We start from the raw sequence: 72,089 nt of genomic DNA, 5'->3' as shown, positions 1-72,089 counted from the left end.
ATGATGTATTCCATTCGTTGTCTTTTCTTTTTCTCGGTTTGGTTGGCATGTCGTTCACTTAGAAAACCCGCACCACATCATTGGCTAGGATGAATGGTTCGTTTGTGTACCCAAGATTGTTCAGATACACTGTTGTCATTCCGTACTATGGGTCTACCTGTACCCCGCTTCCTAAAATATTGACCCATTTGCACCGAAACAAAGGGACCTTAAAATCATGTCCATAGTCAAGTTCCCATATGTACACTATGTAACCATAATATGTGTCATTTCTCCTCTTGGTTGCTGCATCAAAGTGGACACCATTGTTTTGGTTGCTGCTCTTTTGATCTTGGGCGATCGTGTAAAATGTATTCCCATTTATCTCGTACCCTTTTCAAGTCAATAAAGTCAAAGATGGTCCCCTGGAAAATGAGTACAACTCATCTTTAACAGTGTTGTCAACAATGAGATGTGTTTGCAACCAACTGCCAAAAGTCCGACCGAAGATGGTCCCCTGCCGAAAGACGTCACACTGCTCCGTGTGTTTGGAGCGTAGAATATTCTTGTGTTCATTGACATACGGGGTCATCAAGGTAGAATTCTATAGAACTGTGTAGTGTGCTTAATCCCAAGAATGCATGTCCATACATATTATTGAGTCTGCTCCTAGCATGCCTTTTCCACTCAGTCTCCCCTCAAACCGCGATTGAGGGAGACCAATCTTCTTAAGGTCAGGAATGAAGTCAACACAAAACCAATGACCTCCTCTGTTTGATGGCCCGTGGAGATGCTTCCTTCTGGCCTAGCACGGTTACGAACTCATTTCTTTAAGACTCCCATGAACCTCTCAAAGGGGAACATATTGTGTAGAAATATAGGGCCAGAATGACAATCTCGTCGACTAGATGAACTAGGACGTGTGTCATGATATTGAAGAAGGATGGTGGGAACACAAGTGTTGGGGCATAGTTTATGCCTAAGTAATTTTGGTGATTGATGACAGTACCGCAAAGGACTAACCGTGTGTATTCAGATTTCAGATAACACACGTCAACGGCACAAGACGACTCGCCCCCTCTTTCGTGGAACAGAAGCACGGTGTTCTCTACGATTCTCTTTATTTGAGTCATAGGAAAGCCGTACTATTACGAGGGGAACCGTAGTGGAAAGTTTTGGGTGGAATCAATCTCGCACGCGCACACTTCACATATTTTCCCCCTTGCCGGCAACTTTGGAGTGGCTCCCGCCGTAGTGTTTCCTTCATCTTTGCAAAGGGCCCCCCAGCGGTAGTACCGCTGGGCCTAGCGGTAGTACCGCTGGAGTGCTAGCGGTAGTACCGTTGCATCTAGCGGTAGTACCGCTAGCTGGCGGTAGTACCACCCCTAGTCAGCGGTAGTACCGCTCCAGGAGCTTAGTACCGCCTCCCTAGCGGTTGTACGTGGACGGACCTTTTTGCGAAGACTTTCTTGGCGGCGGTAGTGCTTATGCACTACCAGGGGCCCAGCGGTAGTACCGCTGCAGCCAGCGGTAGTACCGCTGGAGTGCCAGCGGTAGTACCGCTAGGCACGGGCTGTGAGTGGGAAAACGGTTGGATTCCCCCCCACTATATAAAGCGTCCTTCTAGCTGTGGAACCCTATCTCTTACCCTCCCAAGCTCCATTGTTGCTCCCTAAGCTCAAAAGTGCCTGATCTCTCTCCCTAGCCAATCAAACTTGTTGTTTCTTTAGGGATTGGTTGAGAAGGCCTAGATCCAAACTTCCACCAAGAGAAAATTTGATTCCCCCACCAATCCCTTGTGGATCTTGTTACTCTTGGGTGTTTTGAGCATCCTAGACGGTTGAGGTCACCTCGAAGCCACATTCCATTGTGGTGAAGCTTCGTGGTCTTGTTGGGAGCCTCCAAGCTTTGTGTGGAGTTTGCCCCAACCTTGTTTGTAAAGGTTCGGTCGCCGCCTTCAAGGGCACCTATAGTGGAATCACGGTACCTTGCATCGTGCGAGGGCGTGAGGAGAATACGGTGGCCTTAGTGGCTTATTGGGGAGCATTGTGCCTCCACACCGCTCCAACGGAGACGTACTTCCTGTCAAAGGGAAGGAACTTCGGTAACACATCCTCGTCTCCATCGGTTCCACTTGTGGTTATCTCTAACCTTTACTTTGTGTATGCTTATGTTGTCATCTATCTCTTACTTGTCTTAGTAGCTCTCGTTATTAGCTTCATTAGGGTTCACCCCATTGTTGTAATATTTGTGAACCCATATGTTGTTTACCTTAACTTGCTAAGATTAATTAAAAAGTGGTCGTTGCCTATTCACCCCCCCTCTAGTCAACCATATCGATCCTTTCAATTGGTATCAAAGCCACGTCTCTTTATTAAGGGTTTAACCACCCAAAGAGTATGGAAGGCGAAGAGGGAATTAACCATGGGCAACCCGAGGCCATGGACTTGACTTCGGTCACAAGGGACGACTTGAATACGGCTATGGCCACCCTCAAGACGTCCTTGACGAACGAAGTCAAGACCATGCTTAAAGAGTTAATTGAGGGATTTAAAAGTCCACCCGAACCGGCTATAGTGGTTAAACCCACCGTCACCGATTTGGAGGCCAACTCCTCTAAGGAAGCGGCTAAAGGTATGCGACCTTCCTCATCTCACGAAAAGGATGGGACTGGAACATATGCCTCAGTTCCACCCCCCATGGTCTATGGAGGATCCGTTCCCGCACCGCGTCTTAATCCCGTTGGTCCTCCTCCTAAGCTTGTAAAAGGTGAGTTTGCTAACTGGGTATTTTCTATTAAGTCTCATTTGAATCACAGCTCAACAAACTTGTGGAGAATCATCGAGCAAGAATATTATCCCCATGATCCAAGCAACCTCACTCCAAGAGAAGATGCAGGCAATCAATACAATCACTCCGCTTTGTTTATTCTCCAGTCCGCAGTGCCACGTGAAGATCTTCCTCACTTGCGTCCCTTCACTTTGGCCAAGGATTGTTGGGAGCATATTATGGTGTTGTACAAGGGAAGCTCAAGCATTCAACGATCCAACTATGAAGTGATACTTGATAAGGCCGATGAGTTTGTGATGAAGGAAGACGAGGACCCTCGTGATCTCTATCGGAGGGTGACTGCTATTGCTGTGGCACTCAAGGATCATGGGAGCAAGGATGTGGATGATACATGGGTCAAGCGCAAGTTTCTCAAAGCCATCATGCCTTTCAACAAAGTCATGTCATCTGTCATTCGTCAACGGCCAGACTTCCACTCCTTGTCTTCCAGTGAGGTATTGGATGAATTCATTGCAATGTCAATCATGAACGAAACAGCCGACAATGCACTTGCTCGTGTTCGCTCAAAGACAACTTCACCCAACCTTGCGTTGAAAGAAAAAGCAATGCTTGAAGAAGAAGAAGAGGATGAGGAAGAGGAGAGCTGCCCGGAAGACACAAAGTATGCCTCTCATGAGCACATGGCTCTTGCATCAAGGAAATTCTGGGGCAACAAGAGGAACTCAAGACCCACCTTCACCAAGAACAACTCGAGTGGATTCAAACCCAAACAACGAGTAAGGACATGTTATAACTGTGGTAACGTGAGTCACTTCATGGCCAATGTCCCTATGAGAAAAGGGAAGACAACGGGGGCAAGCTCATTCGCAAAGACAAAACCAAATCATTTCCAATCAAGAACAACTTTGTGAAGAAACCCCACCAAAAAGGGATGGTGGCCCTTGAAGAGTACCCTTCCGATGATGATGATACAGTGGCAACGGCAACTGTTGCTATTGCCACTGCCTCTCCCCAGAAGGTGTCTCTCTTCAACGCCCCCAACGAGAACCACATCACCAAGTGCCTCATGGAAAAAAGGTATCAATCATGTAACTCCCATCATTAAGACCAACATCGCTACTGCTCCTTCATTGTTAAATTGTGTTGATGATAGTGATGTTGGGGAACTTAATGAGCATGATCTTGACAAGTTTCTGTGCACTATTAAGGGAGAACCCAAGAAGCACTTTGTTGCTCTCTTGGAACAACTGGGTGAGGCCACTAACCTCATTGAGTCTCATGAGGAGACCATCTCCGAGCTTCAGGGACACAGTCGTGACTATGCCGATGAAATTGCTGAATTATTTGCTGCTCTAGAAAAGGAGCGTACTCTTCGTTTGGCTCTTGAGGAGTCATATAATGATGACTGCGCTAAAATGCAAAAGAAACTAGATCATGATGTTGTTCTTACTCGTATGCTTAAGTCTGAAAAGTATGCTCTTGGGGTTGGCCATGACAGACTCAAAGAGGAGTTTGACACACTTGACAAGGCCCACAAGGTCTTGAAAGGTGTTCATTTCTCTCTGAAAGAGTCTCATGATCAACTCCAAGCAAAGCTTACCAAGGAGATATCTACTTGTTCTCCCTTTGTGTTAATTGATAATGCTTGTGCAACTAATCCGTGTTGTGAGCATGTACATCTTGTGGAGGAAAATGCCAAGTTAAAGGAGAAACTTGAGAAGGGCCTTGTGGCATGCATACAAGGTGAGAAGAGCCTGAACGACCTCTTGAGCACTCAAAAAGATGTTGTAGGAAAGGAGGGACTTGGACTTACCTCCAAGTCAAAAGGTAAAAGGAGGAACAGGAACAAACGATCTCCTACCCTCATGGACATCTTTGTCCAAGAGGGTGAGGGGACTCAAAAGGTGAACAGGAACAAGGTGGACTATGGAAACCTCAAGAAGGGCAAAACCATTCCTACTAACACAGCCGACAAACTCAATTCTTCTTATGTCTTATGTTGTGCTAGTGATGGGCATGTTTAAGCCAGATTTGTTGGTTCCTATGATGAGTATATTGAATGGGCTATCTGGGTTCCTAAGACCCTTGTCTCTAACATGAAAGGACCCATTAAAAATGGGTACCTAAAACCAAGCCTTAATCTATTGCAGGAGTTTGCTTCTGGTGGGGTGTCATGGTTGCTTGATAGTGCAACAACAAATCATATGACCGGAAGCAAGGACTTAGTGGTGGATGTGCATCCTTCTCCATCTATGCCCACCCATGTCCAATTCGCCGATGCATCCTCGTCAAAGGTATTGGGATTTGGTAAGGTGGTCGTCTCTCAAGAGTTATCTATTGAGAAGGTCATGCTTGTTGAGTCACTTGCCTACAATTTACTTTCGGTTCGTCAACTTGCAATTATGGGTTTTTCCACATTCTTTAATCTTGATACTGTGGTCCTCCTGAGGAGCAAGACTCTTAAAGTAGCCTATGTTGGATATGTCAAAAATGGTCTTTATGTGGTGAACTTCTCAAAGCGACCCACTAAGACCGCGACATGTTTAATGGCTAAAGTTGATGTGGGCTGGCTTTGGCATCGCCGTTTAGCTCATGTCAATATGAGATCTTTGCAAAGTCTTCTGACAGGGGACCATATTCGTGGACTAAAAAATGTGAGTTTTGCTAAAGATCGTGTTTGCAGTGCCTGCATTGAAGGAAAGATTCATGAAACGGCTCATCGTCCAACGACTCTTATCTACACTAAGAGGCCATTGGAGCTTCTCTATATGGATCTGTTTGGCCCTCCATCATTTGATAGTCTTGGAGGCAGAAAGTATTGCTTGGTGATTGTTGACGACTACTCAAGATATACCTGGGTATATTTCTTCAAAAAGAAGAGTGAAACTCAACAAACTGTCATCAACTTTGCTAATGAAGCCCAACGTCAACATGAAGCAAAGATCTTGATGATTAGAAGTGACAACAGCATCGAGTTCAAGAACTACACCCTGGATGAGTTTCTAGGTGATGAGGGAATAAAACACCAATATTCTGCACCATATACCCCTCAACAAAACGGCATAGCAGAAAGAAAGAACCGGACCTTGATAGACGCTGCAAGGACAATGATGGCAGAATTCAAATCTCCATATAACTTCTGGGCAGAGGCCATCGACACAGCATGTCATGCGTCCAATCGGCTCTATATCCGCAAAGGCTTGAACAAGACTCCGTATGAGATTCTAACTGGAAACAAATCCAATCTCAAGTACTTCCGGGTATTCGGTTGTAAGTGTTTCATTCTCAAGAAAGGTGCACGTTTAGCTAAATTTGATTCTAGAGCACATGAGGGCATCTTTGCTGGTTATGCTACAAACTCTCATGCTTACCGTGTCCTCAACAAGTCCGCCGGACTCATTGAGGAGACGTGTATCGTGGAGTTTGATGAAAATAATGGCTCCCAAGTGGAGCAAAGTGATCTTTGTGATGTAGGTGATGAAATTCCTCCCCAAGCCATAAGAAGAATGGGGATTGGCCAAATACTCCTCATTGAGGAACCCCTTGTGGCCGAAGGAGAAGGACAATGCTCTACTCAAGTGGAGCCATCACCTCCACAAGCCCCACACGCTTCCGATGAACAAAGAGAAGACTCTCAACAAAATGAACAAGCTCAAGGTCAAGATAAATTGCCCAACAATGACGATGTGTCTCATGATATTCAAGCACTCTCCCAAGACTCTGAACCTGCTCATGATCAAGATCAAGTGCAACCACGAGATCCAGACCAAGTAGAAGCACAAGATCAAGATCAAGAGCAACCACAAATACAAGAACAAACTAGTGAACCTGCTCAAGTCGAAGGACAAGATGATCAGGATACTGTCTCACAATTCCCTTCTGCAGCACCAACAGCCGGTGCCAAGGGAGGCTCAAGATGCAAGGGCAAGCAAAGTAAACAAGTCGATGCTCCCCCGTTATCCAATGAAGAACTCTTGGAGCATCGAGCATCCAAGATTGCGAACAAGCTGAGAGTCAAGTCACATCTTATGAAGAATGTACTTGGCAGTTTGAAAAGGGGAGTATCCACCCGTCAACAGATTTGGAATTATTGTGATCATCACGCGTTTGTTTCGTATTGTGAACCTCAACAGGTACAGGAAGCGCTCGATGATGAGGATTGGCTTATGGCCATGCATGAAGAACTAACAACTTCGAGTGGATACTCAAATGTCATCGGAGGAACATAATGTCTGGGATTTAGTGCCTAGGCCAACGGAGGAACATAATGTCATCGGGACCAAATGGATATTCAAGAACAAGCAAGATGCCAATGGGATTGTGATTCGAAACAAGGCAAGATTGGTGGCTCAAGGCTACTCCCAAGTCGAGGGTATCGACTACGGTGAAACCTTTGCCCCTGTTGCTCGTCTAGAATCTATTCGCATGTTGCTTGCATTTGCTTCTCATCATAACTTCAAATTACAACAAATGGATGTGAAAAGTGCCTTTCTTAATGGTCCTTTAAATGAGTTGGTCTATGTCAAACAACCCCCGGGATTCGAACATCCCAAGCTCCCCAATCATGTGTACAAACTTAATAAGGCACTCTATGGCCTTAAACAAGCCCCACGTGCGTGGTATGAGTATCTTACTAAGTTGTTACAAGATCGTGGGTTTGAAATTGGGAAGATAGATCCCACTCTTTTTACTAAGAGGGTTAAAGGGGATTTGTTCATATGCCAACTATATGTTGATGATATTATCTTTGGCTCTCCTAACATTTCCCTCAATGAAGAATTTGTTGCACTAATGACTGAGAAATTTGAGATGTCCATGATGGGAGAGTTGAAGTTCTTCCTCGGGTTTGAGATTAAACAAGGCCTAGAAGGGACCTTCATCAAACAAGCCAAGTACACTCAAGACATGCTCAAACGGTTCGAGCTCGAAGATGTCAAACCGGTGAAGTTCCCCATGCCAACAAGATGCAAGCTTGACAGTGATCCCAATGGTAAAGCAGTGGATCAAAAGGTATATCGCTCCATGATTCGATCCCTCCTTTACCTTTGTGCATCTAGACCGGATATTATGTTGAGTGTAGGGATATGTGCACGGTTTCAATCCGCACCAAAAGAAAGTCATTATATGGCTGTTAAGCGAATCTTTCGATATTTGGCTCATACCCCAAACTTTGGTCTTTGGTATCCCAAAGGAGCAAACTTCAATCTAGTTGGCTATTCTGACTCAGATTGGGCAGGAGATTGTGTGGAGAGGAAGTCAACTTCTGGAGGATGCCAATTCCTTGGTCGCTCATTGGTAAGTTGGTCTTCAAAGAAGCAGAATTGCGTCTCTCTATCATCCACTGAAGCTGAGTATGTGGCAGCTGCAAGTTGTTGTGCACAATTGCTATGGATGAGGCAAACTTTAAAGGATTACGGTGTCACTTGTGACAAAGTGCCTCTTCTATGTGACAATCAAAGTGCTATCAAGATTTCCCTCAACCCAGTGCAACATAGCAAAACCAAGCATATTGATATTCGTCATCACTTCATTCGTGAACATATCAAGCTAGGTGATATTGAGGTTCACTTCATCCACACTGAAGAGCAACTTGCAGATATTTTCACTAAGCCTCTAGATGAAGCAAGGTTCCGGGAGTTAAGGCATGAGCTAAATATCATTGATTCAAGTAATGTGGATTGAAGCTAGGCATGTTGCACCTCACTATGCATTCTATCTTGGTCTAGATGTAGGCATGGACATAGGGGGAGTGTTGTTCTCTCAATGAACTTTTCCTCCCCTCATTATGCATAAATCGATCTAGTCTTTCACTTTAGCCATTGTCAAATGGCACTTGTGCTTCAAAGACGAGCATTGGTCATGAACCCAAGGATAATTCTTCGCGGTGTCATACCTTTGTCTCAAACATAGGTGGCCTCGGCCACCGCCCCCCACCTTTCTCTCATATCAGAGAAAGGATATAAAATGACAAGTCAGTATATATTTCTGGTGCTATCTTCTTTTTCCACTTACTTGTCATTTGCCCACGTTCTTCTCTTCTCCTAGGTCCCATTGTGACATCTGCAGCTGTACTACCGCCAGGGGTAGCGGTACTACCGCCAGGACCCCAGCTGTACTACCGCCAGGGGTAGCGGTACTACCGCCAGGACCCCAGCGATACTACCTCTAGGGATAGCTGTACTACCGTCAGGATCCCAATCTACCACGACCTAACTAGGAATTTTTAGGGCTGTCTCAAGGGGAGCGGTACTACCGCCAGGGGGAGCGGTACTACTGCCAGGACCCCAGCGGTACTACCGCTGCATCCAGCGGTACTACCGCCAGGACCACAGCGGTACTACCGCTGGCCCGTACCCTTTGGGCTATATAAAGGAGGGGGAGCCCGTTTTTCCCTGCCTCTTTCTTCTTCCTCGCGGCTCCTCCCACCCCAACCCCGAAATCCCCCTATTTTGATCTCTATTCGTGGAGCCCCTTCTCTCCGTTGAATTGGAGGATTTGCTCCACTTCTCCTTCCTCCTCCAAGTGCCATGGACCCCGGTAAAGCTCCTCCCCTTCTTCTCTTGGTTGGTGTTCTTGATCTAGGGTTAGGAGCATTGGTGGTTTGGATCCATGTCTTTGATATTGTGCCTTGTTCTTGGATGGCATGAAGGAGATATTTGAGGGGAGTGTAGGTCCTATGAATCTTTGCTGTTTATTTTGCCATGCCCTAGGATTTACATGTTTTAGATCAAGCACTTGAACTATGTTTGGATTAGATCTAGAACTTGCTCTCTCTTGACTAGGCATGTGCTTATTTAGATGGTACTTGTGATCCTCATGTGATTAGGGCTGTGGTGGAGTTCTTAGTGTTCATACACAGCCCATGCCCCTCGTAAAATTTGTGTAGCCATATCTATGGGGTCTATTTTTATTACAGATCTGAAAATCAAACCCCAGCGGTACTACCGCCAGGGGTAGCGGTACCACCGCCAGGACCCCAGCGGTACTACCGCCAGGAGGATTCTCTGTGTATTCTTTTCATGTGCTTGGCAATGTGTGTTTACTTTTCTGCCTTCTCTTGTTCATTGCCTTGACTCCTTTTGTCGCTCTTTTTCGGTGTGTGTTTTGTGTCACAGGTGGTGCTCGCCGCTCGAACCCCCCACGAGACACACAGTCAAAGCATTATCGCAACCCAGAGGCTCCAGAGGGCTCCGCCACTTCAGGTCTGCAACCCAAAAAGCAGGCCTTCAAGAAGACCGCTCACAAGGACAAGGGGCTCAACGTTCGCACCATGCCCCCTAAGGATTTTCTGCGGTTCCGCACCCAAAAACCACTATCTCCAAGAGCGGGTTGTGATCAAGAATGTCGAGCATGTGTGGACAAGGGATCACTGCAGGATCTACCATGATATCATCAACCATTTCAAGAAGAACTTTGTCCCCGTTCAGTGGATTGACCTGGCTCACCTTCAGCGGAACATAGACTACTTTGGTGATGCCCTCTCTCTGATTGACAAACTGGGCATCAAGGAAATCATCTCTTTCAAGACAGACTTTGACCCCAATGTTGTTGCCCAGTTCTATGTCACAGTTCACTTCTCTCCTGATGACGAGCGCTCCATGGTGTGGATGACTGGGACTCAGAAGATGACCGGTTCCTGGCGTGAATTCATGGCATTCCTCAAGGTTGATTTCCAGGGAGCTGACACTCCACTTGGGTCGCGTCCTCATGCTGCAGCTTCCACTGATAGGGCCTCCGCCAAGGGCAGATTGCAGCTACTCTATGTGAAGAAGGGTGTGCTCCCCAGACATCTGGACATCATGCATCGGATCTTCCGCAACACCCTCTTTCCTCGCATTGGCAACTTCAACGAGGTACATGGCTCTCTGCCTGAGATGCTCTTGCTCTGTGAGGAGGCTATGACTAAGGTGTCTGCCCCTCTTGATATTTCTGATGTGATGTTCACTGAGCTCTAAAACTGCATCATGATGCGCAAGGTTCCCATCTACGGGCCCTACTTGTTTGCTTATATCCGTCAGAAGTGGCAAGACACCTATCCGCAGGAGGAGTTATACATTCAGGCTGACTACATTGTGCATGACCCTGTCAAGCTTTGCGTCAAGGACAAATGGGCCAACCCATCGACTTCCTCTCAGCACATGGACACTGACACAGAGACTGCTGCTGACAGAGGGACCGCCTCTCAGTCCCGCTCTTCTGCCATGCCATCTTGGGCCATAAAGCTGCAGGATAAGATGAAGACTCTCTTCTGTATGCAGGCTAAGGGCCAGTATCAGACGCACGTGGCTCAGAAGGAGAACCGCCAGAGGCACAAGCGTGTCCTGAGGACACTTGATGTGGACATCTCCAGCGGATCAGAGGACGACATCACTCCAGAGGCTGCTTGGATGCGGGCTCAAGGTTACCAGTGGTCTGGCGCTGAGGAGGAAGAGGACAATGGAGAGCAGCAGGACGATCCGGAGGGTACGGACGAGTCTGGCGATGCTGAGGATGAGGAGTAACCACCTGTGGCGTTAGGTGTGCCCCTTTTTGGTGTCTTGTGCCAAAGGGGGAGAGAGTCTAGGAGCTGGATTTGCTTTGAGAGTTGAACTTTGCTTAGCTTTGCTTATCTTTCGTGTTTTGCTTCGAACTTGGTTTGCTTCTATTTTGCTATCTTTCGTGAGACATGAACTTATGTGATATTTATTTCCATCATATGCTGTGAGTCATATGCTCTTTATTTTCATATATCTCTATCTTTTTGTTCTCATATTACTCTCTGTGCAAATCCGGTATTGTCATCAATCCACCAAAAAGGGGGAGATTGTTGGGGCATAGTTTATGCCTAAGTAATTTTGGTGATTCATGACAGTATCGCAAAGGACTAACCGTGTGTATTAAGATTTCAGATAACACACGTCAACGGCACAAGACGACTCGCCCCCTCTTTTGTGGAACAGAAGCACGGTGTTCTCTACGATTCTCTTTATTTGAATCATAGGAAAGCCGTACTATCAAGAGGGGAACCGTAGTGGAAAGGTTTGGGTGAAATCAATCTCGCACGCGCACACTTCACACATTTCCCCCCTTGCCGGCAACTTTGGAGTGGCTCCCGCCGTAGTGTTTCCTTCATCTTTGCAAAGGGTCCCCCAGCGGTAGTACCGCTGGCCCTAGCGGTAGTACCGCTGGAGTGCTAGCGGTAGTACCGCTGCATCTAGCGGTAGTACCGCTAGCTGGCGGTAGTACCGCCCATGGTCAGCGGTAGTACCGCTCCAGGAGCTTAGTACCGCTTGCCTAGCGGTTGTACGTGGACGGACTGGAGTGCCAGCGGTAGTACCGCTGCAGCCAGCGGTAGTACCGCTGGAGTGCTAGCGGTAGTACCGCTCCATCGAGCGGTAGTACCGCTCCATCGAGCGGTAGTACTACTAGGCACGGGCCGTGAGTGGTTAAACGGTTGGATCCCCCCCACTATATAAAGGGTTCTTCTAGCTGTGGAACCCTATCTCTTACCCTCCCAAGCTCCATTGTTGCTCCCTAAGCTCAAAAGTGCCCGATCTCTCTCCCTAGCCAATCAAGCTTGTTGATTCTTTAGGGATTGGTTGAGAAGGCCTAGATCCACACTTCCACCAAGAGAAAATTTGATTCCCCCACCAATCCCTTGCGGATCTTGTTACTCTTGGGTGTTTTGAGCATCCTAGACGGTGGAGGTCACCTCGAAGCCACATTCCATTGTGGTGAAGCTTCGTGGTCTTGTTGGGAGCCTCCAAGCTTTGTGTGGAGTTTGCCCCAACCTTGTTTGTAAAGGTTCGGTCGCCGCCTTCAAGGGCACCTATAGTGGAATCACGGTATCTTGCATCGTGCGAGGGCGTGAGGAGAATACGGTGGCCTTAGTGGCTTATTGGGGAGCATTGTGCCTCCACACCACTCCAACAGAGACGTACTTCCTGTCAAAGGGAAGGAACTTCGGTAACACATCCTCGTCTCCATCGGTTCCACTTGTGGTTATCTCTAACCTTTACTTTGTGTATGCTTATGTTGTCGTCTATCTCTTACTTGTCTTAGTAGCTCTCATTATTAGCTTCATTAGGGTTCACCCCATTGTTGTAATATTTGTGAACCCATATGTTGTTTACCTTAACTTGCTAAGATTAATTAAAAAGTGGTCGTTGCCTATTCACCCCCCTCTAGTCAACCATATCGATCCTTTCAACAAGCTCGAAACTGACAAAACATTGCATTAAATCACTCTTTAACGTGGGTATAATTTCTGGATTGATTACCTTCTGAGAGATTGCATTGAGGAATGGACATAGCTCCACAATGGCTAATCGAACATTTTTCGTTAGAAGCCCCCTCAATGCAACCGGAAGCAGTTGCGTCATAATCACGTGGCTGTCATGAGACTTTAGGTTCTGAAACTTTTTCTCTGACATATTTATTATTCCCTTTATATTGGACGAGAAGCCAGACAGAACCTTCATACCGAGCATGCATTCAAAGAAGATTTCCTTATCTTCTTTGGTAAGAGCATAGCTGGCAAGACCTTCATACTGCTTTGAATGCATGCCGTCTTTTTCGTGCACACGTTGTTGGTCCTCCCGCGCCTCCGGTGTATCTTTTGTCTTCCCATACACGCCCAAGAAGCCTAGCAGGTTCACACAAACATTCTTCGTCACGTGCATCATGTCGATTGCAGAGCGGACCTCTAGGTCTATCCAATAGTGTAGGTCCCAAAATATAGATTTCTTCTTCCACATGGGTGCGTGTTGGGGATATTACCTGTTAAGAACCTGCCCTAGTTGGGCCGGGTCACCGAATCAGGGGATTCATCTGAGCATGGTTCGGGCCTTGGCCTGGCGAGGCCGAAAGTTGTGTGGCGGTTTACAATTTCCGGAAGGTCTCCAAGCTTTGGAAGATGGCGACTTGGAGATCGTAGAGGTCACGATTTGTAGGAAGGAAAGTACCCTTGTCAACCCTAGGGATTCGACCTGTATATAAAGACGAGTCCCAGGGAAGCACAGGGCAGGTTAGAAATCATCGAGTGCTAGGTTTGGCGAGTTACTCCCTCCTTGTAATCGAAACTACATCAATACAACTCAAAGTAGGACGTAGGCTTTTACCTCCTCACGAGGGGCCGAACCTGGGTAAATCACCGTGTCTCTCCTGTTCAACCCCTTTGAGTCGCCACCAAGGTGCGATGGCTCCAGTACTAAGTCCTTTCACGAGGACATTTGCCGTGACAAAACCACGACAGTTGGCGCCCATCGTGGGGCCTACGCATGGTGGAGTTGAGTTCTCAAAGGGAGCCCTACCAGGGTTTGGGAGTTACGCGACGGGGCTCATGACCCGGAGCCGCCGCGGGAAGACCTACATCGACAACCGGCAATGGGGGCCCGAGGCGGATTCGATCGAATCTGGTTACAGGGTCCCCTTCGGCAAGATCAACATCTTCATCGGCATGATCGGATCATCCGTGCCTGAGCTGGACAAATCCACCGACATCGTCGAGCCGGCCAGGTACGTCCGCCCAGTAGTGACGCCAAATCTGACTCGCCCGGTCTTTGTTGGGTTCACGCAGGGATCGGAGGAGCCAGAGCGCTCGGCGTCCCAGGAAACCACACCAGTCAACACTGATGACGAATCATCCATGGGCGATTCAGATTCAATCCGGTCTCTACATGGGGATTGTCTTGGGGCTTGTCGCTGGCCATGGACCCCGAAGTCCTTGACTGAACCCCCCGCCAGATCGCCATTTATATGGCGGGGGCGACTCAACCCTCGCAAAACCCTACAGGAGGCGATGGAACTGGCGAGACGTCTAGAAGCCCGGCCGCTGTCCTGGTGGAATTAGCGGCGGAAATCACAAGGCTGATGGCGACTCCCCTCACGCCAGAAAATCAGGAGGAGATAAACGCGGAACTGGCGAAACTCAGAGAGGCAGTGGCAAAGGCTCATCGGGATGCCGAGGTGGAGTCCGCCAGGATCGAGACTCGGCAAGCTCAAATTGCGACCGAGAGGATTCGCTTAAGTACTGACAACTGGCGGCTCGAAAGACACCAACGCGCGTCCGACGCCGTCCATCAATGGAGACACCAAGGTCGCCTGCCTCACGATCTCAACCGACCCGCCTGTTCAATACTCCGCGAACCCCGGGGGCGGGAGCCGCCCCAGGGGGAGGACCGGGTCAACCGCCTAACCCGCCAGATCAGACAATTGAGGATCGCATTCCCCGATTCCGGACGCATCAAGGCCACTTTTCCAACCTGGTGGACAACGTCCTGGCTGCAACTCGCCATCTGGAATGTCTTCCGATTCACGGCAACACCCCTGCCGAGATAGAAGCAAGGAACGCCATTGAGATGTTGAAGACGGCGGTGGTTCAAAACGCCCAATTTTCACATAGCCTAGATAGGCTGCATTCCACTCCCCAGGCGAGTTACACCAGGAGTCGGCCAGAGGATCAGCCCGCCGTAAACAGCGGGCCGCGACCCGTCCCTCAGGACAACCCGCCTGATCATCAGAACCCGCCGGGCCGGGATCTCCCGAACATCCAAATCGCCCCGGCCCCTCTCGTCGGGAGCGGTGGGCGAGTGGGGGTGCCATGCTTGGCCCCCGCCCTTCGCAACGAAAGAATGCCCAAAGATTTTAAGGGACCAAGAAAGGTGCCTAACTACACCCCGGACCTTGAGCCGACATCGTGGGTCGAAAGTTATGAAATCGCCATGGACATGCTCGACGTGAACGAGGCAGTTTGCGCCAGATACTTCACGATGATGCTCGAGGGGTCAGCACGTACTTGGTTGAAAAACTTACCTCCCAACTCCATCCAGACCTGGGCCGAGTTGAAAGAGCGATTCATCAAAAACTTCCGAGGAACCTGCAAACGACCAATGACGATCGTCAATCTGCAGCACTGCATTCAGCGCCCTGATGAGTCGGCCCACCATTGGTCACGGCGGGTTGCGTAAATTATCCATTCGTCAGATGGTATTACGGCGGCTCAGGCTGTGTTGATCCTCGAGCAGAATTGCCATTATGAACCCTTGGTACAGAAATTGGGGCGACTCAAGCGAAAGGTCCAAGACATGGGAGAGCTGATGGACACCCTCACTAGGTATCCTGAAGCGGATGACACCAAAGATCCCGGTGAGGACGGTAAAGCTAATTCGCCCAAGAAAGGCGAGTCATCCAAAAATCATACCCGGTTCCAGGGACGTAACCGCCACAATCAAGGAGCCAATGGCAAGCGAAGGCAGCAAGAGGAACCCTCGGACTTAGTCGCCAACACCAACACCAACAGTGGAAACCAACGCCAGAAGAAAAACAGGGGATTTAGTTGGAAGAGGTCGCGTAACTATGAAGAGTTACTCAAGGGCCCTTGCCCACACCATGCCATGACAGACGGTCCGACGACTCACTCCTGGTAGAACCGTTTCGTAATGCGGGAGTTTCGGGTGGAGGCGATCAAGAAAAGCCAAAACGATGACCCGGACCAACGGCAGGAGCAGTTTGCTGCACCCAACCAACGACAGAACCCCTTTGGCGGTTTTTCCGAACAGGGGGCTCAGGGAGGCCCACAGCCAAGCAGCGGCCAGTATCCGGTGCACCACCAGCGGCGGTATAACCCGCTAGGAGCTTTTCAGCAACCGCCCCACAAGGGACTCCGCAGGGTCAGGATGACAACGGAGGTTTCCGCAACAATCCCAAACAGTTAAGCAATGGGCAGTATCACGTTTTCACCACCAATGCTTGCAGACGTGATAAAAAGGTGAGCCACCGGGCGTACAGTGTGTCTGAGCTGGCGCTTCCCAGGTACCTCCACTGGTCTGAACAGGTCATATCGTGGAGTAGGGAGGATCACCCGCCAAGAGTTGACAATCCTGGCGATTTAGCGTTGGTCGTGGCTCCCCAAGTTGGGGGATACACCCTATCCAAAGTGCTAATGGATGGTGGCAGCAGCATTAATATCTTGTATTTTGACACTTTCCAAAGGATGAACCTATTGGAAAAGGACCTGATGCCTTCAACCACGGTTTTCCATGGAATCGTCCCAGGCAAGTCGGCATACCCCATAGGCCGAGTCAGACTCACAGTGGCGTTTGGAACGGCGCAGAATTACAGGTCCGAGTCACTGATATTCGAGGTGGTCAAATTGAAAAGCCCCTACCATGCGTTATTTGGGCGGCCGGCTTATGCCCGTTTCATGGCTCGCCCGTGCTATGTTTACCTTAAGCTCAAGATGCCCGGTCCTAAGGGACCCATCACGGTTGATGGGGATAGAAGGATTGCAAAGGAATGTGAAGAAGGGGATGCGGCTTATGCGGAAGTCGCCTGCGCTGCAGAGGAGCTCAAACACCATCGGGCCAATGTTGACCCGGCAGACATGTCACCCCTAAAGAAGCCAACGACAGATGCTGAGTCGCCCCTCAAGTTCAAACCAACGGATGACACTAAAACAATCGATTTCGTTCCCGGGAATTCATCCAAGCAGTTCACCATCAGGACGGGTCTGGATCCCAAATAGGAAAGCGCGCTCATCGAATTCATCCGTGAGAATCGGGACATCTTCGCATGGAAACCTTCTGACATGCCTGGTGTGCCGAGAGAATTCGCTGAGCACCATCTTAATGTTGACCCAAAGGCAAAACCCATCCAGCAGTATCTTCGCAGGTTTAACGAGGAGCGACGCAAGGCGATCGGGGAAGAGGTCGCCCATCTCTTAGCCGCCGGATTCATCGTGGAAGTTTTCCACCCTAAATGGCTGGCTAACCCGGTTTTGGTACTCAAGAAGAACGGTACTTTCCGTATGTGCATTTATTACACGGACCTCAACAGAGCTTGTCCGAAAGATCCTTTCGCTCTTCCCCGCATCGACCAGATCATTGACTCGGTGGCGGGATGTGAACGATTGTGTTTTTTGGACGCCTACTCAGGATATCACCAGATCAAGATGGCCGTGGAGGATCAAGAGAAAACAGCTTTTATAACCCCCTTTGGGGCTTTTTGCTGTGTGTCCATGCCTTTTGGACTCAAGAGTGCGGGGGCGACTTATCAGCGCCGCATCCAGAATTGCCTCCGCAGCCAAATCGGTCGCAACGTCCACGCCTATGTCGACGATATTGTGATCAAAACCCGCCAGGGGGAGACGCTACTGGAGGATCTCAAGGAAACTTTCGATAATCTACGGGTATATCAGATGAAGCTAAATCCCACCAAGTGTATTTTTGGTGTTCCTGCAGGGAAATTGTTGGGCTTCCTGGTGTCTGAGCGTGGCATTGAAGCTAACCCGGACAAAATCGAAGCAGTTACATCCCTTGGAAGGCCGGCAAACGTTAATCAAGTTCAACGACTAGCGGGTCGCATTGCGGCTCTAAGTCGCTTCGTAAGTCGCCTGGGTGAAAAGGCGATTCCTCTTTATCAGTTACTAAAGAAATCTGACCGGTTTGTTTGGACAAATGAGGCAGATGAGGCGCTCGAAGCCTTGAAACGACAATTGGTTAACCCGCCGGTCCTGGCCGCCCCGACTGAGAAAGAGCCCATGCTTCTGTATATTGCGGCAAATTCCAAAGCAGTAAGTGTGGCAGTGGTCGTTGAAAGAAAGGAGGAAGGGAAGGAGTACCCAGTGCAACGCCTGGTGTATTTTATCAGCGAAGTGCTAACCCTTTCCAAGCAACGGTACCCACACTGGCAGAAGTTAGTGTATGGGATGTTTATGGCTAGTCGGAAACTTAAGCATTATTTCCAAGAACACCCTATCACAGTGGTTAGCTCTGCCCCCCTTGGGGACATCATCCAGAATCGGGAGGCAACAGGGCGGATTGCCAAGTGGGCGATTGAACTTGGTCCGCATCACGTGCAGTACACCCCCCGCACAGCCATCAAGTCTCAGGCCTTAGTTGATTTCGTCAATGACTGCACGGAGTTGCAGGCTTCGGAAGACAGGCCTTATTTTACTTACTGGACTATTTATTTTGATGCATCTAGACAGCTGGAAGGCTCGGGGGCTGGTGTGGTATTGGTATCCCCTCAAGGAGATAAATTCTGTTATGTCCTCCGACTATGTTTCCGTGCACTAACGATGCTGCGGAATACGAAGCTTTGCTTCACGGCTTGCGACTCGCCAATGAGATGAATCTAACGCGAGTCAGGTGTTTTGGCGACTCTGATTTGGTGGCGCAGCAAGTTTCGGGTACCTGGGATTCTCGGGACCCCATGATGGCGGCTTACAGAAGAGCTGTGTCTGACGTGGCGGGTCATTTTCATGGTTATCACGTTGACCACATTGATCGGCGCCTCAACGAGGCGGCTGACGCCCTTTCACGTCTTGGTTCCCAGCGAAAGCCAGTTCCTCCCAATGTTTTTCTGGATATTTTGCATAAACCATCCGTGATTTTACCATCGGAGGAGGAGTTGGCAATACCAGATCCTGAGTCTTAGCTCGTGGCGGCTCTCCACGTCACGCCGGATTGGGTTCTTCCCTATCTGGCTTATCTCGCCCGAGGCGAGTTACCAACAGACGAAGTTTCGGCCCGTCAAATCGTTCGGCGCAGCAAATCCATGGTGATCATCAATGGCGAGTTATATAAGCGGAGCACCTCTGGAGTTTTTCAACGATGCGTTTCCTCCGAAGAAGGATGCATAATCTTAAATGAAATTCATTCCGGAGACTGTGGGCATCATGTCGGGTCACGCTCTTTGGTGTCAAAAGCATTCCGTCATGGTTTCTTTTGGTTGACGGCTCATGCAGATGTAGAAGATATAGTTCGTCGGTGCGAGGGATGCCAGCGTTATGGACGACAGGCTCATGTGCCGGCTCAAGAATTAAGAATGATTCCCATCACTTGGCCTTTTGCGGTCTGGGGGTTAGACATGGTCGGCCCCTTTAAAATGTCATCCAACAAGAAAACCCATTTGCTGGTGGCGGTTGATAAGTTCACCAAGTGGATTGAGGCAGAACCTATTGGAGCTTGCGATGCGGAGACAACGGTCAAGTTCTTGAAGAAGCTGATCTTCCGGTTTGGATATCCACACAGTATCATTACTGATAATGGTACTAACCTGTCCCAAGGAGCGATGGAGGAGTTTTGCCGTCGAGAACATATCCGGCTTGATGTTCGTGCGGTCCCTCACCCACAATCTAATGGGCAGGAGGAACGGGCGAATCAGGAGATTTTACGAGGAATTAATCCCCGACTCATGGTTCCCCTGGAGAAAATCCCAGGATGTTGGGTCGAAGAATTGCCTTCAGTGCTGTGGAGTATCCGGACCACCCTGAACCGGTCCACGGGTTTCACCCCTTTCTTTTTGGTCTACGGAGCAGAAGCCGTTCTTCCTACTGACATAAGGCATGACTCACCTAGAGTCGCCGCATATGTGGAGCAAGACAATGAGCTGGCGCGTCAAGACTCCTTGGACGCCTTAGAGGAGGCACGTGACTTGGCTGTGACCCGTTCGGCCATCTATCAGCAGCATCTACGGCGTTATCACAACCGTCGGGTTAAGAGTCGGACCTTTCACGAAGGCGACTTAGTTCTTCGGTTGATACAAGATCGTGCTGGCATGCATAAGTTGTCGCCACCATGGGAAGGACCGTTCGTCGCCAGCAAGAATCTTCGCAACGGCTCTTATTATCTGGTGGATCTTCGGCCTAACCGGCCAACCACGGAGGCTGAGTCAACTCGCCCCTGGAATATTGCCCACTTGCGGCCTTATTACACTTGAGCTCTTAAGCTCTGCATTTTGTAAGTTTTTCAGTTTCATTATGAAGTAATAAAATTAAAATGCTCCCTGACTTGGGGGCTTCCTCATTGAGATCAATTTTGTCATCCTGTTGCGGCCTTATGAGCCGACGGAATTATTATCTTAGGGTGGCGCTTGAGCTTTCTGACTCGCCCCATCCTGTCGCAACTTTATGAGCCGACGAAACCATCATTTAGGGTGCGCGCTTGAGCTTTCTGACTCGCCCCATCCTGTCGCGATCTTATGAGCCGACGAAACCATCATTTAGGGTGCGCGCTTGAGCTTTCTGACTCGCCCCATCCTGTCGCGACCTTATGAGCCGACGAAACCATCATTTAGGGTGCGCGCTTGAGCTTTCTGACTCGCCCCATCCTGTCGCGACCTTATGAGCCGACGAAACCATCATTTAGGGTGTGTGCTTGAGCTTTCTGACTCGCCCCATCCTGTCGCGGCCTTATGAGCCGACGAAACTATCATTTAGGGTGCACGCTTGAGCTTTCTGACTCGCCCCATCCTGTCGCGACCTTATGAGCTGACGAAACCATCATTTAGGGTGTGTGCTTGAGCTTTCTTACTCGCCCCATCCTGTCGCGACCTTATGAGCCGACGAAACTATCATTTAGGGTGCGCGCTTGAGCTTTCTGACTCGCCCCATCCTGTCGCGACCTTATGAGCCGACGAAACCATCATTTAGGGTGTGTGCTTGAGCTTTCTGACTCGCCCCATCCTGTCGCGACCTTATGAGCCGACGAAACTATCATTTAGGGTGCGCGCTTGAGTTTTCTGACTCGCCCCATCCTGTCGCAACCTTATGAGCCGACGAAACCATCATCTAGGGTGGCGCTTGAGTTTTCTGACTCGCCCCATCCTGTCGCGACCTTATGAGCCGACGAAATTGCTATTTTTTATTTTCCTCCCTGGCACTGCCACAAGGTTTTCCAAACCTTTTTCCTCATTCATCTTAAAAATATTTGTTATCATTTATTTGATTTCACATATGTTTTTCAAGCTTAAAACAGGTTGATGATCAAAATCAATTCATCCATGGTGGATTAAGCATTATAAAGAATTTTCAAACGGCGGATCCAGTATTTCAAATCGCCTTAAGGGGACATAAGGATTCTTTTCGAAAGTATCACAAAAGCAGTACCCATTCCTAAGGGATACCTATTACATGGCTCTTAGGGCCAAATCAATGAAGTTTATTCTGCTGGCGCCCTTGGATCGTTTTGCTGCGAGCTTTGGCCGACCTCAATTTGCAAGTCGCCCAGTACCCAGTTGCACTTGGCCAGAGCTACGAAGTCATCCTCATCGGTCAGGATTGTTGAAAGATCTGCGTCCAAGTCAAAAGGGTTCTTGGGTCGCCGTGGAGTTAAGCTGGTCGTCACAAAGGTTGGCGGGTTGACCTTCTTGTTCTTGCTATCATAAGCAGCCTGATACTTTGATAAGTCCAGACTTGCAGCAAGTTGAGTCGTCGCCAGCCGGGAGTCCTTGACGACACGCTGATAGTCCTCTTCGACAAATTCTGACCCATCATCCTTGAGTTGAGGAAAGCCCGCTGCTACTTCTTCCGGGTTGATCTCTGGAGCATACGCTAAGCAGCGACTTAATGTAGTCAGCACTCCCTTCCGGGCGGCTGACCGTGTCAACTCGCCAATCTGGGGAGGAAGCGTGGATAGGCAGCCAAGCATCTTCTTTATGGAGGTTATAGGCTCCTTGGCGCCCATCGCTGCTTTAACAGTTAGTACACTGCCGGTATACAGCTGCTCTATCAGCGTGTAAATCGCCTTCAGCATCAGCACGCAATCATCCTGAAGATTGGCGGCTCTTGGACCTGTGCAAGGGGTAATGATAATCAGCGACTCAGGATAAAGAGTTATTGGTTTAAACAAAGATCAAAGTTTTGAGTATTTTACCAAAGACGGCTTGCGCCATGTTTGAGATATGACGTTTCAAGCCAGATAGCTCTTGTTGCACAGTAGCCAGCTTGGCCTCAGCTTTCTCTGCTCTTTTTGTTGCAGCATCTTGGTCAGCTTGAGTTTTTAAATCGGCTTTTAGTTTTTCCATCTCAGCTAAGACCAATTGATACTTCTCCTCTGACTTGGTTCGGGCATCTTGCTGATCAGATAAGTTTTTCTTTAAATCGTCAAGTGCTGATTTAGTCTGAATAAGAGTTTCCTGTTGAAGTACATGATAAGGGGCAAGTCTGAGAACTATTGCAAGCAATATCCCTGACACTTGGGGGCTAATGTATAATTTTTTCAGATAAAATTATACAGCATCAAAAAAAAATTCAGATAAAATTATACAGCATCAAAAAATTATACAGAATCAAGACCCGGCTCATCTTTTTACTAATGACCCGGCCCTTGGGGGTTACTGGTCGAAAGTTTTTCTAAATAATCAAGTCCCAGCTCATCTTTTTACTGATGACCCGGCCCTTGGGGGTTACTGGTAAAAAAAATTCTAACTCATCAAGACCCGGCTCATCTTTTTTACTGATGACTCGGCCCTTGGGGTTATTGGTCGAAAGTTTTTCTAAATAATGAAGTCCCGGCTCATCTTTTTACTGATGACCCGGCCCTTGGGGGTTAATGAGGATAATATAATATATAAACAAAGCTTACCTCATGTTTATTTTTTAGCATCCGGAGCAGGCTTTTCTCCATCTCATAACTCGCCTCCAGGCGACTTGCAAAACCAGAGCAGAGTTCTTTGAATTCCAGATGTTCATATTCAGAAAGCTTAGCCTTGGAGAGTTCAGACTCAGGAATGGTTTGGGAGGATGATGGCACATGCTTTGACAAAACCATTGTGGCCGGTTTAGAGAAGCCGGTACCAGTGATAACTATAGCATCCGGGTCTTCTGCTATTGTCAATGGACTTGGCAGCTTAGGGGCATCCATTGTGCCCTTGGGCGAGCTAGGAAGATCCATTTGATCCTCAGGCTCGTCTTGATCCGGGTTATCTTGGATCGGCACTGACTCTTTGATGGGCTCTGAAATTATGATAGGAGTTGACCCGCTAGTCTTCCTCTTCTTCGCGTGTGCCCTAAAACAGGGGAGAGGCGCATTAAAGAACTGAAAATTTATCACCCTTAGATTCAAAGTAAAATTATCAAAGGACTTACCCAGGGACTCGAATCATTGGCAGAAGTGTCGACATTACTGAGTCGCCAGATATAGGAGGAGAATTCTGCAAGAATTATACGTCAAAGATATAGGCGGGTTACAGATGTGATCCAAAGAAACATGAAGAAGTGTTGTTCATGGGTACCTCATTTGGTTTCCTCTTGTTCTTTGCTGGTAAGCCGGACACCAGATCACCGGAATGACTTCGGGTCTTCCGATTTGAAGTATGTTGTGCTTTCTTCAGTAGAAAATTTGGGTCCAAACAAGCATTTGGATGTGAGAAGGGAACTTTCCCACAAATTCGCGTGGCCGGCTTAGGTGGAGAAGGAGATGAATCGGAGGAAACAGAAATTACCTCTACAGAATCCTCCTGGCTTTCGTTGTCTTCATTCTATTCAAGAGAGGCAGAGACATAAATACAAAGTTAATAGTAGCGGATGGCGAGTGAAAAGAGGATAGGTTTTTACCTCTGAAGGTGCGTCGCCGACTTGAGATTCATCGGCTTCGGATGGCTCGGCCACAGCAGCTTTGCCCTTGCCCTTGGTTTTCTTTGGGGGCGGCTTAGCTTGCTTCATGGCTGGCCTTTTGGGTTTCTTGGACCAAAATTTATCACCTTTCTGGAATGGCATATGTTATAAAAGGCCACAATTCGAATGAAACATAAGAAGTAAAAACAAAAGGCGGGTTAAAATTGCTTACCTTGGGCGCCGGATTAATTTTGTAGAAGGGTTTGAGGCCGATTTGGCCGCATTTTCCCGCAGGCTCACCGGTCAGCTTCTTGATGATGGTGACAATATCCTTTTCCATTAAAGCCGTATGGAAATAACATTGAGGATGATCTAAGGTGCCATCAAATTCGCACATTAGCCCGTCCCGGCGATTCAAAGGGAGGATGCGCCATTCGACCCAGCAGCGGATTAAGTCGACCCCAGTAAGGCCGTTGTTTGTCAAAGGTCTTAACTCGGACAATACTGGGATAAAATCTCACTCCTCCTCTTTGGTGAGCTTGTCCGGAAGCTTGAAATTCGTTGGAAGGCGATCTTTCCTATAGCCCAGAAGTTTGTTTTCGCGTGCGGGCGAGGTCTCTTGACAATAGAACCAAGACTCGCCCCAGCCTTTGGGATGGCTTGGCATGGCGAGTGAGGGAAACGGGCTATCCCTGCGGCGCTGAACATTTACACCGCCCAGTTCCAGGCTGGGGCCATTGTGAAATTCCGTTTGGCGATTTAAGTGGAAAAGTACCAGAATAAGGGAACTGAGGGTTCCATCCGCAGGTAAGCCTCACAGAACACTTGGAACTGGCATAGGTTACTTATCGAATTAGGTCCTAGATCCTGGAGGCGGACGTTCATGAAAGCCATGGCGTCTCTAAGGAACTTTGATCCGGGCGGCTTAAAACCTCGCTCAAGGTGTTCGATGAAAACGACTATCTCCCCTTCTTTGGGGTTGGGGAGATCTTCTCCGAACCCGGTACGCCAACCGATAACATCTTGAGGGTCCAAATTGCCTGTTTTCACATTATCTGCTAGTATGGTATCGTCGACTTTGGTAGGGAGCCAGTCACTTTTGAAGACGGTGCCCATGCTACAAAGGAGTAAAGTATGGGTGAATTTACATGCTTGAACATCTACCGTAAGAGGTGAAATAAGTTCATTTGACTCGCCAAGTAATTTGTTCATGGACTGAGAAAAATCTTGACCCGCCATATAAAGATCCGGGTCGGGTTGCTATGGCGATTTACGAAGTTTGGCTACTCACGAGAGTTGTGTCTTAAAGCATCGGAGACATTTGTTCAAAATGGTGAAGTGGGAAGACTACAAACAGCTTTTACGCGATGAGCGGTAAACTATGGATCTACTGAACAGCCGAAAATACATGAGGAAAATGACTGATACGACAACTTACTACCAGGATAAGATTATGTTGTTCGTTTGATGAAATATTGCTCTAAGCACGCAAATCAAGGGCGGATAAGTGAAGGTATTTAGAGACATTAGCTATCTCGTCGTGATCAATACTAATCAATCAAGGATAGGTAACAGATACTTGTGAAGGCATCAAGAACGTGGCAATGATGAAACTTTGAAAAGGGATGGGGATCTGCTCTTAAATAAGGGGTGGCCTAACCTGATGGGTTCGGCCGGAAGTGGTCGACGGCGAAGAAGGCTTTTGGGGGAGCACGAAAGTCTCGGTCGGGCGGAGACCTCCGGCGGCGACGAAGTGCCTGGCAATGGCGAGGTGGTCGACGGCGGTGAGATGGTCGATGGCGGCGAGCAGCTCGGCCGCGGTAAAGTGCTTGACGGAGACAAGATCTGTGGGCGGCGCCAAAGCTTTCGGGCGACGACAGGAACTGCGGTCGGCGGCGAAGCTCTCGGAAGGCGATAAGGTTTCCTCACTGCGATAACGGGGAGGAGATTGACGAGACTGGTAGGTGGAATGCACCAGTCCTGTCCCCCCCACCTATTTAATAGGGCGGGCGCTGGAATCGAGGCGCCGTGAGCGGGAACCGCCGAAGGATAAAAAGATTCGCTATAATGGCGCTCCGAAAGTTTTGGGATAACAATACTAAAGGATCCGTTAGGATTACGTCGGTCTTCTCGGAATTCAAGGGACAAGAAGATGCCGACGAGAAATGGTTTGGCGATTTAAAGATCTTCCACGACAGATGGCGGGTTAAAGTTTCTGATGTATAAAGAAGGATAAAGGATGAATCGCCTTTAACTGAGCAAGAATATTGGCGTGAAGAGAATTCAAGTCAATCTGGGGGCTAATGTTGGGGATATTACCTGTTAATAACCCGCCCTAGTTGGGCCGGGTCACCGAATCAGGCGATTCATCTAAGCGTGGTTCGGGCCTTGGCCTGGCGAGGCCGAAAGTTGTGTGGCGGTTTACAATTTCCGGAAGGTCTCCAAGCTTTGGAAGATGGCGACTTGGAGATCGTAGAGGTCGCGATTTGTAGGAAGGAAAGTACCCTTGTAAACCCTAGGGATTCGACCTGTATATAAAGGCGAGTCCCAGGGAAGTAGAGTGCAGGTTAGAAATCATCGAGTGCTAGGTTTGGCGAGTTACACCCTCCTTGTAATCGAAACTACATCAATACAACTCAAAGCAGGACGTAGGCTTTTACCTCCTCACGAGGGGCCGAACCTGGGTAAATCGCCGTGTCTCTCCTGTTCAACCCCTTTGAGTCGCCACCAAGGTGCGATGGCTCTAGTACTAAGTCCTTTCACGAGGACATCTGCCGTGACAAAACCACGACAGTGCGCGTCCCTTCGCGTCATTCAAAACAGATTGTCCGACTGGACCCTTTCCAAAGATTACATGTAAATCATTGACCATATCAAGTATGTGATCACGAGTACAGAGGGCGGGCTTCTTCCGGTGATCTGCCTCACCTTTGAAATGCTTTCCTTTCTTTTGACTTTGATGGTTGGTCGGAAGAAATCGACGATGTCCCAGGTACACATTCTTCCTGCATTTTTCCAAATATATATTTTCGGTGTCATCTAAACAGTGCGTCCATGCGTGGTATCCCTTGTTTGTCTGTCCTGAAAGGTCACTGAGAGCAGGCCAATCATTGATGGTTACAAACAACAACGCATGTAGGTCAAATTCCTGTTGTTTGTGCTCATCCCACACACGTACACCTTTTCCATTCCACAACTATAATAGTTCTTCAACTAATGGCCTTAGGTACACATCAATGTCGTTGCCGGGTTGCTTAGGGCCTTGGATGAGCACTTGCATCATAATGAACTTCCGCTTCATGTACAACCAAGGAGGAAGGTTATAGATACATAAAGTCACGGGCCAGGTGCTATGATTGTTGCTCTGCTCTCGAAAAGGATTAATGCCATCTGCACTTAAACCAAAGCATATGTTCCTTGCGTCACGTGCAAAGTCCCCCCACCTTCTCCCGAGTTTTCTCCACTGCGACCCATCAGCGGGTGCTCTCAACTTCCCGTCTTTCTTATGGTCTTCCTTGTGCCATCACATCAACTTGGCGTGCTCTTTATTTCTGAACAAACGTTTCAACCATGGTATTATAGGAGCATACCACATCACCTTTGCAGGAACCCTCTTCTTGGGGCGCTGACCCTCAACATCACCAGGGTCATATTGTCTGATATTATACCGCAATGCACCGCATACCGGACATGCGTTCAAATCCTCGTACTCGCAGCGGTAGAGGATGCAGTCATTAGGGCATGGATGTATCTTCTACACCTCCAATCCTAGAGGGCAGAGAACCTTCTTTGCTTCGTACGTACTATCAGGCAATTCGTTATCCTTTGGAAGCTTCGTCTTCATTATTTTCAGTAGCTTCCCAAATCCCTTGTCAGATAAATCATTCTCTGCCTTCCATTGGAGCAATTCCAGTGTGGTATCGAGCTTTGTGTGGTCATCTTCGCAATTTGGGTACAACCCTTTTTTTTGATCCTCTAACGTGCGCTCGAACTTCAACTTCTCCCTTTCACTTTCGCATTATCTCTGTGCATCGACAATGATCCGGCGAAGATCATCGTCAGGCACATCGTCTGGTGCCTCTTGATCTTCAGCTTCCCCCGTTGCAGTATCACCATATTCATGGAACATAGGATCCGTATAGTTGTCATCATCCTCTTCTTCGTCATTGTCTTCCACCATAACCCTTCTTTCTCCGTGCTTAGTACAAACATAATAGTGGGGCATGAAACCCTTCTCATGCAGGTGGACGTAAAGGGTTTTTGCGGAAGAGTAATCCTTCATATTCTCACAGTTAACACATGGACAATACATAAAACCATTCTGTTTGGTTGCCTCGGCCACACCGAGAAAATTACGCAGGCTCGTAATGTACTCCGAAGTGCGTCGGTCATCGTACATCCATTGGTGGTTCATCTATATTATGAAATTAAGTATATTTAAAACCATTGCAGAACATCATGAATAGAGAAATGACCAAATTGATACAAATTCATCATCACATTAAAACAAAAGTACAGAAGTGATCAAATGTTATTACTGCAAAAATAAATACATAAAGTTCATATATAGTTCTCGTAAAACAACATGCAACTATGTAAAACATTTAAATGCAACAACAAATGTGATCAAAATCGCAACTAAGGTAACAATTGACCCAGCAGCATAATGATACTGTAACAGCCCGAGACCGATGCTCCAGAAGGTTCCCCTCTTATTTCGATGCCGCCGTGCGATTAGATTGTGTGTCGCATTCATCATCGCATCGTGCGCAACATCTGCACTTCATCGGCACTCCGTTTCCGTCAGTTTTCAAAACGTACATCCGTTAGTAGTTGTCGGTTCTCTCTGTTTTGTCGTTGACTGTTTTGAGACCAACCACACATGCACGCGCCTGCGACAATATTAAAATAATGTTTTTAAAAGTATGTTTAAAATATTCTCGGGGTGGGTTCAAACTTGGCGTACGGTCTTGTTTTAGTGTAGGTAGGCCGCGTGCCAAATTTCATCACAATCGGAGTTTGTTTGATAGCCGAACGATCGACCGTAGCGAGACCGTTGTTGGTTTATCGGCTCGCGTTTTTCGGTGTTTAAAAATCTCATTGTCGGGCCGCAAACCTCCCTCTCTTCTCCACCTAGCCTATTCTACACTACCCAAAAAATCCACCGAGCCTACCCCTTCATTTCGGACCGTTTGATCGAGATCCGACGGCCCGGAAACGGTGCAAAAACTGCTACCCTAGCCCCTTGTTTGTAAATACTCCCTCCGTCTCAAAATTCTTGTCTTACATTTTTTTAGTTATGAATGTATCTAGTCATGTTTTAGTATTTAGATACATTTATTTCTAAACAAACCTAAGACATGAATTTTGAGATGGAGGTAGTAGACACCTAAGCCCGCCTCTCCTCGAAATCTGTGCTAACCCTAACCCTAACGACAACTCTCTCCCACCTCGTCTCTCCTCCGAGCTGCCACGCCTGCTCAAGCCCGGATCGGGCCCGCCTGAGCCCATCCGGAGCCCAAGCCAGCCAACCGTGCCACTGCCCGAGCTCCCGAGCCCGTGCCTCGCTCCTTCACCCACATGCGCCCCATAGCCCCGTCGCCGGACAATCGTGCCGCCTGTGCTGGTCGCTGGAGCAGCTCGTCGGACTGCCTCCTGTCCCTCTCCTTCTCATGTCCTTCTTCTCCCTCCCCCTCTAACATATCTCCCCATAGGTAAGCTCCCCCTGGAGACCGAGGAGCTCGAGCCCCGATATCGGAGCCTGCCTCCAGCCGCCACCACCGAGGCCCAGCCTCGCCGGATCTCACTGGATCTGAAGCCGGCCGCGTCGGATGTGCCGCCTCCAAGCTCCGCCGTGGTGCCACTCTCCTCCAGGCCGTCCGGTCATTGCCTCGCCCCTCTGCATCGAGGATGAGTAACAGCGTCGGCCCCCGTTGACCGTCTGCCTCGCCCTGGAGTGCCAGGTGGGCCGGTCTAGCCACACGCTGGCACCGAGGCCCAGCTGCAGGCCAGCCTAGCCCCACGCTAGCACCGATGCCCAACTGCAAGCCAGCGAGGCCCAGCCGCAACCCCTCCTCTCTAGGTCGGCCCGATGGCCCGAGGTGAGGCCCCGTGCAGTCCTCTATATTGAGACCTTGGCGAGACTTAGTAATGTTGTGCCCATGCTCTGTTTCGGCCCATGGTACTTTTTGGCCCGAATAGGCTTTTTTGAGGTCGTGCGATTTTATCTATTTACGAGGGATTTCAGAAAAATGCATTATTTTAAAACGTCCGTAACTTTTCAACCGTGCGTTGGATCGGAATAGCTTATACATGTAGAACGTGTAGAATTTCACGTAGATAAATATTTTCCAACTCTTATGCATAATTAAAACTGTTAACCTTACTGTTTGCCTAGTTTTGCATGATGCCATGCTAAAACGGTTTAGTTCATAGTTAATTAATCGTAGCTCCGTTGGAGATGAGCCATATATGTAAATGGACTAGAACGACGAGTAGAATCACGTGAACTACTTTTTTTGCCGTTGAACAAACATAAAATGTGATTAGGACAAATCTGGCCAGATTTAGAATTTAACACATGGGGTCATTTCGGAGATGCTATACGTCGTTTCCGACCTCATTTAAAATACCTAGATAGGTAGTTTAATTATGCTTCACCTCTTGCCATGTTTAACAACATTTAATATCATCGTATACCTAAAAGGGAGTGAACTAAATGATTGAATGTGGAGTTTCATCAATATGCAACTCGTTGCATATTGAGCTTCACTTAATGTGTAGTGGTTGACTGTTGTAAATTGACATGCCATGCCTTACATAATTAAGATGGGCATGCATCATATTAGGTTATGCATCATGTCATGCATATGTGTGGTGAATAGCGTGTGTTGATTCTTGCTTCCTGTTTTCTTCTTCTCGATAGAGTTCCGCAAGCGTGTCGGAATGTGAGGATCCTTTCGATTACGTTGGTTCGCCTGCTTCACGGATTCATTCTTCTTGCAAACGGGATATCATGTAAGATGGCCATTTCCCTAGATACCATTACTATCAATGACATGCTAGTTGTTGGAAATATGCCCTAGAGGCAATAATAATATGGTTATTATCATATTTCCTTGTTCATGATAATCGTCTATTGTTCATACTATAATTGTATTAACAGGAAACAGTAATACATGTGTGAATAAATAGATCACAATGTGTCCCTAGCAAGACTCTAGTTGGCTAGCTTGTTGATCAATAGATGATCATGGTTTCCTGATCATGGACATTGGATGTCATTGATAACGGGATCACATCATTAGGAGAATGATGTGATGGACAAGACCCAATCCTAAGCATAACACTAGATCGTGTTGTTCGTATGCTAAAGCTTTTCTAATGTCAAGTATCTTTTCCTTCGACCGTGACATTGTGCAACTCCCGGATACCGTAGGAGTGCTTTGGGTGTATCAAACGTCACAACGTAACTGGGTGACTATAAAGGTGCACTACAGGTATTTCCGAAAGTATGATCTGTTGGGTTGGTACGAATTGAGATCGGGATTTGTCACCTCGTGTGACGGAGAGGTATCTCTGGGCCCACTCGGTAGAACATCATCATAATGAGCTCAATGTGCCTAAGGAGTTAGTCACGGGATGATGTACTACGGAACGAGTAAAGAGACTTGCCGGTAACGAGATCGAATAAGGTATAGGGATACCGACTACCGAATCTCGGGCAAGTTCTAGACCGATAGACAAAAGGAATTGTATACGGGATTGATTGAATCCTTGGCGTCGTGGTTCATCCGATGAGATCATTGTGGAACATGTGGGAGCCACCATGGGTATCCAGATCCCGCTGATGGTTATTGGCCGAAGAGGTGTCTCGGTCATGTCTGCATGCCTCCTGAAGCCGTAGGGTCTACACACTTAAGGTTCGATGACGCTAGGGTTATAGGGAATTGTTGTACGAGGTTACCGAAGGTTGTTCGGAGTCTCGGATGAGATCCCACACATGACTAGGAGCTCCGGAATGATCTGGAGGTAAGGATTAGTATATAGGTTGGATGGGTTTGGACGCCGGAAATGTTTCGGGCACCACCGACAAAGTGCTGGGACCACCGGAAGGGTTCCGGAGGTCCACCGGGAGGGGCCACTCACCCCAAAAGGTGGCATGGGCCAAAAGGTGGAAGGGAACCAGCCCAAAGTGGGCTGGTGCGCCTCCCACTAGGGGCCCAAGGCGCAAGGGTGAGGGAAGGGGGGGCAAACCCTAAGTCAGGTGGGCCTTAGGCCCACCAGGGGGTGCGCCACCCCCTCCTCCCCTCCTGGCCGTCACCTCCTAGCGCCATCTAGGGCTACCGCACCCCTTAGGTGTGGGAACCCTAAGGGGTGCGCCATCCTCCCCTACCCCCTATATATAGTGGGGGTTTTGGCCATAGGAGACACATCAATTTCTCTCTCTCTCGGCGCAACCCTGCCTCTCTTCTTCCTCCTCTCCCACGGTGCTTGGCGAAGCCCTGCCGGGAGACCTCATCGCTCCATCGCCACCACGCCGTCGTGCTGCCGGAGCTCTTCCCCAACCTCTCCCTCCTCCTTGCTGGATCAAGGTGCAGGAGACGTCACCGGGCTGCACGTGTGTTGAACGCGGAGGTGTCGTGGTTCGGCATTAGATCGGAATCACACCGCGATCTGAATCACAGCGAGTACGACTCCATCAACCGCGTTCTAGCAACGCTTCCGCTTAGCGATCTTCAAAGGTATGAAGATGCTCTCACACCTCTCTCGTTGTTGGTTTCTCCATAGGAAGATCTAAGTATGGCGTAGGAAAATTTTGAATTTTTGCTACGTTACCCAACACTAGTTGTATTGTTTCTTTTGCTATGTCTCGCTGCCTACCACGTGTTAAATATCAGCCTCCCAAGATTGCCATGAAAACATCTAATCTTTCCACTACCCAGCAAACTTTGTTTGGCTATGTTATTGCTTGCTCAGCCTTTTGATAGCTTGCTAGTTGGAGGTGCAGTTGCTTCCATGTGCCAACATGGGTTCCTTGTTGTATAATCATATTATTGTTAATTAATTAAATGCACTTATATACTTGGTACAAGGTGGAAGGCTCGGCTTTTCTAGCCTGGTGTTTTGTTCCACCTTTGTCGCCTTAGTTTTGGCTACTCGTGTTATATTCCATAATTGCACGCTTCTAAGACGATCGGGGTTGTTATGGGGACCCCCACTACTGGAAATCAGTTTTTTGCCGTCTGCCATATCTTTGTCGTCTGCTAGCTGATGGCAAAGAGTGTCTTTGCCGTCAGCTGCCACAAAGCAGACGACACAGAACTGGCTGATGGCATAGAATGTCTTTGCCATCAGTCACATCTTTGCCGTCAGCTGCAGACGGCAAAGAGTCGCACAACAGACGACAAATATTTAGGTGGGGCCCACCTGACCGCGGGGACGTTAGGTCAAACTGGAGTCCCTTCTTTGCCGTCTGCTAGCGGACGACAAAGAGTCCATAGGCACACGGCAAAGAGTCTAGACTCTTTGCCGTCCGCCGGCAGACGACAAAGAGCTAACTCCGTGTGTAACGGCTCCACCCCGCCCCTCTCTCTCTCACCCACTGTGTAACGGCTCCACACCCCGCCCTATCTCTCTGCCACTCCTCTCCCCGACGCCCACTACCGCCACCACCGTCGCGCCGCCGCCCCTGTCGCCCCCGGCGCCACCCTGGTGCCTCATAGCCCCGCCGCCGCCGCCCCACCGCCCTCGTCGCCGCCCCGGTGCCCTAGAGCCCCCTGGCGCAGTTGCCCCACCTCTCCCCGATGCCCACCTGAGCCACCACCATCGAGCCGCCGCCCCTGGCGCCCCCGGCGCCGCCCTGCCACCCCCAACACCCCGGCCCCGCCACCCACGACGCCATAGCCGCCCCTCCCGGTGAGCCCCCACACCCCCACCCCCCCGCACGGGAAAGTTGATTTTTTATTGTTTGGTATTTAGTTTTTTGGAATTAGATTATAACTACAAAGTTGATTTTTTATTGTTGTTGTAGTAGTTGTTCTTGTTATTGTAGTATTTGTAGTTGTTGTTGTTATTGTAGTTGTTGTAGTAGTTGTTATTGAATTATTGTAGTTGTTGTAGTAGTCGGTGTACCGGTTGATGAGCCCTGTATTCTTAGCTTTTCATATAAAGACCATTTGCCACTAGTTAGTTAGCTTAATAGAAAGAAGAGGAAGAAGAAGGGAAGAAGATAAGAAGAGAACAAGAGAAGAAGAAAAAAATAAGAAGGACAAGAAGAGAAAAAAAGAATAAGTAGAAGAAGAGGATAAAGAAAAATAGAAATAGAAATAAGAGGAGGAAGAAGAAAAAGAAGAAGAAGAGGAGAAGAGGAGAAGAAAGAGGAAAAATGAAAAGAAGAAGAAGAGAAGAAGAAGGAGAAGGAGGAGGAGGAGAAGGAGCCCTCCTTCTTCTCCTTCTTCTCCTTCTTCTCTCCTCCTTCTTATTTTTTAGCTTGTTTAGCTAATTATCCTCCAAAATGACATAATAAGCTAAAAACCTTGGTTAGCTCATGAATATTATATTCTTAACTTGTTTTCCTCTAAAATGACATAATTAGACATAATTAGAATATTTGTGTTGATCGGGTGGATTTACATGTCATAGTTGTCTCGTCGGTGTGAGGTCTGCCGTGCGAAGACATCCCCGTGCGTTGTACGAGCTCCGCCCCTGCATTCGTGGGTCAGTACAAATTTCATCTCCTCCTCGCCCCTTCATTTAATGTGGCTCGGTTTCCGGATGAAACTTTCTAGATTTAGATAATTAAATTAATTTATCAGTATGCGTGACCAGTATGCGTCTCCTGTTCGAAGGGCGACATATATAAATATGCATGTCTTTGCATATTTATAACCGCCATCCTTTCGAATTGTCCAACATTATCCATGGACAGCCCGAGTATGTGTAGATTGGGTTCGTTTTCCCGTATGTTGTGCTCTGGATCCGATGCGGAATTTCGTCAGTGCCTCCCTGTTGTTCTCCGGATGCACATCCTCTCTGTTTATTGCGGAGACATGTATCAGGAGAACAGCGGGGAGGTGCTGCCGAAATTTTGCGTTGGATCCGGAGGAGAGCATGGGAAAACGAACCCAATCTACACATACTCGGGTGGGATTAGGACCTATCTTTACCTATTAGCGTGTAGGTTGCCTGGACGTAATAAAAATGGCAAACCTGATTAACCGATGAATATAAATGCTAAATTATATATTAATATATTTCTTCTGTCTTTACTAGCTAGGCAAGATGAGTGATCATGCGTGGATGTATACCGGTCACCCTAGTCAAAAAGAGATGACGAAAGAATGGTTTGTAAAAACAAACTAATTTATGAAAGCCGCATTCGCAAATGGCAAGGAAAGAAACTATTGCCCCTGTCCTGGATGCGACAACTATAAAAAGACGACAGAGGTTGTAATGATTAAACACCTGCAGAGGAGGGGTTTTAAGCCTAATTATACGGTGTGGACATTTCATGGTGAGTCTATACAACGCACAAGAGCTGAGGTGCTCCGTCGTCGCACCGACGAGCATGGTACCGGGATCGAAGACATGGTGCAATACTTTGATGTTGCTCGGGATTCGGAAGATGAGATGAAGGAATCTACAAAGGCCTTTTATGAAATGTTGGAGTCTTCAAAACGTCCTCTCCATGAGCACACTGAGCTCTGTCAGCTGGATGCAATTGCACAAGCAATGGCTCTGAAGGCTCAGTTCAACTTGGGAAGAGAATGCTACGACGCGATGATGACACTATTTGGACGCTTCCTACCCAAAGGCCATGTCATGCCTGCAAATCCTGTACCAGTCGGACAAAATACTTCGTGTACTTAAGATGCCCTATGAGAAGATAGATGCATGTGAGAAAGGATGTGTCTTATTTAGGAAGGAGTATGCACACTTGGACTATTGTCCCAATTGCGAGTCTTGCAGGTATCTTGTGGTAGACAACGGTATGGGTGAGAAGAGGCAAACCAAAATCGCAGTTAGTGTTCTTCGGTATATGCCAATCGTACCAAGACTTCAACGTCTTTTCATGGTCGAAGAGACAGCCAGACAGATGACATGGCACAAATTGGGCAAAAGAGCCAAACTAGATGCGGATGGGAATAAGATGGTGGTACACACATCGGATGGGGAAGCGTGGAAACATTTCGATGGATTGCATCAGGATAAAGCGGCAGATCCAACGAATCCTCGAGTCTGCATCGCCACGGATGGTTTTAATCCCTTCGGCATGACGGCAACCAAATATAGTTGTTGGCATGTATTTGTCATTCCACTCAATCTCGCCCCCCCGGACAGATTGTGCAAAGAAAGAACATATTTCTGACGTTGATAATTCTAGGGCCCAATTATCCGGGGAAGAATATGAATGTGTACCTGCAGCCGCTTAAGGATGAATTGGAAGAAGCTTGGGATAATGGGGTCAAGACATACAATGCCGCTTGAAAACAAAACTTCAAAATGCATGTGTGGTACATGTACTCTATGCATGACTTGCCGGCGTATGCACTATTCTCTGGATGGTCTGTGCATGGAAGGTTCCCGTGTCCCCAATGCAAGGCAGCTCTTCAGTTTCATTGGTTGCAAGAGGGTCGGAAGTATTCTTGCTTTGACTTCCATAGACACTTCCTGGATCCTGACCATCAGTTCAGAAAAGACAAGATGAACTTTACCAAAGGTAAAGTTGTCAAAAACTTGGCACCACGTGCGTTGACAGGCCAACAGATCCTGGATCAGTTAAACGCCCTCGAGCCTGATCCAGAGCGTCCAGGGTATTTCAAGGGGTATAATTCAAAACACGCCTGGACTCACAAGCCATGCTTCTGGGATCTGCCTTACTTCAAAGAACTCCTTCTTCCACACAATATCGACATGATGCACACTGAAAAGAATATCGGAGAGGCTATTTTTGGTACATTATTTGACATAGATGGGAAGACAAAGGATAATACTAAGGCTAGAGTCGATCAAGAGACACTATGTCATAGACCGTTACAAAACATGCGAGAAGGCAAAGGAAAGCAGAAGTGGTCGAAGCCAAAGGCCTGGTTCAATCTTGGAAGGACAGCTATGAGGGAAATTATCTTGTGGGTCAAAATGCACTTGATATTCCCCGATGGGTATGAAGCGAATCTAAAGAGGGGAGCAAGTCTTGCAAAATTAAAATCTTTGGTCTCAAGAGTCATGATTGGCACATATGGCTTGAGCGGGTAATGTCGGTGATGTTACGTGGCTTTATTCGTGAGGATGAATGGCTAGTACTCGCGGAGCTGAGCTATTTCTTCCGTGTTCTTTGTGCGAAAGAATTGTCGCCTGGTGTGGTAGAAGACATGGAGGAGTTTGCACCAGAGTTGTTGTGCAAGTTAGAGAAGATCTTTCCACCGGGCTTCTTTAATCCAATGCAGCATTTGATTTTACATCTACCGACCGAGGCAAGATTGGGTGGGCCCGTGCAAGATCGTTTGTGCTATGCAACTGAGAGGATACAGAAGACCCTTCGAGCTAAATGTAAAAATAAGCGTAGAATTGAAGCATCAATGGCTGAGGCATTCATTACTGAGGAGGTGGCAAACTTTGTGACAGCACATTACGAAGCCAAAAATCAAAATTTGCATAATCCAAACCCTCGACACAATGATGCAGACCCTAAAAAAGGTGGGTCCAACCTCAGCCTATTCAAAGGGAAGCTTGCACCAGCCGGTGCTTCGAAACCAATAACGTTGGATGTCGAAGAATGGCGGAACATTTCGTTGTATATCTTCAACAACCTAATAGAAGTGCGGTCGTACATCGAGTGAGTTCTCGGCACATTTTCCCGTAACTTCTAATTCCTTTGAACTGCTCTTATTCCCAGATATTTCAAACAGCCGTTACATCGCCAAATTCTCGGATGGAGCGGTGATCGAAAATGATTCCGTCGAAGAGTATGAGCTTCTGTCAAAGACACGAGGCGGCTATCCCGGTTTCATCTCTTGGTTCAAACAAACGGTAATTATCAATAATGGACCATTTCATTTCTTGGTCTAACTTGTGGCTAATGCAACAATCGTTCGTATTAAACTTGTAGGCTAAGTCAGAGTCTATGGACGCTGAATTGAGACAAGTCGCTAATGGTTTTGACTATAAGGTCCGTTCATTTGAGAAATACAACATCAACGGGTATCTCTTTCGTACCTTTGGCAAAGAGCTATCTATGCCCGACCGGAAATCTACAAATTGGTGTATCTCTTCTATCGGCAAAGGTGTTATCGAGTATTATGGAAGAGTTGAAGCAATTTATGAACTTCAATTCTATGGTGAAAACCCACCGAACGTCGTAGTCTTCAAATGTTATTGGTTCCAGCCGAAGGAGACTAGAAGGACTCATGAACATATAGGACTAGTCGAAATCAATCCAAACACCCATTTAGATGTTCCCGATGTCTATATTACGGCTCAACAGGCGGCCCAAGTTTTCTATCTACCGTGCGCATGCCAAACGGATAAGAATCTGGAAGGTTGGTATGTTGTTTATGAAGTGCCGCCACATGTCAGACCACCTCTCCCAAATGAACAGGATTATGAACCTCACATTAACCCAGACACATATGATGGAGAATTCTTCCAAGAAACGTTTCAAGAACCGTCGTGCTTCACCCAAGAACATGGAAGTAGATAGCGACAATGAATCCGACTCCACCCCTGAGCCGGAACCAGAAGACCTGGAACTCGTAGAGGTTACTGATGCGGATGACCTGTCAATGCTTCAACGATTAAAGAAAGGCCTTTCACAACTTCACGTCGTTGAACCCGATGAGCACGTCATTCATGAAGACATGCTTGATAGTGATGATGATGATGCATTTATTGATGATGATTATTAGTTTGTAAGATTCACAACTTAAATTATATATATTTTAATCTTCATTATTCATGTACATATTATTATTCATGTCAGTTATTCAATTTTTTTATGTTGTACTAATTTCTTTTAATCTTTATCATGGCAGGTCACCAGGTGTTGAAAGATGGTGGGCGTTGGTACAGATCACTCGACGGGTTCTTCCGAGGCGCCCTGCACGAGGGGTGGTACTTCCCTTCCACCCCTATCTCTCCGTAGAGCCTTGGCAGACAGTTTGTCGACACCACCCGTGGGTTCTTCTTCGTCGGCGGCATTGCCCACTGGGAGAGGTGCTGGTCGGGTTGGGAAGAAGGGGAAGAGTACAGGGAGAGGTGGTGGCCGCGGAAGATCCAGGAGGACTGTTGAGCCGTCCTCGCCACCACCACCAGCTCATTCACCCGAGCATAGGACTATTATGGTCGACCCGTTTGCGGAGGAGGCTATGGGGACTCCGGTCCAGGAGCCTGGTGTTCACGGGCATTCGTCCCATGAGACTCCAGTCCAGGATCAGCCTCGGGTTGAGGTGCATTCGGCCCGCGAGACTACGGTTCCGGAGGCTTCACCCGACGTGGAGAGGCCCGGATGGGATGCCTGGCCGGATCGGACCGAGTTGCCGAATTGGACCGAGGGTCCGGGTGGCTCAGGGGGCGGGGATGGCGGGGATGAGTTTACGGATAGTGAGGGCGATGTGCAGGTGGACGGGGCCACTGTGTACAAGCGTGGTAGTACACATCTCCCGGTCGTGCCGGCTACCTCCGAGCAGAGGCCGGTGATTAAACCTGAAGGAGATAGGTAAGTACATTTACTCTTTTTTTAGCTTTTGCCTTCAAGTTTGTTCAAATATTTAATGCATTAACCTTATCATATTGCAGGGGATGGGCACACCCTCGTGGAGTCCGTAGGCCGAACTCCGTCCTTGGTGTGCTTTGCCGGACAAATTTCCCGGGGTTTGTCACGTTGCCTAGTGAGGGTCAAGTTCCTACACTAGGATTTTCCTGGGAGCACTACCAGACTGCGCAGGCCCCGCCGGAGGAGATTATAGATGGTGTCTTGTGCCACACGAGGGCCGAGATGGTGATCAAGAGCTTTTGGGTAAATTATCCTTTTACACAATCTAAAATTAACAATATAGCTAATTATTGTACTAATCGGTGTTTTCACGTTTGATTGCAGACCTTCTATAGGTGTGAGGATGGATATGAGGAGGAGGCGGCCAAGGTTCTCGAGGCCGAGTGTAGGCGGTTACTACAGAACTTACGCCACGAGGCTCGGCCGCAGGCTATTCGAGACTACTACGCCACGCGTGGTATTAAGAAGCAGAAGAAGGATTGCCGCGGAAAGTTTCTGAAGAAGGAGCAATACATGAAGGTAATTACCTATTCTTAAGTCCTTCTACGTAGTTTTCTTGATTTCATTCATAGGCGTAGCGCTCAAAATTCTTTCTAATAACTTACAGGTGCCCCCGAGATGGTGTGCGGATAAGATGGATTGTTGGGAGGCGTTGGTTGATGAGTGGTGCACAGGCAGCTGGCGAGCTGTCCACGACAATGCGAAGGATCGGCGTAGCTAAATGGTTGGTGTGCCACACCATCAAGGCAATGCCAACTTACTTCAGTTCGGACGAAACTGGGTATGTGATTTGCTTCATGATTCATGCAATTCATTCTTCATGCTAATATTTTGTTCCTCTCTTTTAGGCGCATCACAATAAGACGGAGATGCCACACTTGTACGACCTTTATGGCATGGCCCATACTGCCTCATACAAGAAGGCGAAGGCATTCTCTGAGTCTGACCTGGATGATCCAAATAAGTTCACCAACATATCATCCCACCACAAGCTCGTGACATACAGGGACACGGGGAAGGCTACGAAAGGAGATGACTTTAACCCGAGCCAGGAACCTTTGGATCCAAAGCTGGTGATGATATCTGGTGGCGGGAGGCCCCATGGCTCGATAGCCATTGGAGATGGGATAATACGTTGTCCACTCACTCTCCCGGAGATCAAGGCGCGCCAGTCGAGCAGCTGTCCTGAGATAACGCGTCGTCCACGGCTAGTCGATCTTACCATCGAGGTTAGTTGTACGGACTAAGAAAACTTTCATCCATTTCATTATGTGTGTCACCATAGATCATTACTGTGGTAACGAGGAATGGTGTTTCAGGCTGCTCTTCAGAAAGAGAGAGCGCCAAACCAGGCTGCTCTTGAGAAAGAGAGATTGGCAAGCCAGGCTGCTCTTCAGGCTGCTCTTGATGAGAGGGACCAGACCACGACACGATTGATTGAGGAGGAGAGGGCCCAGAATGAGGCAGGTCAACGGGCCCTGTACGAGCTTTTTGTGGTAAGTTTTTTTTTCACATTAGCCAAATCATGTGTGTAATGTCTGTTTCATTACTAACTAATACGACCCACTCTTCAGGGTCTGTGCGAGAAGAGCGGTCAAGTCCCTCCGCCGATGCCCGTCTTCTCTTCGATTGGCACGGTGAGTTTCATTATAAACTAGTATTAATAATTGAGTGTCATCATGCTAACTCAGACATTGCAAAATATCTTTTCTGCAGAATAACTCCCGAGCTGCATCGCACGACCCTTCTCCAGGTGTTTCTCCTCCTTGATGACCACTACGGTAAGTTTCTCTTCTCCTCTTTCATATTCTCCTTGCCTCAATTTCCCCAACAATGACATAATTAGCCCATTTAGCTCCAAAATGCCATAATAACCTCAAAATGGCGTAAGAACCTCGGTTAGCTCATTAATATTATATATATTAATGAAAAGGAAGAACAAAAAGAAGAAGAGAAGGAGAAGGAGAAGAAGGAGGAGGAGAAGAAGAAGAGAAGAAGGAGAAGGAGGAGGAGGAGGAGGAAGAGAAGGCCAAGGACCTTCTAGTCCTTCTTCTCCTCCTCCTCCTTCTTCTTTATTTCTTCTTCTTCTTCTCCTCCTCCTCTTTCTTCTCCTCTTTCATATTCTCCTTGCCTTAATTTCCCCAACAATGACATAATTATCCCATTTAGCTCCAAAAAGACATTATAAGCTCAAAATGGCATAAGAACCTTGGTTAGCTCATTAATATTATATACTTAGCTTGTTTTCCTCTATAATGACATAATTAGCCCATTTAGCTCCAAAAAGACATAGTTAGCTAATTTAGCTCCAAGAAGAGGAGAAGAGGAGAAATGAAAAGAAGGAAGAAGAAGAAGAAGAGAAGAAGAAGAGAAGGAGAAGGAGAAGAAGAAGAAGGAGGAGGAGAAGAAGAGAAGTAGAAGGAGAAGGAGGAGAAGAAGGAGAAGGAGCCCTCCTTCTTCTCCTTCTTCTTCTCTCCTCCTCCTTCTCCTTCTTCTTCTCTTCTTCTTTTTTCTTCTTCTCCTCCTCCTTCTCCTTCTCCTTCCCCTCCTCCTCCTCCTCCTTCTTGTTTTTCTTCTCCTTTTTCTCTTCTTGCTTCTTCTCTTTCTTCTTCAATTTAGCTTATTTGTCATATGTATGTTGTTGTTGTTGTTCTTTTTCTGACTTTCTTATTCCCATTTTGTAGATTGGATGTACTACATGCATGGAAGCTGGCATTGATGGAGTGCTTTAGTTCTAGTTTTCGTTTGAGTTGATGAACAATGTGGAATTATATGTATATGTATATATGGATGAACAGTATATGTGGTACTATATGTATATGTATATATATGGATGAAACTTTGTGCTATGAATATGTGTTGTGACCTATATATGTGCTATGAATTATATGTGCTATGTATATGTATATGTGTTGTGACCTATATATGTGCTATGTATATGTATATGTGCTGTGAAATAAAAAAAAAACTGTGACAATATGGCCTCTTTGCCGTCTGCCAGCTGATGGCAAAGGCCTTTGCCATCAGCTCACCGACGGCAAAGGTGCCACGTGGCGCCCAGCTGTGCAACCTGGGCAGCAACAGCTGGCCATATAGTCTCTTTGCCGTCTGCTTCCTTAGGGGGGCAGACGGCAAAGAAGAGGGCACAGAGGAGCGGGAGGAGGGGTAGGCAGACGACAAAGAGTGGAGGGGGGAGGAGGTGGAGGCAGACGGCAAAGAGTGGAGGGGGGGAGGAGGTGGCGGCAGATGGCAAAGAAGAGGGAGAGGCAGACGGCAAAGCCTCCGTTAGCCCCTAACGGAGGCAACGCCTGTCGGTTGCCGTCTCGACCTCTTTGCCGACTGATCTTATGGAAAGCTGACGGCAAAGCTCTTTGTCGTCCGCTTCGGTGAGGCTGACGGCAAAGAAGCTACAATGTCGTCGTAGGCTGACGCAGAATTTTTGCCAACAGGAGTTTTCTTTACCGTCTGTGTATTACTCTTTGCCGTCGGTGGATTACTCTTTGCCGTCTGTGATGGCAGACGGCAAAGAAGCTAATTCCTGTAGTGCCCCTTGATAATTCGTCTTAGTTTAAGACTGGTCTGGCAAGGCCCAACTTTGGTACTATTTTCCTAATAACTAATGAACCACATAGGGAGTAATTAACCCGAGGAATTTAATCAACAACCCACGCCAGTGCTATTCATGAGTGTTGGTCCACCCACCTAGCAGTCGGCGGTGCCACCTTGGGGCAACTCGAGGCGTCTGGCTATCGTCCACTTTGCATAGACGGTTGATGCCCGTAGATAGAGAGCGCGTGGATCTAGATGCGGATCTGGCTCACCGGGTGGCCTTGCTGGACTTGTTTTATCTTATACGATATATCTTGTGCATCGGGATTCCGGTGATGCTTTGGGTTATCTCAGACTTGAGGCTTTCCACTAAGTAATTCGAGGAGATCACGAGTTTCGCCATCGAGGCTTTCTATGCGGCTTGTGGTAATTTCTGATGTACTAGTTAAATCTTTTGGAAAGTCGTGCCCGCGGTTATGTGGAAACGTGGAAACTTTGTTTAACATCCGTTTCTAGACAATCCAAAGTAAACTTAATTAAAGTATGCCAACTGTGTGCGTAACCGTGACTGACTCTTTCGTGAGCTCCTTCTTCGATTGAGGACACGGTGGGGTTATGTCTGACATAAGTAGGTGTTCAGGATCATTCTTTTGATCATCATCAATTCACGTTTTTTATGCGTAGATATTCCCCCTCTTTTGTTCTTGTACACGTAAGTTAGCCACCTCAATTAAATGCTTAATCCCTTGCTGCAGCCTCACCACTTAATCATACCTCACCCATTAAGCTTTGCTAGTCTTGATACCTTTGGAAGTGAGATTTTTGAGTCCCATGTGGCTCACAGCTTACTACAACACCAGTTGCAGGTACAGGTAAAAGGTTACTTTGATGTGAGCGTGCTGATTGTGCTTTTGGAGTTTCTTCTTCTTCTTCTTCATCGATCTAGGATGGGCTCCAGGCCAGCAGCCTGGGATAGCAAGGATGGACGTCATTCTTTTATGTTTGTTTTTTTCCGTATTTTGTGGCGAGGACCCTGGGATAGCAAGGATGGATGGACCCTTCTCTTCTTCATGATGATTGATTATGGTATTGTGTTGATGTGACTGTGATGTAGCTTGTGGCGAGTGTAAGCCAATTCCATATACTCATCTATTCTGTACTTGTACTTGTAACGATATCCATTCTTGTGAAATGACGAGATGCGCTTCTATCCCTCTCGAGGCCCTCGTGCCAAATAAGGATAGGATCACACCTTGGACGTTATAGATACCAAGCCTCTTTATCAATGGCATATTTTCTCATATTCCTAATCTTCAAGCGCATTGCATCCATCTTCAATCGCATTGCATCCCTCAAGTAAGTTGTCATCGGTGCAAGCAATAAAAATTGCTCTTTAAATGTGTGAGATTTATTAGTGTGAGGAAAATAAAATTTATACAAACTTGTGATATAGAAGAAATAAAATGACACACTACATAATAAATTTCTTTATCACAAGGGGCAATATAAAGTGACGTTCTTTTGCATTAAGGGATTGTGCATCCAACCATAAAAGTGCATTACAACCTCTGGTTCCCTCTGCGAAGGGCATATCTGTTACCTTTACTTTCTAGTACTTACCTTTATGTAAGAGTCGTGGTGGTCTTCACCATTTCCTTTATTTCGCCTTTATCTTTTGGCAAGCGTCATGTGTTGGGGAATGATCTAGATAACTACATCCACTCGGATGTGGGTGATCATGAGTTATTATTGTTGACATTACCCTTGAGGTAAATAGTTGGGAGGCAAAACTATAAGCCCCTATCTTTCTCTGTGTCCGATTGATGTTGTGGCCTCATAGGTACCGCGTGAGTGTTAGCAATTATGAAAGACTATAAGATGATTGAGTATGTGGATTTGCTTTGCAAGCTCTTATATTGACTCTTTCCTACGTTGCGATATATTCGAGTTGCTTCAATGACTGAAATCATAGTTTGTTAGCTCTCAATAGAGTTCTTGATTCATATTTTACTCTGTGAATGTATTATTACTCTAGCATAAGAAATTATATGTCAATATGTGTTGTTGTTCTAAAGATAACCATGATGCCTTCATGTCTGTATTTTATTTTTTCGACACCTCTATCTCTAAACATGTGGGCATATTTATTGATCTCGGCTTTCGCTTGAGGACAAGCGAGGTCTAAGCTTGGGGAGTTGATACATCCATTTTGCATCATGCTTTGATGTCGATATTTATTTCATTATGGGCTGTTGATACACATTATGGTATAATACTTATGCCTTTTCTCTCTTATTTTACAAAGATTACATGAAGAGGGAGAATGCCGACAGCTGAAATTCTGGACTTGAAAAGGAGCAAATCTGAGAGACCTATTCCGCAGAACTCCAAAAGTCCTGAAAAGTTATGGAGAATTGTTTTGGAATATATAAAAATATTGGGCGAAATAAATACCAGAGGGGACCCACCAGGAGGTCATAAGCCAGGGGGCGCGACCTATCCCCCTAGCCGCACCCTGCAGGCTTGTGGGCCCCTGGCAGGCCTACGGTGCCCATGTTCTGCTATATGAAGGGTTTTGACCTGGAAAAAATCATATCAGAGCTTTCGAGATGAAGCGCCGCCGTCTCGAAGCAGAACTTCGACAGAACCAATCCAGAGCTCCGGCGAAGCTATTCCGCCGGGGAAACTTCCCTCCCGAAGGGGAAAATCGAAGCCATCGTCATCACAAACGATCCTCTCATCGAGAAGGGGTCAATCTCCATCAACATATTCATCGGCACCATCTCCTCTCGAAACCCTAGTTCATCTCTTGTATCCAATGTTTGTCTCAAAACCTCAGATTGGTACTTGTGGGTTGATAGTAGTGTTGATTACTCCTTGTAGTTGATGCTAGTTAGTCTATTTGGTGGAAGATTATATGTTCATATCCTTAATGATTATTAATACTCCTCTGATTATGAACATGAATATGCTTTGTGAGTAGTTACATTTGTTCCTGAGGACACGGGATAAGTCTTGTTATAAGTAATCATGTGAATTTGGTATTCGTTCGATATTTTGATGAGATGTATGATGTCTCTCCTCTAGTGGTGTCATGTGAACGTCGACTACATGACACTTCACCATTATTTGGGCCTAGGGAAGGCATTGGGAAGTAATAAGTAGATTATGGGCTGCTAGAGTGACAGAAGCTTAAACCCTAGTTTATGCGTTGCTTCGTGAGGGGTTGATTTGGATCCATATGTTTCATGATATGGTTAGGTTTACCTTAATTCTTCTTTCGTAGTTACGGATGCTTGCGAGAGAGGTTAATCATAAGTGGGATGTTTGTCCAAGTAAGGGTAGCACCCAAGCATCGGTCCACACACATACCAAATTCTCAAAGTTACGGACGTGAACCATATGAGCATGATGAAAACTAGCTTGACAGAAATTCCCCTGTGTCCTCGGGAGCACTTTGCTTTATATAAGAGTTTGTCCATGCTTGTACTTTGCTACAAAAAGGATTGGGCCACCTTGCTGCACCTTTGTTACATTTTTTACTTGTTACCCGTTACAAATTACTTTTTAACAAAACTATCTGTAACCGATAATTTTAGTGCTTGCATAGAATACCTTACTCAAAACCGCTTGTCATTTCCTTGTGCTCCTCGTTGGGTTCGACACTCTTACTTATCGAAAGGTCTACGATAGATCCCCTACACTTGTGGGTCATCAAGGGTATGTGCTAGTACCTATGTGTTCAATCTCTCTCCCTCGTGTTCTTGAGATGGCACAATCTTGATGTATCACGAGCTTTATTAATATAGATGAATCATATGGAGTTTTCCCCTCTCTATCTTCTTGTGATGAATTGAGTTTTTCCTTTGAAGTTTGTTATCGGATTGAGTCTTTAAGGATTTGAGAACACCTGATGTATGTCTTGCGATGGGATATCTGTGGTGACAATGGGATGTTCTATTGATCCCCTTGATGTATGTTTTGGTGGTCAACTTGCAGGTTCCGTGACCTTCGGAATCTATGCATAGGGGTTGGCACATGTTTTCGTCTTGACTTTTCGGTAGAAACTTTGGGGCACTCTTTGAAGTTCTTTGTGTTGGATTTAACATGATGAATCTGAAATTATGTGATGCATACCGTATAATCATGCCCATGGGTACTTGTGGTGACATTGGAGTATCTAGGTGACATTAGGGTTTTGGTTGATGTGTATCTTAAGGTGTTATTTTAGTACAAACTCTAGGGCTGTTCGTGACACTTATAGGGATAGCTCATAAGATTGATCAGAAAAGATAACTTTGAGGTGGTTTCGTACCCTAAAATAATTTCTTCGTTTGTTCTCCGCTATTTGTGACTTTGGAGTGAACTCTTTGTCGCACGTGAGGGATTTATATATGATTCAACTATGTTGGTATTGTTGAGAGAACTTGCACTAGTGAAAGTATGGACCCTAGGCCTTGTTTCCAAGCATTTATACAACATTTTGCTCGTTGTTCACTATTTGTTACCTTGTTGTTTTTATATTTTCAGATCACAAAAACATATATCTACCATCCATATTACACTTGTATCACCATCTCTTCGCCGAACTAGTGCACCTATACAATTTACCATTGTATTGGGTGTGTCGGGGACACAAGAGACTCTTTGTTATTTGATTGCGGGGTTGCTTGAGAGAGACCATCTTCATCCTACGCCTCCCATGGATTGATAAACCTTAGGTCATCCACTTGAGGGAAATTTCTTACTGTCCTACAAAACTCTACGCTTGGAGGCCCAACACGAGTCTACAAGAAGAAGGTTGTGTAGTAGATATCAGCGCCCTAAGGGTTGTATATATGGGGGAATAGAGGAGGAATTTAGTGACCCCTTGAAGGAGGGGTACGAAACCGACCCTAACTCATTTTTCCCACACATACGGACTCTAAAAATAGCCTATAATATGGTATTTCGAAATTACATGGGTCTGGCCCAAAAATAAGGTGGCGCAACACCTATAATAGCCTATGGACAAAATTTATAAAGTGACGTTTTGAATATTTGGTCCAAGCCTTCATGCTCCCCTTATGGTGGCTTCAAGGTACGAAAATCATGAGTGGAAGCTCCATTGTTCTTTCCCGCGTGTGCACCTTCTTCTCCATGCTTGATCCCGCTCCAACCAGTATTCTTCTTGTCCATGCTAGGTCCTTCATTCATAAGTACAACAAAAGTATCTAATTAGGCAGCATCATATGTTCATGAACATTAGAAGGATTTCCAAGAAACGGAAGTACCTGGTAATTCAATTGGCGTGGCGCGAGCTCTAGTAACTCGTCCAGTATGTATAGCAGCTGGGGTTGTGGGTGTAACAACGGTATTGATGCCCTCATCACTAGTTGTAGAAGGATTCAACTAGAGAAAGGGCATTAACTATGATGAGATCTTTTCTCCGGTTGTGAAGATGACATCCATTTGAGTAATCCTTGACATGGCAGCAAGTCTCAGCTCGGAGGTTGAGCAAATGGATGCAAAGACTGCATTCCTTTATGGTGACTTGGAGGAAGAAATATACATGGAGCAACGTGAGGGGTTTCTTGTGAAAGCCAAAGAAGACAATGTGTGCAAGATGAAGAAAAGTATATATGGCTTGAAACAAGCACCAAGACAATGGTACGTGAATTTTGAAACTGTCGTGAGTGAGCAAGGCTATAAGAAGTGTAGCTCTAACCATTATGTGCTTATTGAGAGGTTCTCAGATGATGATTTCATTATATTATTTCTCTATGTTGATGATATCCTGATTGTTGGCAAGAATATCTCTAGGATTGCTAAGTTGAAGAAGTAGTTGAGCAAATGTTTTGCCATGAAAGACTTAGGTCCAACAAAGAACATTCTCGGAATGAGAATTGAGCGAGACAGAAATTCCAACAAGTTGTACTTGTCTCAAGAGAATTATATTGACAAGGTACTTCGAAAGTTCATGATGGACATTGCTAAAGTTGTGAGTTGTCCACTAGCATCCCACTTCAAGTTGATAAAAAAGCAATGTCCTACCATAATGAGAAGAAAAAGGAAATGCATCATGTTCCTTATGCTTCAGCGGTTGGGAGTTTGATGTTTGATATGGTGTGTACAAGGCCTCACATTGCCCATGCAGTTAGGATTGTGAGCAAATTTATGTCTAATCCAGGAAGAAATCATTGGAAAGCTGTGAAGCGGATTTTCAAATATCTCCGGGGCAGCACTAATATGAAGCTTTGCTTTGGTGGTGGTGAGGCCAAGCTGATTGCTTTTTCAGATTCTTACATGGCTGGAGATGTTGTTAGAAGGGAGTCTATTTCAGATTACTTGGTTACCTATGCAGGGGGAGCAGTGGCATGGCAAAATAGGTTGCAAAAGTGTGTGGCACTGAATACAACTGAAGATGAATTCATTGTAGTAATAGAGGCGAGCAAAGAGCTATTGTGGCTGAAACGGTTGGCTTGTGAGCTTGGTTTTAAGCAAGACAAGTATATGTTGTTTTGTGATAATTAATGTGCTATCCACTTGCGTAAGAATGCAAGTTTTCATTCAAGGACTAAGCATATAGAAGTCCGCTATCATTGGATTCGAGATGTGTTGTATTCCAAACAAATGTAGCTTGAGAAGGTTCACACCGATGACAATGGGGTTGATATGCTCACTAATGTGATGACGATGAAGAAGCTCGAAGTATGCCGCCGGCTCGCTGGCATGGCTGCCGGAAGGCAGCGAGACCCTCCATGATGTCAGGAGGGAGAGTTTGTTGGGCTAAGTCCCTCCACATGGAGGTGTGTTGGCAGACCAACATCAGCTCATAAGTCCAACACATGCCAGTCGTTGATTCTCGCTGCATCCAATGGTTGTGAGTGTTCCCTGGTGAAGGGAGCAAGGAGAAAACCCTAGCCAGTCCACCCCTACTGGTGGTGGATGTCATTCGTCAGAGTGAGAGAGAGCACACAAAAGAAAACACAACCTATGTGAGAGAGGAAGAAGAAGAAGTGGAGTTTATTTCGAGATATGGTGCATCTCACTAGACAATGTTCAAGCTAGTGATTAGAGGCTCAAACGTGCTTAGATCGACCCCAAACTTGGTGAGATCATTCCTTAATTTGAGTACTTCGATCTGGTTAGCTGGTTTGAGGATTGGGTCAGTGGAGCATCAGATTTGAGAGTGGTTTTGTCATCTCTCACTGCTGCAGTTTTAGAATATTGTAGTTTTGGGAGACGAACAATTTGGGTAGAAAAACGATGTCCGATTGAGATGAAATTTTAAGGTGATCTCAGGAAATCGTGTGTCTACTTGTCTGCCGAATTTGGTGTTGTTTGGTTCAGCGGTTTAAGATCAGTTTGTAAAATACTAAAGGGGACACAAGCGGTGTGTACTCTACTTTGGTGAAAAGTTGCCTCTTGTGGTTGTTGTTGCTGTTGACGGTTGACAATATGGAGAGTGTGTTGTAAATCTCTCTAGAGGTTCTAGAAAAAACTTTGTACTCATCATTCTTATAGTGAAGTTGTGTGAACCGGTCGGTTCACATCCGTGTTTTTTTACTCGTCAACTTGAGGAGGTTTTTCCACGTTAAATCCCGTGTCACATGTGCACGTTGTTTGTGTTATTTCACTGCTTACTTGTTGGTTGAAGCTGTCCTTAAAGTTCATCCCAGGTGAAAGGGGCTGTGTAGTGTACACGTATCTAGCGTGTCGGTTAATTTATGCAGCTCATTGTTATTGTCCAGCTTCAACATATAGTTTTTCTCAGCTATAAGTATTTAAAGATAGAGGAAGTAGTACTTGATCATTCATCTTCTAAAGTACAATCACCTTAGGTCCTTGTAGGTGCACAAAAGCTCATACATTGCCAAACAAGACTGAGGTAAACAAAAGACAAACCAATCCTGATAGCTCAACCATTTTTTTCATACGATCTAAGAAATGGATTGGGTTCCACTATCATAAGATAACGGAACAAAGATCAGAAAACGTATGTCTACTTTTCTCAATACATAAGAATATGTTTCGTATACACGTGGAACATTGTTTTGCTACACGTCGAACATTGTTCAGTTACAAGATGAATACTTTTTAAATATATGCTTTCAATATTATTTTAGAATACATTTTGAATAATTTTTTAATACAAGATCATCTGAATGCTACGGAATATTTATTTTAGTTACTGAAACATTTAAAAAATGCCACAAACATATTTTTGAACAAGTGAACATTTATTTAATGGTATATTATATTTCGCAAATAAAAAAACTGGTTTCATTATATAAGTATATTTTAAAATGTCATTAAATTGTTTCGAAATGCATGAACATTTTTTAATGTGGTGAATATTTTGATTGAATAGTATGAATAGTTTTGAAAATATGTGTGAGCTATGTTTTTACACTGTGTTAACAATTTCCGCTATCAATATATTCTTTTAAGTCGATAGAATGTTTAAAAAATATCTAGTTAAGTTTTAAAAATATTTATATCCATATATTTTCGAACTACAACCAAAAGTGAAAAACAAGGAAAGAGCAAACTAACGATTTTTTGTTTTGAGTTGCTGACGAAATGAACGAAACTACCACTATTGTGCCAGCACATCCTACACTCTTCTTGAGGCGAGGCAGCCGTCGGTCTTGCGCATAGCGAGACATATCCACGGGGAGCTCCTACCTGCCGCTCAACGCGGCAGGGACTCCTGCGGCGCACAGGGTGGGCGCCCTTGTTTTTTCTGTTATTATTTTTGTTTATTTCCTTTTTGGTTCATTTTTTATTTCCTTATTTCTTTTCTTTTTGTATTTGCATAAAAGTATTTTTCGAATTTGAGGATCTATTTTGAATAATAATGAATAAATTTAAAAGTGTGAATAATTTTTTGAAAACACGAATATATTTTGAATCTATAGAATAAAATTTTAAAAGGAGAACAATTTTGAAAAACACCGAATCAATTTTTAAATCACGAATATATTTTGAATTTTAAGAATAAATTTTTTAACCAAGAACAATTTTGAAAATTTGGGAACAAATTTAAAAGCGTGAAAAAAAATTAAAGCATGAACATTTCTTGAATCTTGAGGATTTTTTTTAAAAGGAGAACAATTTTTAAAACCACAAACAAATTTGAAAATGCAAACAAATTTTTAAAGCACGAATTATTATTACATTTAGGGAACGAATTTTGAAACGAGAACAATTTTGATAAATTGTGAACAAATTTGGAAGTGTGAACAATTTTTTAAAGCATGAGTTTTTTTAATCTTGAGAACAAAAATTTGAAACGGAGAACAATATTGAAAAACCCCAAACAAACTTGTAAGCGTTTAAAAAAAGCACAGATATTTTTTGAATTTTGAGCACAAATTTTGAAACCGAGAACAAATTTGAAAATCCTAAACAAATTTGGAAGCACTAAAATATTTCTAAAGCACGCATATTTTTTAAATTTTGAGAACAAAATTTTGAAAAGGAGAAAAATTTAGAAAAACCCGTACAAATTTGGAAGCGCGAACAACGTTTTAAAACACGAACATTTTTCTGAATCTTGCAAACAATTTTGAAACAAAAGAACAATTTGAAAAGTTCCTGAACAAATTTGAAGCACGGACAAATTTTTAAAGCACGAATATTGTTTAATCTTGAGAACAAAATTTTGAAACAGAAAACAATTTTGAAAAAACTCGAACAAATTTGGAAGCGCGAACAATTTTTGACATCACGAAATTTTTAGAATTTTAAGAACAAATTTTGAAACCGAGAACAAATCTGAATCTTAAGAACAAAATTTTAGAACCGAGAACAATTTTTGGAAAACACAATCGACAGAATTTTGTGAAAATCTAAAAAGATTTTCGAAAAATCCAGAACATTTTTTGAAACAGAAACAGAAAAGAAAAAAAGAATAAAGAAAAATGAAAAAAGAAAACGATTTAGGAAACTTTTTAGAAGTTTCTCAAAACCGGCAAAAACCGACTGGGCCCAAAACCGGGACTCTGCAATCCCGATAAATGGTCCAGCACATTTAGAATCGATTCCCTGCCGTTATGTGCGAATCCTCGACACCACTTTGCACAGAGCAATCAATAGGGTTTTCCGTATCCACGAGCTTCGGTGTGGATGGCAGCGATATGCGGTGATCGCCACAGGCATAGTTGGATTGGCCCAGTAGTTAAAGTAGCGAAAAAACAAACAATTAAAAGCGGAAACTGTAGCTAGCCAACACACGGGCGAGTCATGTCCCTTTATTTTATTTTATTTTATTTTTATTTTATAAATTTATTTCAGTCGGTTTATTTTTGATGTTTAAAAGGTTCTTGAATATGAGGAAAACTGTATGTTAGTTTAAAAAATCATTATTTTTAAAATATTGACTAATTTGAAAAATATAATGAATTTGAAAAGTGCTCAAGAACTTATAAAATGTTCACAAATTTAAACAAGGTCATGTATTCTCGAATTCGAAATGATTTACATAAATTTCAAAAGCAAAACTAGAAACTAAAATTAAATTATAAATACAAACTAGAAGCAAAAATAAAAACAGAATATCAAAAAAATCAAAACTGTCAAAAATCAAGTGTAGAGAAGGAAAAAAATTAAGACTAGAAAAATAAAACTGAGAATTATGTGCAGAGAAAAGGAACAATCTGTACTACTAATAAAAGATCAAACGAAAACTTCTCTAAGTACACATAACTATTACTCCTACAAAAACAAACACCAATCACCATCACGCAATTAGACAACAAATTACAATCTAACGGCCTTCCACCTCCATGCACCACCACCGTGTGCATTTATCAAATAAACTAAGGCTGACCGTGCTCCACCTCCTCCTACATACAGCGAAAAACTGTTGCACCGGCACGAAAAAAAGAGAGGAGCCAATCAAGTACAGAAATTTAGGAAGAATTAACGGCAGACAGACGCCCTGGCCTGCACCATCGCCGTCGCCTCCGAGTCCAACTCCCCCTCCCCGTCCGCCTCATCCTCCCCCTCGCCGTCCGCCTCCCCCTCACCCCGATCTGGAACTGCTCCCGCAAGCCCTCGCCCCGCTCACCCCGATCGCCCGCCGCTCCTACTCGCCCCCGCGCGCCGCTCCCGCTCGCCCAGCTGCCGCGACCCCTCCCCCCGCTCCCCGCCCCCGAGCCGCCCTCCTCTCCCGACCCGCCGCCGCGACCCTCCTCTCCCGTCGCCGAGTACCGCCACCGTTGGCCCCGCCCCACCGCCGCCGTCCTCTCCCGCCCTGCCATCGCCGCCCTCCGCTTCCGCTCGCCCCGCGCCGCTCCCCGCGCCCTGCCGCGCCCCGCTGCGCTCGCCCCGCGCCGCACCCCGCTCTCCCCGCCCCGCGCCGCACCCCGCTCTCCCCGCCCCGCGCCGCGCCCCGCAGGAGCCATCCAGTGGCCCTATCAATTTCGTGCAGTTTTACAGGAATGGACTGTTGATGCTTGATGCAGGCCTGGATAAACGTCTGAGATTTTTCCAGATGGACGGTAAGAGAAACCCCAAGATCCAGAGCATATTCGTTGAGGATTGTCCTGTTCACAGGGCATCATTTCCACCTGGTGGCTCTGAATTGATCCAATCAGGCAGGAGGAAGTTCTTCTACTCATTTGATCTGGTGAAAGCTGCTGTTAGTAAGACTGGACCCTTGAACGGCCGTGATGAGAAAAGCCTGGAAAACTTTGAGATATCACCTGACTCAAAAACCATTGCATACGTTGGTAACGAGGGGTATATTCTCTTGATATCTTCCAAAACAAAGCAGCTCATTGGAACCCTCAAGATGAATGGAAATGTGTGTTCATTGGCTTTTGTGAACGGTGGGAATCAGCTACTAGGCAGTGGCGGGGATGACCGTGTTTACCACTGGGATGTTAGAACAAGGAAGTGTATCCACAAGGCTACCGACGAGGGTTCCCTGACAGGCCTTTCTCTATGCACCTCGCAGGACAGCTCCTATTTCGCCACAGGCTCCAGCAGCGGCATCGTGAACCTGTACAACAGGGACGAGTTCATCGGTGGGAGGAGGAAGCAGCTGAAGACTATCAAAGACTATCAGAACCTCACCGTCTTCAGCTGCACCTCACGACCGAGATCGGTCAAATGAAGTTCAACCACGACGCCCAGGTCCTGGCGATAAGCTCGGGGAAGGACCGAAATGAGACGAGGCTCGTGCACGTCCCGTCTTTCACCGTGTTCCAGAACTGGCCAGGGCCCCGGTTCGGCCTCCAGTACCCCCGGTGCCTGGACTTCAGCCCGGACACGCCGATGGAAGAGTGCTGATGTACAAGCTGCACCACTATCAGAACGCCTAGGACGACTCGCCTGGAGAATCCAGCTCTGACACTGTATTTTTCTGCTTCCTCCTGAGTAGACTGTCATCTGCTGCGTGACTCCTCTTAGCCCTTTGAGTGGTGTTGTCACTTGATGTAGTGATGTTTAACGCTTAATGCAACGCCTTGTTTGTTCTTTTCTGCATGCAAGTTGTAAACTGCTACCTGTTCTGTTCAGTGCTTATATGTTGTGCTGCTTGTCGAGTTCAGAATTTCTGCACACCGTTATGGAAGTGGGTAAAGAAAAGGTGGGAATGGCTGGAGGAAAGATGAAGGAGGTTGATGCTTGTTATATTGATTGCTCATCATCATTGATTAATTGTTACTCCTTATTTCAGAAAATCTACAACCAAGAACACTCGGTCAGCTTCTGAACCAAGAACATATGTTTGTGTCAGACATCTTTAATAACTGACGTGGAAGTATTGACAGTTCGCCACAAGCTAATTGTTTGATGTGATTATCTGGTGGTGCTTTTGCTCCAGCTTCAATTGCATTGCTTCTGCTGTATCGATGGACTCTTTTCCCTTCGGTCATTGATTGAACCGAGTTGATTTTGCATAGCCGCATAGGGATAGGTACTTTTGATAGTCTACTATACAAAAATATTTGGTCAGTTATTACCCTCCCTACGTATCTATTCTTTCTCAAATTTGAATTGTTAATATATCCATTAGAGGATTAATTATCCGTCTGCGCAAGGACCAATACAGGTTAAGTACCCATTGTTTCAAAGTAGATTATCTCTATTCTCATGCACATGGACTTTCGGGGTATGGATACAATGAAGTTCCACAATGATTCTCTTAATTTCTAGGTTTCAGTATCTTTTAGATTGGTGTTCAAATCATACAATTTTTGTGTCCACTTGGTTGGCTTGAATTTTGGTGCATATGATTGTTAAGATCTATATATGATCATGATAGCGGAAATATATGATCGCGGTAGCAGAAAGGGGAGGGACGGTTTGGGGTGAGGGGACGTTTTGTTAGCCTATTGGTCGTGCACATATCTGTCGTCGGTTCCATTTTCACATGTATTACAACATACATTAGGCTTGATTACAGGTAAACTCTGGGCTAGCTTATCTTGCCGAGACAACAAACAGCAACCGAGGGAGACAACAACTAAACATCAACTCATCTGACCGAAAAGAAGAACGATATACAACATGCTAGCCAAGCTGATTGAACTGAAGTTTTGACATAAAATGGGACAGAAACTGACGATACAATACATATGTGTGTAACGCGAATTACAACGTTAGGTTTACAAGTAAAATCTTAGCTAGCTTTATAGTCCATTGTTTTTATCCCATATTATTTGATTATACGTGCGTTGCACGTGCACTATTACTAGTAAAGAGAAGGAAACGTTCCGGAACAAACTCAAAACTAGGCTGATGGTTCCACAAGCGAAAACCAATTCGCAGCCCCGCATAGCTACTGATGGGATGCACCAAGTTCGAGCGCCTGTAGACAATTCACCGGCAGCGCATATTACACGCGAGAGCTCTGTCTCGGCTACTACGAGATGTAGCTCTAGGTCGCGTTGAACATTTCCAAATCGGCTTTGCTAAAAATCAGTCGACTGAGACTTCGCGAAGTCTCAGCCGATATTATAGTCTGTTGATTTTGCATTAAGATTTATGCAAATAAAAAAAATTCTTAGTTTTTTTTCTTTTCGCATGCTATATTACTTGACTGAGACTTGATGAAGTCTCAGTCGACTGAGACGTAGGCAATCCCTTTCCAAATACATGTTTCCATGAAAATGCGGTACATGTTAAAAATTCAAATACGAGTTGAATTATTTTTCGGTTGGCATGAAACATTTTCTATAGACCGTACAAACATTTTTTTATATTGTATATAATTCTTCAATGTCACGAACATTTTATTCAAACGATCCCTCCGGTCCATACTAAGTGTCATGGTAACACTTATTGTAGATTGGAGGGCGTAATTGTTTTTCCTATAAATGGCACATGCGTTTTCTTGAAAGGCAAGAAAAACATATACCACACAAACACTCTTTTACGCTGTATAAACATTTTCTAAAAATGTTACGTACATAGTTTTTATATACTTGAACATTTTGAAAATTATCATGTACAGTTTGTTTTACATCGGACGAAGCAGTTTCTTTGGATGACACAACCATTTTATTTATGCTGTATACACTTTTTTAAAAGAATTTCACATACATCTGTTTTAGTACATGGGAAAAAATGTCGCGAACATATTTTAAGTCACACAAACTTTGTTTAACACTGCATTGATATTTTGGGAACATGTGTAGATTATCCGTAATAAAAAATTCATTGTAGAAATAAAAATAAATGTAATAAAACAGAAAAAAAAATAGGAAAAAAGAGTGTTCTAGGGAGCCAGTGCTTCCCATCAAGTTCGCTAGGGCAGCCATCTATAAATTATTGCGGGCGGTGTTGTGCACTGTATTGCATCAAGCGATACATAGCCGTGCCCCTTGTTACGCGTGATATGTACGTATCGTTCGTGTTAGAGAATAATCCTCAAGTGATGTCGACTTGGTTCATGAAAAGTTTACCAGACACGAATTGGTTGACCAATGATAACCTATAGTAGTGAATTGCTGCTGGCTAGGGGTTTACTAAATTTAAACTAATGTCAATGCAACGGTTGCGCGATCAGGCAATCCGGGTGCCATGGCTGCAATATGTAGTGATGAGTATAATGATATTGCGGACCCAATAATCTTGAATGCTATGGCTTTATAGTAAGACCTTGCCTTTGGGTGTTGATCTATATGTTGCTAAAGAGTATTTGTACGTATTTTGAGAGCAATGATCTAGGGCCTACAACTCCATCACCCGGGAAAAACAAAGTGAAACGATAACAATTTTGTGTGATGCCTCCGACCACAAACAATGGGAGTCCCCCAGTAAACTGCATATCCCTCGAAAAAATAATAGTGAAGCACATTCTTTAGCAAGGCCCCAACCTGTTTGGAGGCAAGATGTCATATCTACACCTATTTAAACTAAAACCACTATAAGTATTTTGGAACGGAGGGAGTATTGTATATCACATCCTAAGATTATTTGCATCTTTTTTGTGAGAGGTTGTATGTATACCATATTGATCACCATGCAATAAAGCTCCTCCCAACCTTCTAAAAAATATGTATTTTGAATTTACGCATTGAAATGCATCTCAAAACCTTAAACTTGGGTTGGATTGGAGCACAAGACATAACCACATGTTGATTACATAATCGCGTGGCTACTTTAATCAAATTGTCAACAAGCTACCACACACTAGATGAAAACATGTCATTTTCCAAGGAAATAAGAACCATGATACTAAAGTATGGTGCTCATTAAATCTTAGGATGTTTGGCACAAGAATTTCTAGTATCTTTCCTAGTAACTAAAGAGTTCTAGATAAGATATCTTGCCCACTATCCCTAGTGTTACCACATCATTTACCGCAATCCTGGCATGATCGATTATATGTGATACTATTGACCTATTGTACGTGCTTGCAACCGATGTTGAGAGGACATATCAGGTGCAACGGGCCCTTATGTGCTACCATCACTAGTGGAAAACGGGCCTTTGGCCTGGACCCTTTAGTCCCGGCCTGCCTCTCGGCCGGGACTAAAGGCCCGGCCACGTCGCCCCAAATCGCAATGCCTTCCACGAGGCTTTGGTCCCGGCCCGTAAGGAGCCTTTAGTCCCGGTTTGTGTCCCAAACCGGGACTAAAGGACTACGCGGTGTGCAGCCCGCATGTGCGCCACCTTTAGTCCCGGTTTGTGTCTCAAACCGGGACTAAAGTCCTCTGCCTATATATAGCACAGCCCCCCTCTCCCCTCTTCCTTGCATTTTTCTTGGATGGAAGAGTGTGGGTGTGTGCTAGCTCTCCATTTTTTTATGCAATAGAGGTGTTTGTTGAAATGTGTGTTAGAGCGATGCCGCTTCACTTCACCGAACACAACTACGATATGAGATGCCTGAGCCACGCTTAAACCTCTTCCTCTTTATTTCTACTTATTCTAAAAGGTTAGCAACTATATTTCCTCGTTTAGACCGTTCGGTACTAATTTTTAGGATCGTGATTCTATTTGATATACTGTCGTATAACGCAGATGAGCCATCCATGGATGTACGGTGATCGACGCACAGCCGCTTACAGAGAAACCGTGCATTCTTTTCGAGATGCAGCCGATGCGAACAAGCATGGTGGTGGCTCTATGTTTTGTCCATGTGTTGAATGTCGGAATGAGAAGGATTACACTTCCTCAAGAGTCATTCAGAGCCACCTGCTTCGGTCCGGTTTTATGTCGGGCTATAATGTTTGGACCAAGCACGAAGAAAGAGGGGTTATGATGGAAGACGATGATGAAGAAGAAGAGAACGATGATGACAACTACCGATCTATGTTCCCTGAGTATGCTGATACCGCAATGGAAGACAATGAAGAAGAAGATCAGGATGAAGAACGGGAACCAGATGAGCCCGCTGATGATCTTGGTCGAGTCATTTCTGATGCACGGCGAGGTTGCGACACAGAAAAGGAGAGGTTGCAGTTCGAGAAGATGTTACAGGACCACAACAAATTGTTGTACCCAACTTGTGAAGATGGCCAGAAGAAGCTGGGTAGCACACTGGAATTGCTGAAGTGGAAGGCAGAGACCGGTGTGACTGACTCGTCATTCGAAAAGTTGCTGGTACTGATGAATAAGATGCTTCCAAGAAAGAACGAATTGCCCGCCAGCACGTACGAAGCAAAGAAGCTTGTCTGCCCTCTAGGATTAGACGTGCAGAAGATACATACATGCCCTAATGACTGCATCCTCTACCGCGGTGAGAAGTACGAGAATATGGAAAATGCCCGGTATGCACTGCATTGCGGTATAAGATCAGAAAAGATGACCCTGGTGATATTGAGGGCGAGCCACCCATGAAGAGGGTTCCTGCCAAGGTGATGTGGTATGCTCCTATAATACCACGGTTGAAACGTCTGTTCAGAAATAAAGATCATGCGAAGTTGTTGCGATGGCACATGGAAGATCGTATGAAATACGATAAGTTGAGGCACACCGCTGATGGTCGGCAGTGGAGAAAAATCGAGAGAGAGTTCCCGAGATTTGCAACTCACGCAAGGAACTTATGGTTAGGTTTGAGTACAGATGGCATGAATCCTTTTGGGGAGCAGAGTTGCAGTCACAGCACCTGGCCCGTTACTCTATGTATCTACAACCTTCCTCTTTGGTTGTGCATGAAGCGGAAGTTCATTTGTAGTGCTTTTCAATTTCAGGGTCAACTAGCTCAAAAAAAAAAGTAAATGCACGAAATATACCAAATGAAGTCAGAAATTGTTGAAATTTTGTGATGTGCCTTTGAATGGTGCATTTGAACACACAAAAAGTATGGAGTTCAAATAAGTTCAAAAAATGAAATCCCTTTGTAAGAGATGAGTTCTCGTTCGAAACCTTAATACTTCGAGAGAGATTGTCCGTTTTGTACACGAAGTGCATCCAGTTTTTGTCGTAGCCCTCTCAACGTTTTAACACATGCTATGTGGGTGAAATGATGACAGCATGCCAACTTTCAACATTTTCAGAGTCATTTGTAGTGCTTTTCAATTTCAGGGTCAACTAGCTCAAAAAAATAAGTAAATGCACGAAGAATACCAAATGAAGTCAGAAATTGTTGAAATTTTGTGATGTGCCTTTAAATGGTGCATTTTGAACACACAAAAAGTATCGAGTTCAAATAAGTTTTAAAAAATGAAATCCCTTTGTAAGAGATGAGTTCTCGTTCGAAACCCTGATACTTCGAGAGAGATTGTCCGTTTTGTACACGAAATGCATCCAGTTTTTGTCGTAGCCCTCTCAACTTTTTAACACATGCTATGTGGGTGAAATGATGATAGCATGTCAACTTTCAACATTTTCAGAGTTCATTTGTAGTGCTTTGAAAATAACAAAATAGTTAATAGTTTAGATAGTCAGAATAATTAATTTTGAAAATAGAAAATAGTTTTGAATTATTTATTCAATTTCAAACACTTTTCATTATCATAGTTTTGTCAAATTCTCAAATATGCAAAAAGAATTTTAATAAACATAGTTTTTAATTGAAAATAACAAAATAGTTAATAGTTTGGATATTCAAAATAATTAATTTTGAAAATAGAAAAAAATTGAAACTATATGAGAATTTATAAAGAAAATTCAACCTAAATTCAAAGTGACCTCACTTTGAATTCAGGTTGAATTTTCTCCATAATTTCGAATATAGTTTCAATTTTCAAATTTACAGTGAGTTTAGGCCCGTAAGCCTGATTTTGAGAGGAGCTCGATGGAGATGCTGCGACGGGGCTTATAAACTAGTGTTAGTCCCCCTCGCTCGGCGAGGTGGGACTAAACTAAAGCCCCTCGCATGCGGCCTGCCGAGCACGGACCTTTAGTCCCGGGTCGTGGCTCCACCCGGGACTAAAGGGTGTCTTTAGGCCCGGCGCGAGCCCCGACCCGGGACTAAAGCCCCTGCTTCCCGCCTTTTGGTCTGCCGAAAAAGGGCCTTTAGTCCCGGGTCGTGGCTCCACCCGAGACTAAAGGGTGTCTTTAGTCCCGGTTCGAGCCCAGAACCGGGACTAAAGATCCACCTATATAAGCGGGAGTTAGAAAATTTCCAACCCAAATCGCATTTCGTTCTCTCCTTCTTCCTCGTTCTCCTGCCCGGCGCGGCACACCGACAAACTCGATGACGCCGTCACGCTGCCCGCCGTCCTCCTCGCCGCCGCCTGCCTTCCTCCTCGCCGTCGTCGTTGTCCTCCTCGCCGCCGCCGTCCTCCTGGCCCCGCCGTCCTCCTCGCCGCCGCCTGCCGTCCTCCTCGCCGTCGTCGACGCCTCCGGCCGGTAAGCCCTCCACCCCTCCTCCCCAACACTCCGGTCGGTAGAAGAAAAGAAGAAAAAGGAGAAGAAAAGAAGAAAAAGGAGAAGAAAAGAAGAAAAGGGAAGAAAAGAAGAAAAAGGAGAAGAAAAGAAGAAAAAGGGAAGAAAAGAAGAAAAAGGAGAAGAAAATAAGAAAAAGGGAAGAAAAGAAGAAAAAGGGAAGAAAAGAAGAAAAAGGAGAAGAAAAGAAGAAAAAAGGAAGAAAGGAAGAAAAAGGAGAAGAAAGGAAGAAAAAGGAGAAGAAAGGAAGAAAAAGGAGAATAAAAGAAGAAAAAGGAGAAGAAAATAAGAAAAAGGAGAAGAAAAGAAGAAAAAGGAGAAGAAAGGAAGAAAAAGGAGAAGAAAGGAAGAAAAAGAAAAAGATTTTTTTTGTCATTTAATTCTTATTGTTATTAGGTTTGTGCTAGATTATTAGGGTTAGTAATATTTAGAATTAGGTTAGGGTTATAAGAAGAAGAAAGATGAACAAAAATAAGAAAATAAGATTAGGAAAAAGGAAAATAAGAAGAGGAGGAGAAGAAAAGAAGAAAAAGGAGAATAAGAAGAGGAGGAGAGGAGAAGAAGAGGAAAAATAGAAGAAGAGGAGAAGTAGAAGAAGAGAAGTTGAAGAAGAAGCGGAGAAGAAAATAAGAAAGAAGAAGAAGAAGAAGAAGAAGAAGACATTTCTACGTATATAAATGCTTAATTAGTGTTTCTTAGATTATTGCTTAATTTTGCTATTGTATATACTTAAGTGTTAATAGTTTAATTTTGCTATTGTATATGCTTAAGTGTTAATAGTTTATTTTTAGCAAGAAAATTAATAGAACTAGTTTATTTTTTTAGTTCATTTTACGATGCCTATCCCGCATCCTCGTCGTCGACTCGGCGGAGGACACCTGCTTGATCAGAGGGGCCATGTCCGGGACTGGGCTCCGCCCGGCTGGTATTGGGAGGTGCTACCTTCCGGGGGGGTAGGTTGGTGAGGAGCCAGCCCGTTGTTGACCCGATCCTTGTTTGGTGGCGATCGTGTGGGCCAGTGACGGTGCCGAGGCTTCCGGACACCGCGGAGGTGGTACGTCACCGTGTCAGCGAGGAGGATGAGCACGTCCGTCGCTACATGGTTGCGTTGGAGGGCAGGTTCGAGCATACCTGGCAGGTTCTTCGGGGATCTCACTGGAGCTATGATCCTGTGATGGTTCCTTCTCTTTGAGTGTCCACCGCCCGCGACGATACCCGTCGAGCGCTACAGTTCTAGCTGTATTAGTGATGTTATATGTATGATAGTATTCGAGGAGCATTAGTGATAATATTCGACGATGTACGGACAAAAGAGATGATGTAGTTTTGCTTATAATTGAATGCGTGCTAATTTGAATACTACTTTATTTTACGATTTGGTTTTGCTTATTGAATGCTCAAATTGGAAAAGTACTCCTACTTTGAATACTATGCAGAAATCTAGGAGTCCCGGGTGGAGCCACGACCCGGGACTAAAGTTGTTTTGAAACGGAGTTCCTGATAGAATAATTCTTTTTTGGTACAAAGTTCAACAAAGTCCTTTGACACTAGACAATGTGACATATAGAAGGATAGATGAGATCAGGAAAAATAGGATCATTTTCTACACATCTAGAATGTCGCCATTTTGTTAAATCCTTAAAGGTTAAGAGAATCCGTTAGACATATTTTAGAGTTTAGGTTCTAGCCAAGACCCGAGACTAAAGGTCCTCCTATATAAAACGACACTTCGAAGTTTCCAACCCCTCTTATATAGTTTATTAGTTTATTAGTTAATCAAATGCCCGTTTTTTGCAGAACTATGGATCCACATATCAGGAACCTCGAAGAGGAAGAACTGCTCGAAGATATAATCAAAGACGGCCCCGATGTTGAACCAACTGAATCTCCGTCGTCATATCTAAACCCCTCCGGATATGGAATGGAGGTCGACCGACACGAAGATGAAGCCGATGGGGCAGGAGATAGGTCCAATGACGGAGAAGGTGATAGCTCCACTGATGGAGAAGCCGGTGGAGAAATAATAAAGTCCGGCGAGGTATACATATGAAGTTCGACAATCACTTGTAATATGTGAAAAATATTGGAGATAGCTCTATATTGTATACATATACATTCATTTGACGAATGTTTCTCCCTCTTAGGCCTCCACATCGAGCAAAGCTACGAAACGAGGCCCGACTAGAAAGTTGGATGCACGGACGCATTACACCTTTGAGGTGATATTGCCTACGGGCGAACCCAAGCTTCCTAAGAATGCTGCTGACACATTCAAGAAGCAATGCGGAGTTCTCGTTAGGGATCACGTCCCGATCAGCGTTCGGGAGTGGAACAAGCGCAAAGGGGCAGCCGATAGTGACCATGTCGCCGAAAGGTACAAAGATAATCTTTGGAATGATCTCATGTCACATTTCAACCTGCCAGAATGTGAGAATGAAGACGCCGCAGACAAACTGAGGGCCAAAGTGAAGCAGTGGACTCTAAAGAAGATGGTCGAACTGTTCCGTAGCTGGAAGAAGAAGCTATGAAAAAACTATCTGAAGACAAAGAAAGTGCCAGTATTCGAGGGGTATCTAGCTAAGCAGGCGAATCACTGGAAGACATTTCAAGAGTACAAGGAGTCAGAAGATGCCCAGGCATTATCAGAAAAGAACAAGAAAAATGCCGACAAGAAGAAATATCACCACAAGCTGGGGCCAGGGGCCTATGAGACTGCCATCCCAAAGTGGGATAAGAAAGAGCAAGATCTGCTAGCTAAAGGCATCATACCTGAACCACTCCGTGATGAGTGGGAATCGAGAGCAAGAAATTGGTTCCTTGCGCATGGTGGTTCGTACGATGAAGAAACAGGGGACCTCATCTGCAGTGATGGTCTTAGGATACCCAGGGAGAATTGGAAAAAGATAGTGAAAGAAATTAAGGAGGGAAAAAGAAAGTTCACTGCAGATAGAGAGAAAGATTTGCTCACATTGGTCCTCGGCAATGACGAACATGGAGGACGAACGCGAGGCTTCGGTCCTTCTTACCCGTGGTGGCTTGGGTTTGCCAGAGACCAAGACACTTACAGAAGCCGAGCGAGAGCAAAGAAGCGGCAGCAGGATGAGGAGGATGACAAGTTCAACCAGTTGCTTGCCAGGATTAACGAGCAACACAAGCAGATTTATGAGCTTAGAGGAGTAGCGCGCCAGGAAGATCCTGCACTTGATATTACCGGCGCCCCATCTAAGCGGAAAGCAGCGTGGCTGAATCTAAGGCCCCGCCCGACGATGCACGAAGAATGATAGAGGGCGGTCCCGGCTACCCCGTGGATGGAATCAAGGAGTCAGCATCATGTGAACTCCATCAGAAATTCAAGAACATATCCATGAAGGTGGCCGTCGGACCAGCTTTACCTTCTGGCCCTGATGCACGCTGGCATGGCCGTGAGATTCCAGCTGGCTTTGCTAAAGTCGGGGTGGATGAAATCCTGACGGGGTTTCATGATATGGAGCTCGACATAGCTGGACCCGAAGATGAGAGGACACTCGGAGAAGTACTGGGTGGAGTCATCCTATGGGACAAGAACTACATCAAGCTTCCAGGCTCGGCCCTAAGGACAATACCGCCTCCGAGTCGTCGCAGGTCACCTACACCTCCATTACCTCCAAGCCCTCCACATGACGTAGGCCAGCACAACACGAGTCCATCTCGATCACCGCCGCCGGACTTGGGTCGTCCGTCTCCGCCGACGCCCGCTCCGGATACTAAGCGGAAGCGTGCCAACAAGAACGCTCCGCGGATGATTTCTAAGCAACGTAGCCCCCCAAAGCGCAAACTGTCGCCCCTCCCAAAGGTACCTCATGCTAATCTTCCTATCAGACCTTATGATCGTACCCCCGAGGAAAACGCCAGGATAGCAAAGGAACATCATGATGCGCAGATGAAAAAGAAGGAACCCGAGCCCCGCCCGGAATACACCGAGAAGCAAATAGCATATGCAAAATACTTCACGACCCTTCCATCACAGTATGACTTACACCATAAGCCTGATGACTATACACGCACATTGCAGAAGGAAGTGAAAAAGAGCATATCACGTGCAAGTGCAAGTGGGAGCAAATCAAGTTCAACTACAAGCAAAAAAAGATCAAACGTTCCTCAGCTTGGACAACAGGCCACACAGTCGATCCCACCCCTCAGGGTGTTACCCGAGAATGTCCCCCCTCCGGTGCAGGGGCAAGATTTGGAATTAGCAAAGAAGTGGGCAGATGAATGGGTTATCCCGGTTGATGACATTCTGGCTTCCCAAGACGACAGGTTACCCAAGGCTGTGGTAGCCCCTAAGCCACAGTTTGTCATGGGAGCGCCTTTGGTCAGCAAAGATGATCTCCCAACAAATATGCGTTACTTGCATACATGGTACTTAAGTGAATCAAAGAATGGGAGAACGATGATCGTGGTGAGTGTCCACGGGAGTACTACGGCCGCCCCGAAGAAATCCATATCGACTTTGATGAACTCTTCGAGATGTACAATGCCGACGCCCTCGACAAATCGCTTATGAGTTGCTATTGTCTGTAAGTTTTTCAATTCGTTGTCTACATATAACTTGTTTAGTTATTTCAATTCATTGTCTATATATAACTTGTACTCTATTATGCAGAATGAAGATTCTAGATTGTAAAAATAGGAACATCCTAAATATTGGGTTTATTGACCCAGATAAAATACATATAGCGACGCTAACTGATAAACCCAAGGAGACGGAGGAAAACCTTCTAAGGTTTCTAACAGATCAAAATTTCTGTGACCACATACTGTTTCCATACAACTTTAGGTGAGGGTCTTTACTCTGTTGTGTCCATTCACTTATAAGTGTAATTGATAAGTTACTGACACACACACACACATATATATATATACATGTGCAATTTCCATTGAATTCTGTTGGACATTCAAATTGATAAGGGAAGAGTTGATGCCTTCGACCCATTATCGAGACCCTTTGAACAGTTCCAAAGCCTGCAGGACATGCTCCAAGGGTAATTTCTATCATTCTTGCGCTCTATCGGTCTCTTTCGATGATTTTCTGATATATCAATTAATGAAAAACTTAGCAAATCATTATCCTTGTCGGGCAGGGTTTGGAAGCGGTTCAAGTGCGTGACTCCCGGTATCGAGCCTGAGAAGCTGACCTTTAGAGCGGCTCAGGTAAGTAGTAGTATGATATACTTCTATTTTCAATACATTTATGATGCTACATTATTATTTTGATTATATATATTCTATTCTCGTAAAGTGCGACCAGCAGCCACGGGGGACGCATCTATGCGGATACTATGTTTGCGAGACCATTCGCACGTTTACCTCTGAGCATAAGGATCACAGATTCGACGTAAGCAATGAACATTCACACCACTATTTTTATTCGTCATTCTATGTTATCATGATTGATATTCATATTCATCTCCTCTTCTTATATAGTACACGGCCATGAGGGAGAAGTCCCTACCAGAGCAACGCGCGATTGCTGTTGCAGAGGAGCTTGCGACCTTTCTGAGGACGGAAGCTATAGATGACAAAGGACGATTTAGTGCAGCTAGGGGCCATTACTGATGTTGGTCCATGTAATCGAATAGACGGGCTCTAGTCCCGATAATTCAGATCTCCATATAATTGTATATATATGCTCGCTTGTAAGATAAGTTAATCTTATATATATATGCATAATTATTTCTATTTATAATTATATCAAAACTAATTCCCGAACACCTAAACCCTAAAACCCTAAAACCCTAAAACCCAAAAATAAACAAAATGTGAAACTCTTTAGTCCCGGTCCGTGTTAAGACCCGGGACTAAAGGGCCTGCCCATGAGGGCGCTCCGAGGCGCCCACGTGGAGCACCTTTGGTCCCGGCTTGGAACAGGGCCGGGACTAAAGGTTAGGCCTTTAGTCCCGCCCCTTTAGTTCCGGTTGGTGAACCGGGACTAAAGCCCCTTACGGGCCGGGACTATAGGCCCTGTCCCCACTAGTGCATGCTACGAGCTTCCTAGTAGCATTAGATTGGAGATCAAATTGTTGCAGCAAGGGCTCCTGCAAATTAGTGAAAAACACCTTTAGAAATCCCTTTTTTACGCACAGATATAGAGAACTCAACCATACCATTCGAAATCTAATATCCAGCTATGCACCAAAGCTTGTATCATGGTAGCACAGGAGTCACCATAGCAACTAATATTTTCTCTTGTTGTTGAGACAACGGACAAGGTCATTGTCCCGACAACAGAACCGTTAGCATGGCAGGTAGGAGTGATTTTTGTTATAATCGACGCAACGGACGGTCAACTTTGTTGTTGCATTTACATTAGAAAAAAAACCTTTCTATAATTATAACTTATTCTCTCAACTCGCGATATTTACTAGTATATTTTCTACATTTATAACATAAACTATGTAATAATGCAAATGCATATTAACACATGTTGTTTTAATTGTAGAGTATTAACTTTGATCATGGAAAATATACTTTTGACAACAGTGGAAAATGTATCTGCACTTAATCTAAGGTTCATTGAAAGAAAAGAGGAAAAATGCATTTTTTGTTTTCTATGGAGACACCACGTCATCGCCTCTTAAATTTTCTAGCTAAAGTTTTATTTGGTGTAGATCTAGAGAGAAAAATAAATAGACCAAATTGCAAGTCTTCATAGTCTAATTTGTTCCAACTAGATGGATTGCGGATTGCAAATATATGTAGGAAACCTTATCGATCTTTTAGCTAGCTTATTAAATATCATAGCGTACATACATGAACCGCAAGGTTCTAGAGTGTATGTTTGTGTATTTTAAATATAAGTAGCACATGAGATGATTATCAATATATTGAGCTAAAAATTCTAAAATATACAAAATATCAATGACTTGTTCCAAGAATTGTTACATTGCTCGTTTATTTGTTTTTTGAGGTCAAATATTACTTATGTGGTTCTGGATTCACACCCATATTTGTCCAACAAGAACACAATTTATTTTTGCATAGTTATATCAATCCTACTACGTTGATGCATACAATGCTCGTATGATGAGTCACACCGAAAATGCAACGAGAAGCTATACATATGTGAAGCAAGGATGGAATGGAAAAGTACGTAGTCCTGGTCTAAGCGATCACGCGGGAGTCTATTTACAAAAGTTGCTTACCTAGATGGATTTACATGGAGATCTCCTATCTACTACTCCCTCCGTCCCAAATTACTTGTCTTAGTTTTACGTAGATACGGATGTATCTAACACTAAAACATGTCTAGATAAATCCATATCTAAATAAATATAAGACAAGTAATTTAGGACGTAGGGGTATGACCTATTGACCTCAATTGCATTCTCACATGGATCGGCCGCACGACCTGTACAAGATAAACAGAAATATATCCACTCCGAGACCATCAAGAGATCAATGTAGCTAGAAGAATGTGTGCACTGCATTCGCCGGTGTTGGCACAACATTAATCAACTAGAAGGGTACCCCGCGCATTGCTGCAGTAAATCTAGTAGACTACCAAATGCTAAATGGCTTAATTTCAAATATCATCATTTTTATTTTTATTTTTTGTGATTATGATCAAGAAATTGGCAAGCGGTTAAGTACAAACTAAATAGAACATAGGCTATGCAGTTACTATTTCAGAGATGGGTCACATTGTCATATAACACCGAACATCGGTTTCCATATACATGAATATCAAAGATGATTTGATAAACATGAGTATTTGTCAGAGGTGGATGTTGGAAAGGTGAAGATTGGCGTCACTCGGGATTGGAGTTTGCATTCGGTAGATAGTGCAAAATTACAAATACATGAAGCAAATGAAATTACATTTCAACAACGGGCCTGCTCCTTAATGTTCCTCCAAAAAATATTATTGCAAGCATGCACAGACATAAATAAAAAAAATCATAGGAAAATACTTTTGAAAATATGATCCCAATTTGGTTAAATGCTTGAGAAAATTTAAAGCATATTTTTTGCCGCGGAGAGACCTCTACTATAGAGATTCAAGGTGGTGGCATGAGAAGATACCCATTGGTCTTTGATGAATTGGACTACAAAGACATGTGAAACCGACTGCAAAGACCTTGATCTCGTTGCTTGCATGTGCTAGTGGTAATAAGCAGGCGGAGTCCCCATTTATGATTCCAACTATTGTGTCTGTGTGTATAAACAAGGGGGAGTTCAAAATGCATCGAAAGGTCGTCAAGGAAAACACCAACTTGCAAAATCTTGAGTTAGGTTGTGGATATGCAATATGACTACACGTGGTAAATTAAACGCTAAACAATACAAATATTGATATATATATATATCATGCATGGAAAACATAACCAGAATGAACAAATAAGTAGTCACGTATTATGTTTTAGGGTGCGCCCTTTCTTGTAATCTTGTCAAACAAAACATTAGCCCCTTGAAAGATACGACTGCGGACAAAATTACAAAATTAGAATAGCCATGTTACCGGCGTAGCCAGCAGGCCCCATAATATGGTGGTACTTCTTCATACCTGCATTTCTCTTATTTTTTGCAGACTTTTTCAAGGCATCCTTCGATTTCTTGTACGCCAGAAATTCGGTCCAGTAGTCTTTTATCTTCTCAAAGCCGTTATCGAAATCTGGAGTCTTATCTTGCAAGATAAAATTCCGGTGCAATCTTTTCTTCCAGCCCCTAAATAGATCGCCCATCTTCTTAAGAGTCCACTCCTTGATTTTTTTCTCTAGGGCCTCTTTTCGCCTCTTCATTTCCTCCTCATTTGGCTCCTCCTCATCTGGATCCACCTCTGGCGCCGGCAGGGTGAAATGAAGCATGACCTTTCTCCAAAGGTTTTCTTTGGCTACTGTGCCGACATATGAGACTCCTTCCGCCCTTGGCTTACGCCATTCTCAAGTGGTGATAGGGATGTGGTCCCTAACAATAACTCTGCATGCCTTCACAAATTTATTCTTTACATCTGTGGGGGCAATCGGTTGCCCGGCTTTTGAGACGCTTTCGATCATGTACCTCTCATCGTCATCCATCTTCTTGGTTGGGCCTCGTTTCGTCCGTACTGAAGTTTTGCTCGATCTAGAGGGCTAAAAGAAGAAAGAGCGTTAATATATATATAGACAGCAGATGATTAATTTATTAATATATATATGCACCTCGCGGGAGCCGTCGGTTTCTCCATCGTCGTCTTCTCCCTCATCAGAGTCGCTAATTCCTCCCTCGTCCGAGGCGTGGGCTTCTACGTCACCGGAGCTTCTACCTCCTATGTTGAGAGACTCATCTCCCTCGCCGGACTCGTTCAAACACTGATTGGTGACATCGCCAACAATAAAATCATCCCCGCGGATGACACCATGCATCATGTCTTCTAGATATTCGTCTCTGTCGTGT

General features: G+C 45.4%; 1 pseudogene; it reads left to right on the top strand.

Annotated features, from left to right (window-relative positions):
* The first annotated feature begins 25,848 nt into the window (after positions 1-25,848).
* On the top strand, positions 25,849-55,720 carry LOC123397331 (annotated as a pseudogene).
* Positions 55,721-72,089: the final 16,369 nt, after the last annotated feature.

This window comes from Hordeum vulgare, chromosome 5H, assembly GCF_904849725.1.
Source record: "Hordeum vulgare subsp. vulgare chromosome 5H, MorexV3_pseudomolecules_assembly, whole genome shotgun sequence".
Lineage (NCBI taxonomy): Eukaryota > Viridiplantae > Streptophyta > Magnoliopsida > Poales > Poaceae > Hordeum > Hordeum vulgare.
This window is presented reverse-complemented; position numbering and strand designations above follow the sequence as displayed.